Source organism: Panthera tigris, chromosome A3, assembly GCF_018350195.1.
Source record: "Panthera tigris isolate Pti1 chromosome A3, P.tigris_Pti1_mat1.1, whole genome shotgun sequence".
Classification (NCBI taxonomy): domain Eukaryota; kingdom Metazoa; phylum Chordata; class Mammalia; order Carnivora; family Felidae; genus Panthera; species Panthera tigris.
Window position 1 is genome coordinate 54,870,244 of NC_056662.1, and position 72,089 is coordinate 54,942,332.

Sequence of the window (72,089 nt, forward strand, 5' to 3'; positions counted from 1 at the left end):
TTGAGAAGGAATGAAGTCATTGAGCCCCTCACATGGAGCATATTCCGGGGACTCTTGCCATGATGAATGTGAGCCACATCGAATGTTTGGGAGCTTCTTGTCGTTTTTGATCAACAGCCCTTCAGCAGTGGCACCAGGAAGTTCTCTGTAGGCTCAGACAGCAGGCCTGAGCACTTTTCTGGCCAGTACAAGCAGCGACATGTAGCCAAAAAGAGAAAACGTGCCCTTCCAGGCTTCCTAACACTTGTTGGACCATTTACTCAGATGCTTCTGTCTATAGTTTCTTTCCCTCCATGCCTACATTGTTTTTTTTCTTGTAGGGGTACATTTACTAAGGCCCACGCCAGTCCCCAGGCCAGGGAGGTGTCCCGGCCCTCTCCACATTCTTCTGCGTGTAATTTTTGGCGCTCCGATCTCTAAACGACATTCACTCATTCGGCGATTGTTAACTAGCACGTTCATTTAGGTGTCTATTTACACATGTGTTTATTTATTCAACCAGTGGCTATGGTGCTAGGCACTGTTTTAGATGCTGGGAACTCAGCGCTGAACAAAATCATCGAAACCCCTGCATTCAAGTAGCAGGGAGATAGACTATAAACAGAGAAATAACAAAAACTACGAAAACAAAGTCCCGGGGTGTTAGGTGCTACGAAGGAAAATAAAGGAGGGCTGCAGGCTGAGGGAAGGGCCTGGATCTTTTGATTCAGGGGGTTGTCCAGGAAGGCTGGGTAGGTCGGTTGCCTGGGGTTGGGATCTCACAAGGGAACCGGAGGCCCGTGTAGGCTAATGGACCGCAGGTGCCGTGGAAACCATCCAAGGTTTTAGGATTGGCCTTTTAACAGTCAGCTGGCATCGGTAGCGGCGTCTTTTATTTCTTTTGTAAATGAGCATGTGAACACATGTGGGTCAGCCCCCCTTCCGCGTGCCCAGAGAAGGACGCACGTGCTTAAAAAAAAAATGCCGGTGTTAGCAGACACATTGCAATCATTGCCCGTGCCTAAAAACGTGCCTGTTTTCTTGAAATAAGCATTTCAAGAGATGTTGATCTCATCTGTGAGTCTAAATGGAGAAAGTGCGTCTTGGAGACGAGCTTTTCCTAACTTTGGCTACCAGACGGATCTGAGAGAGACACAGGAGCGGAAAGGCGAACGACTCCCCAGGACACCCACTCCCACGTAGGATTTGAGACTGTGGCGCAGATGGCCTCTGTGGCAGCGGGGCCAGGGCCGGGAGTCTCCCTTGTGTCGCCTGGACTGTCTTCTCAACCAGGTACTGCTTTCCTGTTTAAAAAAAAATTTCTTTAACGTTTATTTATTTTTGAGACAGAGAGAGACAGAGCATGAACGGGGGAGGGTCAGAGAGAGGGGGACACAGAATCTGAAACAGGCTCCAGGCTCTGAGCTGTCAGCACAGAGCCTGACACAGGGCTCGAACCCACGGACCGCGAGATCGTGACCTGAGCGGAAGTCGACCGCTTAACCGACTGAGCCACCCAGGCGCCCCGCTGCTTTCCTATTTTAGCAGTCACCATGTCTCGGATAAAATGTTGCGCTGCAGGAAAACATAGCGCCTGGGGCAGTTTAGAGACCTCAGGGGCTTCTGCGTATGGAGACAGTGGGGTGGTTGAGTGAGAGGGATGTTGTACAATTTTTTAAGTGCTAATGGATCTGAATCTCAACTAATTCCCTACAGCTTGACCTCCTGTGGGTAGATGTCCCTGACTATCCCAGCCCACAACACCAGCTTCTTTCTCTAGAATCCCAGGCTCTCTCTATCCGGCTTCATTTGTGTCACTCCCATAATGCCCTGTGGTTCGCACTTCTCCCCTCAGTGGTGCTTGGCCGAGCGGGTGGAGAACGGAGTCTCTCCAGCTTCCCTTGGAACCACCTGGGGTCTGGTTACAAGGCAGAATCTCATTCACTAGGTCTGGAGTGGGGTCTGAGTTTCTTCACTGCCACCAGGCTCCCAGGGGAAGCCCATGTGGCTGGTCAGAGCCCGTGCTTTGAGTACTGAGTGGGCAGGGGATTGAGTGTGGCCCGCAGACAGACGAACCTAGGCTCACATTCTACTCTCCCCCTTAACAACCTATGCAGGCTTAAGCTCTTTACAACCCAATTTTCTTAATTTAAAATGGGCATATGCACGTGGTAAGTTTGTGGATAATGGCTATTCTCCACAGTGTTGCATATGTTTTTTTCAAAATTTTATTTAAAGCTTGGGGCACCTGGGGGGCTCAGTTGGTTGAGCGTCCGACTTCGGCTCAGGTCATGATCTCACGGCCCGTGAGTTTGAGCCCCGCGTCGGGCTCTGTGCTGACAGTCAGCTCAGAGCCTGGAGCCTGCTTCAGATTCTGTGACTCCCTGTCTCTTTGCCCCTCCCCCACTCTTGCTCTGTCTCTATCTCTCTCAAAAATAAATAAAGATTAAAAAAAAAATCTTAAAAAAAACCCAGAAGGGTGTTGGGGCGCCTGGGTGGCTCAGTCGGTTGAACATCCGACTTCGGCTCAGGTCATGATCTCGCCGTCCGTGAGTTCGAGCCCTGCGTCGGGCTCTGTGCTGACAGCTGGGAGCCTGGAGCCTGCTTCGGATTCTGTGTCTCCCTCTCTCTCTGCCCCTAACCCACTCACATTCTATCTCTGTCTCTCTCAAAAATAAACAAACATAAAAAAATTTTTTTAAATAAAAAAATAAAATTTTATTTAAATCCAAGTTAATTAACATAGAGTGTAATAATGGAGTAGAATTTAGTGATTCATCCCTTACATGACACCCAGTGCTCATCCCAACAAGTGTCCTCCTTAATGCCCATCATCCATGTAGCCCAACCCTCCACCCACCTCCCCTCCAGCAACCCTCAGTTTGTTCTCTATATTTTATAAAGAGTCTCTCATGGTTGGCCTCCTTCTCTGTTTTTATCTTATTTTATTTTTCTTTCCCTTCCTCTATGTTCATCTGTTTTGTTTCTTAAATTCCACATATGAGTAGGGTCATATGGTATTTGTCTTTCTCTGACTATTTTGTTTAGCATAATACATTCTAGCTCCATCCACGTTGTTGCAAAGGGCAAGATGCCATTCTTTGTGAACACTGAGTAATATTCCAGTGTGTGTGTGTGTGTGTGTATACATACCACATCTTCTTTGTCCATTCATCAGTTGATAGACATTTGGGCTCTTTCCATAATTTGGCTATTGTTGCTACTGCTGCTCTAAACATTGAGGTGCATGTGTCCCTTCGAATCAGCACTTTTTTTTATCCCTTGGATAAATACATAGTAGTGCAATTGCTGGGTCCCAGTGGGTATTCTTTTATGAGATAGTCATCCAGGTGTGGCCACAAGAGGAGACACAGGGAGGCTCAGGAGAACAAAGTTTACTACACTCAAAGGTCCTAGGGATGGAAGGCACACCAATCAAAGCCTCACAGAAAAAACACCAGGGTGGTCAGGAGGCAGAAGACAGGAGCGAAGGTTTAGGACACAACCTTTATTGGCGTTTCCACAGGAAGGACAAGCAGGGCTGGGTGAACATCGTAGAATGGCTAGTTTGAATAATTTTGGCAGACTGTGGGCTATCGGGGTGGTTTCTAGTCCCTGACACCTAGCCCTGGGACGATTCACGCAGCCCCGGGCTGTGTGGGGCCAGATGGAGGACGTCCAGCTCTGGACTGGTCAGCTTGCATATCAAGGGTCGGCTCCTGCCTGGCCCTTTGCCATCTCCAAGAATTGGCTGGCCCTGGGAGAGGCAGCCCTCTCCCGCCAGGAGAGTCTTGTAAGATAACAAAACATCATAATATAAATAGGAAGAAAGTACGAGATATACGATACATACATAAATGGAACTCCTAGATCGTGAATTCTTTATAGCTTCTGTTGTTTCTCTTTACAGCGCTCATACGACAGGTCAATCTGCCACCTTCTGACCCTCGTTGGGGTGATTGGCCGATGGTTTAGCGCGCAGCCTGGCTCACAGTACTCCATAAATGGCTGCATCGACCTGGTTACTTTTATGATGCTTGCTCAAAGCTTTCCCAAACCTACATGATTCACAGCAAAGAACTGTCCCACGATCCGCACCAGCGGTGCTTTCCAGGGCGAAATGATGAGGCACTGTGTGCGCCGACTCTGAGGACGAAGCCGGATGTCTGCCACGATCTTATTCTGAAGAGCACAAGCAGAACATCAGCCTCTCACTCCTTGTGTGTCTCTTAAGCCTGAGCCCATCCATCAAGACTTTCCACAGAGAGGAACAAACGGTAACGATCTTGGTATGAGGCAGTTTAAACTCGCCTTCCTGTTGCTTATAAACTAACTCGCCCCCCAAACTGCTGAGAAATCCCTGCCTGTCAGATATTTTTTCTCCTAATTGATAAGAAAGTACTCAAAAATAGAACTGTCATCTGACAAATTCTGGAACTAATTGCCTTACACATGGCAGGCTTTTAAATGTGACCAGCATTCTCCCCTCTGCTCAGTGGTTCCCAAGGAAACGAGGTTAATACATTCATGACTAACATTTGCCTTGTGAGCCCCGGTTCACTGCAGTAGGCATATAGCATGCAGGAAAAGTGCTGAGAACATCGTTTCATGCATTTTCCATCTTCGGCATGAAGTGCACACATCTCAACCAAAGATTAAACAAATGCTCAGTCAACCATCAAAAATTAATCAGCATCTACACTCGCCCCACACTTTAAATGCCTGCCTGGGTATTCTGCTGGTAGTCACAACACGAAGGTAGTCATGATCCCGAAGGGTAGTTAACCCTTTAGTTATGAATGGTTAAATTTTGCTTTGGTGCTTTTTGGTAATTTCTTCATTTTCTTCCATGGGCGTGTGTTACGTTATTTAAAAAAAAAAATACTACAGAATACCAGCCTATGGAAAATTGTAGATATCATTATTTTTTTAAGAGTTTATTTATTTATTTTGAGAGAGAGAGAGAGAGAGTAGGAGAAAGACAGAGAGGGGAGAGAGAGAATCCAAGCAGGCTCTGAGCTGTCAGTGCAGAGCCTGATGTGGGGCTCAATCCCAGGACCCTGAGATCATGACTTGAGCTGAAATCAAGGGTTGATGCTTAACCAACTGAGCCACGCAGGTGCCAAGTTGTTTTTTTTTCTTTTAAGTAAGCTCTACACCCCACATGGGCCTTGAACTCACAACCCCGAGATCAAGAGTCACATGCTCTTAAAAGATTTTAAGATCTTTTATCTTTGGGATTTCTCTGTTATGACCAGATACAGTGGTTTTTTTTTTTTAATTTTTTAAAAATGTTTGTTTATTTTTGAGAGACAAGAGAGACAGAGCACGAGGAGGGGAAGAAGCAGAGAGAGAGGGAGATACAGAATCTGAAGCAGGCTCCAGGCTCTGAGCTGTCAGCACAGAGCCTGATGTGGGACTAGAACCCACAAACCATGAGATCGTGACCTGAGCTGAAGTCAGTTGCTTAACCGACGGAGCCCCCCAGGTGCCCCCAGTTGTCATTTTAAATATCCTACTTGACATTAGTTGGGCTTTCTGAGACTGAGGAAGCTAGTTCTCCCATCATTTCTAGAAATTCTCAAGAATTTATGTCACCGAATGTTCCTTCTCTCTCATTCTCTGTTTTTTCCTTTCTGCCACCTTAGTTAGACATTTGAGGGGAGTTCTCTTTATTCTCTGGTCTCCTAACATCTTATATTCCATTTCATCATCTCCCAGTTGTGCTTCCCCAGTGACTTCTTCAGGTTTTTCCTCCAACTCGTGAAGTCTTTCTTTTGCTGAGTCGATTCTGCTCTTGAATCTGTCCAGGGAGTTTCAGTTATTACTTGTTTTCATTCACATGTTCCTGGCAGAGAGCTTTAATCCCCCTTGGAATTTCTGATGGGAGCATCTTTGTTAGGCTAATGAGACCAGGATGGGCACCGGTCACCAGAAGGACCAACCTGTGATGAAAGGGTTGGAACTTTCAGCCAGCTGGCATTCAGGAAGGAAAGGGGCGATGCAAATTGACTCCAATGACATGGTCAATGATTCTGTCAACTATGCCTACCTACGAGCCCCTGAAAAAAGTGCACGGACATCAAGGATTCCTAATTGGTGAACACACTGATGTGCTGGTAGGATGATGTGTCCTGACACCAAAGGGAGAGAGTTCAGAAGCTCTGTATCCCTCAGAACGCGCCTAGTATGTGTCCCTTTATTTGTATCCTCTGCCCCACTTATATCCTTTACAATAAACTGTAATCATAGTGCAACACTTGCCTGAGTTCAGTGAGTCACTCTAGCAAAGTACTGAACCTGGAGGGGGTCATGAAAACCCCTGGATGTATAGCCAGTCAGTTTGTATAACCCAAAGTGTGGCTGGCATCTAAAATAAGGGTAGTGTTGTTGGGGCCGTGCCCTTGAACTTCTGGGGTCTGTGCTAACTCCAGGTGGTTAGTGCCAGATTGCGTTATGATAGATCAAGATGCAGTTGACATAAAAGAGAATCTCAAACCTCCCACTTACTAAGTGTGAGACCTTGGGCAAGTCCCAAAATCTCTCTGTGTCTCAGTTCCCTTATCTTAAAAAAATGATAGCTTCAGCCGTACCCACCCCAGACGATGTGTGAACAATAATAAGTGAGACAACTCAATGTCTGGCTCACATAACTGCTCCATAAATGTGAGTGCCACAAGTTCCTGCTCAAATGTCACCATATCCAGAGAGTCGGCACTGCTGTCCCAAAGAAAATGTTACTCCTCTTTTCTTGCATGGGTACTTTCTGTCCCTTATGCTGCTCTGTTTTTCTTTTAGCCTTTACCACCACTTCTGTCAGTCAGCTCTTTCAGTGATACTGCTTTGTAACAAATCTCCCTTCAAACTCAAGTCACTTCCTGTAGCAAACGTTTCTTCTCATGCGCACAGATCTGCAGGCCTGCTGGACTGGTGGCTCTCGGCGGGGCTCAGCTGAGTGCCTCTGCTTCGTCTTTAGTCTTCTGGGCTTGCCTCCAGGCTGTGGGTTGGGTTCAAGCCAGCTCTGCAGTGTCTCATTATTCTGAGTCCAGAAACTACTTCAGGGCATGTGCTCCTGGCAACGGCAGAAGCAGAAGAAGCAGGCCAAAACCCCACAGGCAGATTTCAGGCTCTGCTTACAACATGGCCACAAATATCCCATCGGCCAAAGTGAGTCACGTGACCAAGCCAACATCAAGAGAAAGGTATCTACCTTCAGTCAGAGAACCTTCACTGTCAGTGGCAAAGTGTGATGCGCAATTCTAAGAGGAGCACGGCGTGAAGAATTCCGAAATGATGTGCCAATCTGGTGCACCACTTGACATAGTGTATTTTCGTTTGTTTTGGTTTTTTTGTTTTAAAAAACATTTTTTTTAACATTTATTCATTTTTGAGAGTGAGAGAGACAGAGCATGAGGCGGGGAGGGGCAGAGAGAGAGAGAGACACAGAACCCGGAGCAGGCTCCGGGCTCTGAGCTGTCAGCACAGAGCCCGACGCGGGGCTCGAACCCACGGACCGCGAGATCACGACCTGAGCCGAAGTCGGACGCCCAACCGACTGGGCCACCCAGGTGCCCCTGTTTTCATTTGTTTTTATCTTGAGTACCTTTCCTGCTCCTCTACCATGCATTTCATGAGGGCAGGTATCTGTCAACTGAGTGTGTGAATGATTGAATGCACTAGCCAAGTAGGAACAGCAGTGATGTAGTCATAGCTCTCGCCATTCCATGGTACAGCTGCCAATAAGGTGTTTAATGGCCAAAAAGAGGGGAGAGGCAGGCAGCTGGGGCTCCCTTGATGCGGAAGAGATGGGGCACTGCCACACCTGATGGCCAACTGCCTCCTTATTCTGGAAACCCACAGTAGGATTTTGAAGTAAGCCCTCAGCTATTCACGTAGATAACTTGATATTCATCTTCAAGGCAAAATTCTAAAGCAGGAGCCACATGGAAGTTACCAAAAGCCAACAACGAAACAACATTTCAGTATCTCAGTTCCCCTGATTTTTCCAGCATTCATTCTAAGGAAAAGTTGTAGCACTGAGTTGACTTTACTAAAGCAATGCTCATAAGCTGGCCAACAGAATTAACCAACTTTGATTCAGTCAGTAGAATGCTACCCTTGAAACTGGAAATATTAAGCGTGGTCTTATATATACATATGAGATATACTTGATATATATATCTCATATGTATATATTAGTTTCCTCAAGTAGTAACAACCATGAATGGAAAGAGCCCTAAAAATACAAATTCTCTGCAATTTCGCAAATGCAGGGACAATGCAAAGTCTAATAATAAACTTGAGACAGACTAAATACTGCATAATTAGCACACTTGAACCAAAGGCAGCAGAAAAACATGTAATTAAATCTGAATACTTTAGGAAGAAATAAAGATGGTCCAATAAATAGCGAAATCAACCAGAATGAGAAAGATTAGAAAAGGCAACCTCTGACTGATTTCCCCGATAAGAAGATTTGAGGCCAAATAGACCAAAATGGAAGAGACGGGGGAAAACACACCTACTGGTACAAAAAAGCAAACATGATGTCACTTCAAAGAGCAAATGGTTACTTTTCCAGCAGCATCCCCGAAGGCTGAGTTCTTTTAAGGCTGCTAAGAACAAATAAAAGTGTGTGAAATTCAGTTTTCATGTGCTCATTAAATAGTAACTGTGCATAAAACCTGAGGTTAAGAGCTCTGGGGACAGAGCTATAAGGGGCTTGGCCCTTGTCACTTAAGACCCTTGGAGGAAGCCCCTTCAGTGAGCGAAAGGAAAGGAAAGAAATGGAAAGGGAAGAGAAAGGAAGGAAAGGGGGGGGGGATGGGAAGGGAAGGGAAGAGAAAGGAAGGGAAGAAAAGGAAAGGAAACGAGGATGGAGGTGTCCACATTACTGTGCATCACACAAGACTGAAGTTGTCTATGCCTTTGCTGAGATAGGGTCTCACCACAAGGTCTGCTTGAAGGGCCATAAAGGTGCCCCTGGTGAGAAATCTGGCCCAGATCCCCTTTCGGTCTGCAGTTTCCCTCAAGCCCTTTCTTCAAGTTCAGACAGTGTTAGACGAGAGGAAGGTACAGAACCCCCTTGGCCTAAGTTACTTTAATTAGAACTTATTTAAATGAGCACCAATATTGATGTTGGAGTGAACTACTTGTGTTGTGGTTCTTACACAGCCAGAAAACCCAAGAAAACTACAAATCCAACATAGATCGAATGCTAACATTTTAGAAAATCAAAGAAAGAGCAATAAACTTTCTGCCCCTGCCAGTGCCCAGGATAAAGCAGACACCTGTTGCGTATGTATGGAATGAATGCCGGAGGGTGATTTTATCATTAGAGGCCTTGGAACTGACTTGGTAAAGATGTAGGAAGAGGCTGCAGCCAAAGCTGTTGGTGAAACATCTCTGAGCTCTCTCTCTCTCTCTCTCTCTCTCTCTCAGGGAAGGAAGGGATGGGTGCTGGGCTTGGCGAAGAGTCTCCCCCTGGCGGAGAAGTACCCCAGAGGCAGGGACCTCTGCCAGACTAGTTCCCTACACTCCATGGCCCTGGGATAGTCTCACACAGAGTGGAAGCTGAACCCGTGTCTCAGCCCCTCTGAGCTGCGGTAACAAAGTACCACGAACTGGGTGGGTTACGAACGATAGAAATTTCTTCCTCCCTGTTCTGGAGCCTGCAAGTCTGGGATCAGGTCTCAGCATGGCCGGATGTTGGGAGTCTCCTTCCAGATTAGAGACTTTTCCTTAATCCTCATGTAGTAGAAAGACGGGGAGAGAGCGGTTGGGGGTTCTCTCTCTCTCTCTTTTTTTAATTTTTTAATGTTTTATTTATTTTTAAGACAGAGAGAGACAGAGCATGAATGGGGATGGGGCAGAGAGAGAGAGAGACACAGAACCTGAAGGAGGCTCCAGGCTCTGAGCTGTGAGCACAGAGCCCGACGCGGGGCTCAAACTCACGAACTGTGAGATCATGACCTGAGCTGAAGCTGGACACTTAACCAAATTTGAAAGTGACTAATCCCATTCTTGAGGATTCCTCCTTCATGACCTAATCGTCTCCTAAAGGGCCCATCTTCTGATACCATCATGTTGGGGGCTAGGATTTCAACATATGAATTTGGGCTGTGGGGGAACACACACTTTTGGACCATAGTCTGATGTATCTGTGAAGTGATTTTGTGTCTCCTCTGCCCCAGATGCCAGCCCTCTTTCCTGGGCCCACATGCGGCAAGCTTCTGGAGACTCTCACCCTGCTTCCCTGGCACCTGCAGCTATCCTGGCCTATGTATGTCTTCAGAGCATGCAGACTGGCAAACATCAGAAAAGTGAGCCGCTATTTCAGGAAAGGCAAAAAAAACAAAAATCCAGAATCAACACAGGACGGGAGGCCCCCCCAGCCACAGGGGGTAGGTATTCAGTCGCTGTCCACCACTGACAGAAGAGAAGGACATCCCTGACCTGAAGCTTAGGCAACCTTGAAGAAGGGAATACCTTGAACACTGAGGTCATTTCAATAATCCACTGGTTTGGAAATTCTGTCTCTAACTCCTCTGGCCTTCTTGTCTTTCTTGTAACAGAGAAAACGGAAAAGCTGAATTCCCAGCCGTTCACCTGGTTGCTTTGAAAAGAATCGCTGGGAGAAAGGCGAGTGTTGGCTACAGCTTGCTCAAGGCCCCAAGAGGCTCATGGGATGCCTCTCGTTGGTTGGTGGCCTGCCTCAGGGCACCGAGAGCTGCTCCCGAACCCGATTCTTAACAGCAGTGAGCCGTGCTCTCACGGATCCTACAAAGTTCAGGAAAATGTTCTAGGAAGCTGTTTGCCTTCTGGGGTTGGAGGATGCAAATGGGACCCACAGAAGCTTTCTGTGGCTTAGGCAGACCCCTGTGACCTTCTGCAGGGACCTCTACAGAATCCTCCCCTCACATGCACAGACACAAACTCAGTTCACAAGGCTTTATTAGGCCTTTTTATCTCTAGAACATTTTGTGCTACCTCGACCTCCTTCAAAATCTTCCAAGGCTTCCAACCATGCTTAGAATAAACATCAAGAGCCCAACGTCACTGTCATATTCAGCCCGGCTTCCCCTCACTTCTCTGCCGCCCTGCGAGCCTATGGTTCCTAGAACAGCCAAGAGTGTTTCTACCCCAGGGCCTTTGCATTGTCGTTCCCTGCCGGGAAGTTTCTCCAAATGATGCCATGGTTCACTTATTCACAGCTCGGCTCAAATGTCACCTCCCTCACCCCCTGGTGAAAAGAACTCTCTCTCCTTCTACTCTGCTGCCTTTTTCCTTAAAGCACACACCTCTACTTAACCCTACATCATACATTTGTTTGTTCTTTGACTTATTCTCTGTCTCTCCACAGGCACTGAAAGGGATGGGGCTTCATCTTTTACTGCCCACCATTTTCCCTCATGCCTAAAATAGTGTCTGGCTGGAAGTGTGGGAATAATAAGTATTTATTGACTGGCCAGATAAACACAGCTTCCCAGAGGACAACACAGTCAATCTATCCACAAGCATATAACAAATGCTTCTGCAGAATTTGTTGACTTATCTAAAGGAATGCACATATTCCTTCATCTACACCATCACTCTGATAAAAATTAGCATTGAATGACAGCCCCAACTGTGGAGGACTTAGCAGGTACCGGGCACTAGGAATGCTGTTAGCAGGGAATTTGTTTCTCCCAAACACCTTACTAGGGAGGTATGCTGTCTCTGGGAGAGAAGGGGCCACTGAAACCCAGCGATCTTAATGACCTGCTATTTGAGAAGCGAGACTCTGGACTGTCCAGGTGGGCAGCAGAGGGAGCCGGGGATGAGCCGGCAGGCAGCCTGCTTCGGCAACGAGGCTCTCCAGGAACCAGTGAATCTCGGATTGGCAGAAAGACGCCTAGCATTTTGGCTTTTCTCCAACGTCTGCACAGAAAAAATAAGACTATAATTACTTGTGTCCTCCTCTCTCTGCTAGGAGAGCCCCCAGAGGAGGGATGACTGGCTTTCCAGGGAACCCCCCAGGCTCTGGTGGTAACAGTGATTACCAGCACAGGCTGCACAATAGAACCATCTGAGGAATTAAAAAAATACAGATACTCAGGCCCCGCCCCCTGACACGCTGTTTGCTCCCCCGGAGTAAGTCAGGGCATTGTCTTTTTTAAAAAGAGCAACAATTGTTTCCAATGTGGGGGAGGGACCCACCAGAACCCCAGAAGACCTGGGAAGGAGGGGGAGGGGGGGGACTGTGGGGAAGAGATTGAGGCCTTCATGTCTAAAGTCGGGATCAGAATGACTGATTCGTCCTTTTGCCTCAGGCTCCAATATGACTCAACACTGTCAAGGATCCTGTCTTTATTTAAACATTTTGATATTTTGCTCATTGCTGACTTTTTACATTTGGATTCCCCAAAACATTTTGCATTAAAATATTATTTATGCTGGCTACTGAGGGTTTTTGTTTTGGCCACCTTAAATTTTGTGGCCTCACCCAGGGGAAGGGAGTGGCCATTGATTGAGAGCCCGCTGCTTCCGGGCCCTTGGCAAGGGGGGGCTTTGTACATTTCATCTCAGCGATTGTTCATTCATTCATTCATTCATTTAGAAATACTTTGGGAGCATTGATTATATACCAGGAGGTTTTTTATGCACAGTGGTGAACGTGATACCAAAGATCAGGTTAAAGACTCGACTGCATTTTATTTTATTTTATTTTATTTTATTTTATTTTATTTTATTTTATTTTTATTTTTATTTTTTTAAACAAATTTTTAAAGATTTTATTTTATGTTATTTTTTTAATGCTTATTTATTACTGAGAGAGAGAGACACACACACACACACAGAGTGTGAGTGGGGGAGGGGCACAGAGAGAGGGAGACACAGAATCTGAAGCAGGCTCCAGGCTCTGAGCTGCCAGCACAGAGCCCGACGCGGGGCTTGAATTCACAAACCGCGAGATCATGACCTGAGCCGAAGTCGGATGCTTAACCGACTGAGCCACCCACGTGCTCCAAGAATTGAGCACATTTTAACGCAAAATTCGGCAATAATAATAATAATTTTAAAAAGCAACCGCAAGCACCACTTACGAAGAATGAATTATCTGCCTGGCCCACTCTGAATACTTTAATACCATTCTCCCTAATCCTCTCAAGGGAGACAGCATTCCACAGATTCTCAGAGACATTTGTTGAGTGACCACAAGGGAAGCAGCAGAACAGGATGTAACGTAGGGGTCTCTCTTCCCCTAAAGCTGCGCTCTTTCTGGTCCAGTATACCGACTCTCAAGATGGAAATGTGTCCTTTATTTTGGTATAGCACATGCCCAGGGCTTTTGCATTATCTGTAATCTTCATAACAGCCCTACATAAAAAGTGCTGTTAGCTCCATTTTACAGATGAGCAAACTGAGGCTCAGAGAAATTAGGCTAAGTTGCCCAATTCACACAAGCAATAAATGCCAGAGCCAGGGTTATTGGCGACCTCACCCAGGGTTGGGCCACACAGCAGGCTGCCTTGGGCAGATCCCTTTGCTGTCACTCTACAATTTTTTAACAGATTATTGTCATCCCCCAACTTCTGTTATCCATCCATGTCTCTTCTGTCTACTAGGATGTCATGAAGCACATCCCCTTCACTTCTTTCTCACGTTTCCTTCTCACGTCTTTTGCCTGGGTTCTAGAGTCAACGCTAGGCTAGTGATGGGGAAATTATTTTGTTCGGGAAAAATCAAAAAGAGCAGCTGAGGCCTCTGAGAGAATATGGTGGAAACAGGAAGAAGCTTTCTGTCAGCAGCCCGGGGGTTGGAGGGGCCACAGCAGATCCTTTTTTTTTTTTTTTTCAGGGCAGCTGGTGTGCTGAGTCTCTGGAAGTTTCTATGGAGACACGTCTGCTGCTTTCTCTGTCTCGCTCACCTGCAGCAAAGCTCCGGGCAGTGGCTCTCACCAGATCCACCTTCGAGGTCCAGTGAAGACCACTGTCCTGAGCGAACCCACGGCTCTATCGGAACAGGTCCCCCGATGAAGTGGCCCTTGTTTGAAGAGGGAGTAAAACGGAGGCAAGCCCCACATTTGCCAGTGAAATTCCCCAGAGTGGTTTTGTAAAAGGAGGTTATCCTAAAGTGAATTTTCTTTTCCACAAGAATGATGCTCTTGTTCAGGCCGTGATTCTGTCTCAGAGAAGCCATGGATACGACCCAGTTGAGCTGGAATGTCCTCACCAGGTGTCTGTTCTTCTGGCGGCGGAGCTCAGGTTTGGTCCAGACATACCTGGGCATCTGGGAAGTGAGCTGGACCCTGGTCTGGGGGACACATGACCCAGTCCTGGCCAATGTGATATAAGGCGAATTGGCTGGGGTGCTTGTGGAGAAAGATATATGCCCTCCTATCAACATCCAGGGCAGGAAAGGCAGGAATGAAGCTACTTTGTGCTCTTGTGGCTACACAGGACTGGAAAACCAGAGAAGCACTCAGGAGAAGAGGGATGTGATGTTCTGGGGGTTGCTAATAAGTGGCCAGTAGAGCCTTGGACCTTTTGTTCCTGCATTAATCAAGTGTCTGTATTGCTAAAACCACCTTTGTCTCAGTTTTGTCTTCCTTGAAGCCAAGCACACAAGTAACAGAGAGGCCAACACCAAGCTGAAAAAGCATGGTTAGAGCTCTAGTTAGTGATGTCAAGGATGCCACAGCCTGAAGGGTCTCTGGTTTATCTAGCCTGACACCCTCAGTTAACGCGTGAGGAACCCCGGGGTCGAGCAGATGGAGTGCCTTGCACGGAAGAGCCAGCAGGAAGAACCACCCTTTGCATGTGTGGGGTGCGGAGGCTGTGCACCTCCATTCCAGCCACCCATTCTGTCCGTTTTGGGCTCCAGCCAAGCCCCCGCCCACCACAGAGGACAGGAAAGCCTCTGGGGACGTGCCTGTCTGAACTGACCCTTCCTTCCGGCTCCCTCGGTGCCCTTTATACCATGAGGGGCCCTCCAGTCTTAGAGGAGAGTGGTGTAGCAAATTAATTCTCTCTAGGGTGGTGGGGACTTACTGAGGTACCACTTACACTTTGGAAGACTCAAGTGCACAGCTCAGAATAAAAGGAGTAACTTCCCTGCGCTGGAATTTCAGGACCTTTGTTTAGAATCCCTTCCTAATCCCCCTAAAACTACACCACATCAGGCCCCGGGTATTCTGCCCACCACCGGTCAAGGGGCAGCTTCTCAAGCCAGTCCATTTTCTTCCTGAAGTTGGAGAAGACGGGAACCATCTCGTGCTTTCAGAGCACAGACTTGGCAGCTGTTGAAACACTTTGAGGAAACCAGGAGACTCAGCACCCTGGGCTCTCTTCCCACTTTGGTTACTCAAAGCAGAAACGAGACTTCCATGTGCCGGGTGTGGGGCCAGCTTGCTTGTTCAAACTTTCCATTTATTCCCATGGTACTAGCTTGGAATCTAAAGGGTTAATTTTTATTTATTTTATTTTATTTTATTTTATTTTATTTTATTTTATTTTACTACCGGGTGAACAAGGCTCAGAATGAGAATGAGAATAAACTTTCTGGAAGCCACACGCACCTGCTGAAGCCTCATAGCACGAGAGGGAATCCCAGTCTGACTGGGGCCAAAGCTCATAGGCTCTTTCCCTACAAGTACAACTTCCTGTTCCAGAACACGTGACAGTGGCTGAGTTTTCACGACTGGGTCCAGGCCACAACTGCTTACAGGAGGTTATGTAATCTGAGGACAAAAGGACACTGGAATGACAGACCCAGGGTGGTCTGTCTATATTTATGAGGTACAAAATCATAACTCCACACACGACCAGAAGCTTCAACAAGCTCTGGAAAGATGAGAGCTAATGCATGAGAGGAAAAGAAATAACTAATTTTCATCTTAAAATAGAGTGCTTCTTGGATGGGGTGCTCATTTCCTAGGGCTGCCCGAACAAGTTCCCACAAACTGGGTGTCTCAAAACAACAGAAATGTAGTCTCTCACGGTTCCGGGGGCTGGAAGTCTGAAATCAAGCTGTTGCCAGCATTGGCGCCTTCTGGAGTCCTGAGGAAAAATCTGTTTCTGTGCCTCTTTCCCAGCCTCTGGTGCTCGTTGGTAATCCTCGGCGTTCCTTGGCGTGTATACACCTCATTCCGATTGCTGCCTCCACCATCATGTGGCATTCTCGCTCTGTGCCTGTGTGCCTCTGTGTCCAAATTTTCTCTCTGCTTATAAGGACATCAGTCAGAGGATCAACGCCACCCTAATCCAGAGATACCTCATCTGACCTTGATTATATCCGCAAAGACCTTATTTCCAAGTAAGATCATGTTCACAGGCACTGGGGTTAGGACTTCAACCCATATTTTTGGAGGACACATTTCAACCCGCAACTGTTGGTAGAGTCTTTATCTTTTTCAAGAAATGCTGGACTATTTAGAGATGAAAGACTGTGATGAGACACAGGGGGTCTGCTTCTAAATATTTGGAAGTGGGGCAACCGGGTGGGGGTCTAGATTGTAACAAACCTGGCCAGGAGTTGGTAATTGTTGAAGGTGAGTGATGTCGTTATACATGGGGTTTGTTATACGTGTTGTGGTTATCCATAAATCCACAAGATTTAGAGGCTTAGGACAACAACACTTACTATTCTCTTTCAAGGTGCTCAGGGTTGAATGCGCTCAGCTAAGATGGGGCTTGCTTTGGGTCTCTCATACAATTACAGTTATCAGATGGCGGCCGTGATGGAAACAGCTCAAGGTTCACTAATGTGCCTGCCTGGTACATGGGCTGGGAAGACTCCAACATCTGGAGCTCCTTGGGTTCTTCTGTCTACTCTGTCTTTCTGTCTCTCTCTCTCTCTCTCTGTTTCTCTGTGTGTATGATTCTCCTATGACAGTGAAGCAATAGCAAACTATGCCACCCCAAAATATGCCACGCTGGCATGAGAATTTATTTTGAGCTGAAAGCAATGAAGAAAAAGCAGATACAAAAAAAAAAAAAGCTCTCTGCCCTCCTCCTATTTCCCTAAAGGCAGGACAGAAATTTGTAACGGCATTTCCCTCTCTGCTCTCTCACAGGAAGGACAGAAGGTAATCACCAGAGGCAGCTCTAGACCCTTATTGGTTCAAAGATGGCACGAGAGAAATCTACATAAACTTTTTTTTAAACATTTATTTATTATTGAGAGACAGAGAGACACAGAGCGTGAGCAGGGTAGGGGTAGAGAGAGGGGGAGACATAGAATCTGAAGTAGGCTCCAGGCTCCGAGCTGTCAGCACAGAGCACGATGCGGGGCTTGAACTCACAAACTGCAAGATCATGACCTGAGCCGAAGTCACTGGCCCAACCAACTGAGCCACCCAGGGGCCCCTACATAAACTTTGCTAAAAGTAGCCCTTATTTACCATTCGTGTCCTCATATATCTGCTTTTCCACAATTTGCTGCCCTCAGAAGTTCAAAATCCTTTTCCTTTGTCTTGTCAGTTTTCTATAATATTATAGGTCTTTACTAGGATGCTATATAAGTCCAAGTTCAACGACCCTTTGAGCAACTCATCACAGAGTTGTTCCGTGTGTGTGTGTGTATGTGTGTGTGTGCTGTACATGTTAATAAACTCCTGTTTGCTCTTGTTAATCTGCCTAATTTACAGGGCGCCAACCAATGAACCTTAGATGGGTAGAGGGAAAACTAATTTTTCCTCTCCTCTACAACAGCTCTTAAGATTCCTTTTACAGTAGCCAGGGCTCCCAAGGTGCATGCCCCAAGAGAGACCCCCACGCTGACTGTGTACTGCCTTCTCTAGTCTAGCTTGAGTCACACAGCATTATTTCCATCACACTCTTCAGTAGGGGCAATCACAAATGTCCAGCCGGGTACACAGGAGAGGGACACAGATAGTGAGAGGAATGTCAAATGACTTGCGGACCTGTTTTTAAACAACCACAATGCTATTGTCTCTACTTTTGTGTATGTTCAAAATGTTTCCCTCATAACACACACACACACGCACGCACACACACACACACCCTCCCAAACAGAGATTTATAAAATGCTACTGGGGAAGTCCCTTTGCTTCCTTAAATTAGTTTCAAATTAAAGTAATATAAAAGTTTTACCTGCATTTTGGAGGCAAGGAAAAAGAAATAGACTAGAAAAGAATGTTCTTCCACTGCCGCATATCATGCAGAAAAGTAAACATTAACATTAGGATCTGAGGAAACCGAAACCCTGTTTTCTTACATCTTACAGTCTGTAGTTTTGGTTCTCTTTGCCTATCATCTTCCTGCCCTGGGGTCTGGTAATGTTTGCCAACATACTTAAACCGCCACAGAAGAAAGAATGAACATCTTGCTCCTTCTTAGCCAGGTGGAGGGAGGCAGCCTGGGGAAGCAGAAAGTGAGGTGTGCAAGAAATGAATGGGAAGACTCTTCCATGAAGGGGCTCTGCCATCCAGGGAACCCTTCAGTGCTTCCCTGGGTGGGGCAGAGAGGGTTTGTGGACAGAGAATGGGTGGTGGTTATTGGTGGAGCTCACCAGGTATTTTCTGTGGGTCTCCAGTGCACTGTAAGACTGCCTTCTCTGCTCCCTTGAGGTTGGGAATGGCAAGCAACTTGTGTTGGCCAGTGGACTGTGAGTTGTACCCTTCTGGGCTGATTTGAAGGGCAATGTGGGTTGATATACTCCTTCTTCCCCCTTGGCCCTTGGCAGTGGAGCCTCCCACAGTCTGGGTCTCTCATTCATCCCTGGATGAACGTGATAAAAGGAAGACCCCTGGCCAGTCCATGGCCAACATGGGGGATGAACAGCAGTAACGCTTTGTTGCTCTACGGGGTTGTTAGCCACAGCATAACCTTGCCCCACCTTACTGCTACAGCAGGCGTGGACTCAGGGCCAAACCTCTACCACCAACTGGGGGTTTGAGCAAGTTAGTTGCCCTCGCTGAGTAAGATGTACATATCATGCTTCCAATAAGCTATAGAAAATATTTATGAGGCTTCAATGAAAGACATATGGGGAAGCACATAGTAGGTGCCCAGTGAAAACATTCTCTGACGTGCTGGTTCCCTCTAAGACCTTGGTTTCTTCATCATTAAAATGAGGTCATGAGCTTGGACTGGATGGTCTCCAAGGGCTGCTCCTGCTCCCATTCTATGATAGACTGAAAGACTTTTATACAGTCACATTGTAGAGTCTGACACTGGATTTGTCATGACAATGATGGATTATTTGGAGGAGGGCACCAAGTGCCCAGCCGTGCCTTTTTCCTTCTTGGAAGAGAGATAGGATTGTTTCTCTGCCCTGAGAATCATTTATTATGTTCATAAAACAGTCGGCAGTCCCTCACAAATAAATACGTACTCAGAATCGTTGGATGTCCCCATGAAGCTTCATGGAAATGCACCCAGAAGGTGACTGGCAGACCTCGGAGGAAATCGCATACGTTCATTTTTTTTTTTTTTTCCGGCTTCTGATTAGCCATTCCAGACATTGGCTGTTTATTTTTCACTTGCTTTATGTGATTAGATCTGCTTGGCTGACTGCATTTTAAAGCTTCATTCTCACTAAAACCGGTCTGCCATTTAATAAGCCTAAGGGGAGAGGATGGCTGCTGTAAATCGTAAGAAGCCAAGTTAAACTTGACCCTTCCTTCAACCCCTTTGTAGCGTTTTCTTCTCCATCAAGCGCTCTTCCATGGCAATACAAATATTTGCAGACTCCTCCCCCAACAGATCTTACTCCCGCGCACGATTCCTTTAAACAAGTAATTACTGAGCACCTACTTTGCGCTGGGCTCTGTTATTAGGTGCTAGGGTGCAGCATGGGGTCTACCCTCACAGAGGATGATGGGAAACAGACTTTTAATGGAACAGTCAGCTAACTAATGAAAAGTGACAAGGATGGTAAGACCTGAGAAAGTGATATCTATGGTGCAGAGACCACAGCTGCACGGGCGTGCGGTGGGGTCAGGGGAGGGCTCCCTCTCCCCACGTGCATGTTCTCCAAGCGTGTGCTTACACTTTCCCGCTTCTCCCCTGGGGATCTTACACATTCCCACCTCGTTGCAAGGATTCCCAAATCTTTACCCCTAACTCCTATCGGAGCTTCCGGCTTGCATTTTCTTTTGTAAGTTGTTATTTATTTATTTAGAAAGAGATAGAGAGAGAGAGACCAAGGAGGGCGGCAGAGAGAGAGGGAGACAGAATCCCAAGCAGAGCCTGATGTGGAGCTCGAACTCACCAACCGTGAGATCCTGACCAGAGCCGAAATCAAGAGTTGGACACTTTAACCGACTTGAGCCACCGAGGCGACCCCCAGCTTGCATTTTCCAATCCCTTGTAATAATAAAATCAAACAGATATCAAGCATTTCCTATGTGCATGTTTTACATATATTTATGCAATTCTTATAAGTCCTCTTGTTCGTTTTACTTATTTTATTTTTAAAATTTTTTTTGAATGTTTATTTTTGAGAGAGACAGAGCATGAGCGGGGGAGGGGCAGAGAGACAGGGAGACCCAGAATCCGAAGCAGGCTCCAGGCTCCGAGCTGTCAGCACAGAGCCTGACGTGGGGCTCGAACTCACGAACTGTGAGATCATGACCTGAGCCGAAGTCGGACACTCAACTGACTGAGCCACCCAGGCGCCCCATTTTTGAGGACACTAAAGTGCAAGTTTTTACACTACTTGATCTTTGTCACAAGACTTAGGAGTAGCAGAATCCAAATTTGAACTCTGAGCTCTGATACCAAGTCTGGGCCCTGGACTACCCTCCATTCCATGGCCACCTGGATGGCCCTGGGCATCTCATATTAAAATATTAAAATGCCTAAAAGCAAGCTCTTCTTTCTCCTCTCATCCACTCACCCTATCAGAGATCTGTCCCTCTTTCTGTCTTCTCTGTACAATGGCATCTTTACTCTCTCCGCCACTTTGACTTGTCACCTTGATTCATCTTTGGCTCTCTCCCTGCCTCCTCCATCCCGTGTAATCACTTTCTGAGTTCTGTGACTATCCCCTTGCAAAGTCTTCTAGATCATTGTAACAGCTCCCATGCGACCCACTCTCGGCCTCGTTTCTCTCCGACTGATCCTGCAAATGACATGCAATGTTTGCCCTCCCAAATGGCTGGGTCTGTTGGGTTCCTCCCTCGCTCAAGGGCCTATGGCTTCCTAATGAAAATCACGAATCCTAAGTCTCATTTTCCCCTGAGACCTCTCTTCTGGGTAGCAGGTATGTCCCCTGGCATTCATCCACGGGCACCCAAAACTCAATATGCCTCAAACCGAACCACACCTTCCACGGCAAAGATTCCCTTCACCCTATCCATTGCCCCATTTTTTTTGTCTGCGGAGTGTTAGCTGGGCACGAGACAACATTTCCCATTTTCCCTGCAGTGAAGTACAGCCATGGGACTCAGGTCTAGCCAAAAAGATGTGAGCAAAAGGGATCTGGGAACCCTGGGGTCATGGCCTTCAGGAAAGAGGTATGCTGTCTCCTATTTCACTGGAGCCAGGTGGACTTTGGTGGTGAGCCATCGTGGATCACGTAGATGACCGAACAAAGGAGAAGGAGCCTGTGTCCCAACACAATGGAGCTAAACTGCTAATGCTTCCACATCTACGTGGAAAATAAATAAGCTTCCCTTCTAAGTCATTTCGTCTGTGTCTTGTAGGGGTGGGAAATATTTTTTTTTTTTTCCCAACCCTTCTAAGCTCTTGACTGGGACTCCTAAAACGAAAGACAGGTTGACAAGAGGTGAGCATACAAATTTATTTAACCTAAGTTTTACATGACACAGAGCTTTCATGAGGAAAAGGAGACCCAAAGAAATGGTTAACTCTGAGTGTTTTTATGCTGGGTTTGACGAAGAGTGGAAGGTCAGGGAAAAAAATATGATCGGATGAAGGGTATGAGCCAAGTGTGCTAAACTGGGGGACACTTAGCAAGGCCCGTTCATTCCGATTCCTGGGGCTGTCCAAGATAAGATGCTCTTTTTCTCTGAGCATAGGGAGGGCACTTCTCACACGAGGGTTTTATGACCCGTTTCAGGGAAAGGTCAGACAGCCCTTGTACACGTCATTTCTCAACTTAATTTATGCTTGAAATATGCAGTATGTCAAGGAGCCATATTTTGGGGGTCGCTGTGTATGTGTGTGTTTCATGTGGGTAGGCACCCGGGCCATGACTCACCTCCGCTCAAATCCCCTCCATGACCAAACCCATTATGCAGGACAAATCACCTGTTCTCGACAAATGAGCGCCGGGGTGGGGGTGGGGGGTGGCAAGACGAGAGAGGAGCAACTCTTACTGATTTAACGAGACCCAAGGGCATATCAACTAAGTGCCATGGGTAGATTCTGTTTGGACCCAACACACCGCTGTTAAAAGATGTCTCTGAGGCAGTTGGGGAAATTTGAAACCTGGCTGAATATTCGATGATATTTGGAGTTCGTGTTAATTTTTCAATTGTAATAATGGTATGATGGCATGTTCAAAAAGAGTCTTTTCTCTTAGAGATACATACTGAATACTGACTCAAACGATATATCTGGGGTTTGGTTCAAAATAATCCGGGGGGTGGGGGAGGGGGCACTGGAAAAATATCAACGAGGCAAGACTGGCTATATATTGATACAGTTCAATGTCAGCAACGGGTATGAGGACGGTTCGTTACACTATTCTATTTTTCATGTGTTTTAACATTTCCATAGTACATTTTTGAAATTAAAAAAGCAAGTGTGCAATGAAATCTACTGCCTTCACGGTCAAGTACTGAGGGTGCCCTGCAAGCATTGCAGGCTGCCAGTCTTCATCCCTAACCTCTGCCGTCTGGACGCCCGTCACTCCCCCTACCCATCTGGGCCTCCAGCCTTGCGGAGCCCACTGCTTCTCCCAGGACTTTGCAAACATTCTCGTACCTACTAGAAACATTCTTTCCTGCCTGCTCTCCCCTGCTCCCTCAATGGCTCTGTTGGGCCCTGTGTGCCTTTCCACGACCCACCCCACCCCACCCCCATCACCTCCACATTGTTTAGGGCCCCATCCTCTCCTTCCAGAGTGGCCCAACAACACCTCAAAGGCAACCCCCTCCACACAGTTCTGAGTCCCTTTGCTTTCTGCTGTCTCTCCTTCTACAGCTGCAGTTCCTTGGAGGTGGCAATTATGACCTCTGAAGAGTGTCCCCAGAGGGCTAACAGTGTCTCAGAGTACGCCGGGTGTTCAGGGCAGGAACAGAATGAGTTCAGGGGCAAAAGGCTAAGCCAAGTGAGCCGTCACTTCGACCACGGGTAAGCGCCTGTGAAGAAATGCAGGGCAACAAGCCCTGAAGAAATGCAGGGCAACAAGCTAGAGGAGGGCTTCCTGGCTGTAAGTGAACCACCTCTGGTCATCCCAAAGTAGGGGGAAGAGTTCCAACCTGGCGTTAAAAAGAAGACAACAGGCCCCAAATGGAGTCACTCACGCTAAGCTCCACGTCACCAAACCAGGATTTACCTTCGTTATGGTCTCAGCCTCTTCCAGAAGTGTGATCTGAAACCGGTCCATCGGGAATCATCTGGTCACCACTGGTGAGGTTATCTGCCTGATAGACCACAGTTGTCCCCTACAGGAAAATGACTTGGCACAGCCAATCTGTTTTTTTGCTAGCATAACTTCCTTGTTCCTGCCCCCTTCTGCCTGTAAACGTCCTTCAAACTGTAGAGGCCCTCAGATCTTCTTTCTGTCTGCTGGGTGGAATGCTGCCCTCTTCATGAATTGTTCCAGAAAGCCAATAAGATATTTTAACTTTCACTTAGTTGAATTGGGGGTTTTAACAGTGGGGACGGCATCGTTTTAAAAAAGACACTAACCTGGGTTGCCAAACTTCTTCCAAAGTGAGGAGAGCAGACCGGGAAAACGTCTCTGCTACGAATTTGCTTTTTCCAACATGGAGACTAGATGCTTCCCCTCCTCCTGGAAGCCCCAGGTGGCTCTGGGCCACCTAACAGGCAGGTGGACTGTCTGGCCTCTTTAATGAGAGCCCTCCGGACAGGGGTTAGCACCTCTAGTCTGTTCCGTCAGCAGAAGAAAACTACTCAGCAGCAAGGATGGGAGGCTAGCACCCTCTGGGAGTCTGAACTATAAATATCTATGGAGACAGATTGCTCTGTGGGGAATAAAAATGGAGAAATTTGTGATTAACAAATATGGAAGCGCCTCATATCTCTTCGGTGAACAGGATTCCAATTATCCTCACTTGCCTCTGGGCTCCACGGGCCAGTCTGTTTGTAATTTCCCATAAATCCTTTAAGTCTGCAAAGTTCCTCCCACAGATGTTGCCACGAGCCGCTGCCCTTTCATGGGGAGTGGAAACAGCACCCAGAGGAAGCCACTCCATTCACTTCCTGACCAACTGAAAGGCAAGAGAAAAACTAAGTGACCAAACGTGCCAGGCCTTGTCTCACTCTCTTCTCAGATTGGGAACTTGAGAAAGAGGAGATTATATCGAATCAGATGAGGCAAAAACGTTATTTCCTGGAAGCAGGTCAGTGGCCAGTTGTGACTGGCGAGGGCTCTCTTGGTGGCGCCCTGGGCGCCGGGACGCAGCCCTCAAAGAAACCCACGGAAACTCCTTGGAGCTCAGAGTAACACGGGGAATACAGGCACTGACCAATGTGGCTACAACAGCTCTCCCAGACCGACCCCGGGATCTGGGGACGATCTGTGAAACCGACACATGAACACGCGCCTGACCGTTGGACCCCAAGCACACTCTGTTCCACCTAATTGACTTAGGAGCCTGTTTTGCAGAAACTTGACCGATGGTCACAAGACCAAGGAAGACAGGAACCAACCGGGAAGAAGTCTGGCAGCTGCGAAGAATGGACCGAGAGGGAACAAAAGTAACCTCTGCGACCACACAGGTGAGACCTCCCCACCACGGTCACGCCAGCGCCTCCACCCTTGGCACATAGGAAATAAAAGCCTGGGTCGCCGGGGGGCGCCTGCGCAGAAACGGTGAGGGCCTCCCCTGTACCTCCCCACTTCCCAACTTCCAATCACCTCCATCCACCTTCCAGCTCCCCGCCCCCCTCGTAAAATCCCATAAATACTCTGCTTCCCCTTAGCCTCCGGGAGGCAGTACCGGTGTCAGCGTTCGGCTTCCAGTGCATCGAAAAACGGCCCCTCGCGCTGTGACATTTGGAAATAAGTCATGGAAGAAAAGGCGAACTACAAATCGGGCCGAGCTTCCAAGGACAAACAAGCCCGGTTTTCAGTCCTGCCCTGCCACCAGCTCCTTTCTCAAGGTGCACTAGAGTGTTTGACGAAAAAAGACGTGGAGAAAGCAGATGATGTCGTACAAAAAGCAGAAGTGGTTTTTCTGTCCACAGGGTCTTGGCCATGTGGTCTACCACTAGTCTGTTGTTTAAATTAGTAACCTCCTAACAAGTAACTCCACCCTTGAAACTGCTCTGTCCACAGCAAATGTCTCATACAGTAGGAGGGGGATGGAAGGGGTTATTTACTGAGAACGTGCTACGTGTTTTACACATGCTGTTTCATTTAATCTTCTAGCAGCTCTGTAAGGCACTTTCCGTTTTTTCCCTCTTCTACAGATGAGCAAATAGAGGCTAAAACTGGTTACATAATAGTCTGAGTTCAAAGCCCTGCTCTTTCTAGAATGTCATGACTTTTCAAACGTGCTCCAGCAGGACAAGAAAGGCCTAAGCTTGACTGGGATGTTTCGCTGAAAAAAAAAAAAACAACAAAAAACAAAAAAAAACAAAACCCAATAATAATAATTTATAATGATAGCCTTTTTCCAATTTGCATAAAAAGCTAATTGAGAGAATTTTCTTAATTCCGTGTTTTTCTCCTACTAATTTCCCAAGCTTGGGTGCCTGCTTATACCCCCTTATCTGAGAATGGCATCAGCAATCCTAAAAGGAATAAAAAATTAGAAAAGGATAATTAACAACTATTCATGCTTCATTCGGTGGGTTTTCTTTTAATTTGGAATGAATTCTCCCAATTTTGATTTTTATATTGAATTTGTGTTCCAAGGGCCTTGGGGGCACACGGGAGAGTTACATGCACAAAGTTCATTAAAAAGGTGTTTGGATTGGATGTCCCGAGGAGGGCTGTCCATCTGAGGGAGAACATCAGGATGAACCCAGCTCCAAATTAGCAAGGACACACCAGGGGCGATGAAATTAATTTCCTAGTCAAAAATAGCTGGTCATGTTCCTTCCTCACCTTCAGCAAGTAGCTTATCTACACCGGTTTCTATTAGGAACAGAAAGAGTCTTCGGTCACTCAATAAATCACCGATTTCCCACAGAAGACATGTCTCTTTCATTAACGAAGGAGGGAAATTAGGCCATTGCCTTACAGCTATATAACAGTATTGTTATGCTGCAAACAATTATATAAAAGCCAGGTCCCACTGAGAAGCAACCTCCCAGGACAATAAGAAAGGAAAGAAATAAAGAGCTTTTGAAAACAGTCAGGTCTGAGGCTCTGTAGTCCTGCTGAGAAGCCAATTTCTTCCTTCCTACAGCCATTTATTCAGTTACCTCGATATTTACTTATCCAACATTCTTTCAGCCCCTCACTGTGCTGTGTAGTACTTTACTTGGTTCCAGGATGAATAGAAACATCCTACCATCAGGAATTCTGTAGTCTGGTGGGATACAAGAGTGGTAAAGAGAATTTACACAACACTGTGCCCCCCAGGCTCTGCTAAGTGGGTAAAGAGTGCTGGGGGGGAGGGGCACAAAAGAGTGTCATCTCATTGAGAAAAGAGGTCGTATTTCCACATAGTAGTGATGCTCCCCCAAATCTCAAGATTTCACACAAGCAACAAAAGAAAAACAGATAGATTGGACTTCATCAAAATTTAAAACTTTTGTGCATCAAAGGACCCTATCAACAGAGTGAAAAGGCCACCGATGGAAAACGTTTGTAAAACATATATCAAACGAGGAATTAATATCTTGAATATGTAAAGAACTCCCACAACTCAACCATAAAAACAAGCAACCTGATTCAAAAATAGGCCATGGACTTGAATAGACATTTCTCTAAAGAAGGTACACAAATGGACAACAAGCCTATGAAAATGTGCTCAACGTCACTAACCATTAGCAACATGAAAATAAAAACCACAATGAGATGCCACTTCACACCCATTAGGATGGCTATGATCAAGAAAGAAAGAAAAAGAAAAGAAAGAAGAAAGGAAAGAAGGGAGGGAAGGAAGGGAAGGAAGGTAGGAAGGAAGGAAGGGAAAGGAGGAAAGAGAAAGAAAGAACGAATGAACAGAGCAAGTTTTGGGAAGGATGTGGAGAGAATGGAAGCTTGTGCATGGCTGATGGGACATGAAAAGGTACAGCCACTGTGGAAAGCCGTACGGTGGTTCTGCAAAGAGTTAAACCTAGAATTATCATATGATTTGGCAATTCCACTTGTAGGTAGAGATCCCCAAAATTTGAGAGCAGAAACCCACATTCATGGCAGCATTATTCACAGTAGCCCAAAGGTGGAAGAAGCCAAGTGTTCACTGGTGCATGAGCAGACAAGCAAAATGTGGCATATCCATACAACAGAATATTACTCGGCCTGAAAAAGGAAGGGGGTTCTGACACGTGCTACAACATGGGTGAACCTTGGGCACATTATGCTAAGCAAAATAAGTCAGACAAAAGAAAAAAATCGTCTGAATTTACCTATGAGATCCCTGAAGTAGTCTAGGTCATTGAGGCAAAAAAGTTGAATGATGGTTGGCAAAGGCTGTAGAATGGGGAATTGGTGTTTAATAGGTACAGGTTCAGGCCGAGAAGATACAATAGTCCTAGTGATGGATGGTGATGATGGTTGCACAACAATGTGAGTGTACTCAGTGCCACTGAACTGTAGACTTCAAAACAGTTAGACTGCTAAATTTTATCTTTGGTGTTTTGTGCTAAATTTTATGTTTTGCCACAATTTATTTTTTTAATACATTAAAGAAAAATTTTTAACATTTATTTGTTTTTGACAGACAGAGACAGAGAATGAGCAGGGGAGGGGCAGAGGGAGAGGGAGACCCAGAATCCGAGGCAGGATCCAGGCTCCGAGCTATCAGTACAGAGCCCGATGCAGGGCTCAAACTCATGAACCATGAGATCATGACCTGAGCTGAAGTCGGATGCTCAACCAACTTAGCCACCCAGGCGCCCCTTAAAATATTTTTTTAATATTTATTTATTTTTGAGAGAGAAAACAAGCAGGGGAGGGGCAGAGAGAGAGGGTGGGGGGACAGAGGATCTGAAGCAGGCTCTACACTGACAGCAGAGATCCCTGTGCGGGGCTCGAACTCATGAACTGTGAGATCATGACCTGAACTGAAGTCAGGTGCTTAACCTGACTGAGCCACCCAGGCACCCCTATTCTGCCACAATTTAAAAAATTAGAAAAGACTCTCCATGTCCGAGATAGCACCCTTCTTAGTTATTTTCCCCTTTCTCCCATTGAAGAGCACAGCATTCTTTTCTCATTTAGATAAACAAAGGCAAACAAATTCTGTGAGAGATGTAGTGTTCATTTATCTTCATTCATTCAAGAATTATCTGAATATTTTTTGAGCACCTTCTATGTGCCTGGTGCTTTTCTAGGCACTGGGGTTATGACAGTGAGGTGAACAAAAACTGGCAGAAATCCCTGCACTCCTGGGGACCAGTCTGAAATTGAAGGTTGTATCAGCATCCCAAGCAGAAAATACATGGCCTCAAGTTAGGGTCATGTCAGGAGAGGTTAGGAAAAGGCCTCTTTCCAATGATATGCACAGATATAGGGAAACCACACGGGGAAGGTTCAGAAGCCCAGAAATCATAGACTTCTAGTTCCCACTTACAGGCAGAATAGCAGAAGGGAGGAGAAAGTAGATACTGGAACTTAAGAGGGGAAGAAAATGGTAAGGAAGGCTGTCATGGGAGCAACAGTGAATTTGGTGGAGGGACACGGTCACCCAAGGCTACCCTACGGTCACCTGAGACTACCCCATAGTCACCAAAGACTATCCCACAGTCACCCAAGGCTACCCCACGGCCACCCAAGGCTACCCCATGGTTACCTAAGACTATCCCACAGTCACCCAAGACTACCCCACAATCACCCGAGACTACCCCATAGTCACCCAAGACTATCCCACAGTCACCCAAGGCTACCCCATGGTTACCTAAGACTATCCCGCAGTCACCTAAGACTACCCCACAGTCACCCAAGACTACCCCATTGTTACCCAAGACTATCCCACAGTCACCCAAGGCTACCGTTCGGTCACCCGAAGCTACTCCGCAGTTCGTTCAGGGCTACGTTAGTCCCAGGCTATCCACAGTTCCCCAAGGCTAACCCATTGTCAGCCCAAGGGTACCCACAGTTGCCCCAAGACTATCCTACAGGGAGTAAATACTCAACCTCACTCTCCTCTCTACTCTCATCCCCTGCTAGTTCCTTAAGGGGCTAAACCCAAGCAGATGACACAATGCACGAGAACCCTTTTCTGTAGAGTCCAAACTCAGCAAATGGGGAGGGGGGGGGTCTGGACGGGCAGACAAAAGGTATTCTACGTTGTGAAGAAAACAAGGTTGGTGACCATCCTGGGCCTCAGCTCCCGAAAGCTAATGCCAGGCCAGGCAGTCTCCTGGGAAGCAGGCCATGCCGAGCCAAGGGGAATCTGGGAATTTTCCCAGCTTGAAGCCACTGCAGGAAATCAGGCTCAGCTGAGATTTGATGAAGAGACCAACACAATTTTAGTATCTGTCTGAGCAGGCAGAGTTACATAGTTTCAGGTATCCTGAACCAAACTTTGGCTGAACACAAAGCTCAAACCGCATGAAGATTGGACTTTTCAGCAAATATTCATTTTCTATCCCCATTCACTATGGGTGGGGCACTCCTCCCCAACCTCTGTGTTATTCTTCTGCTTTGCGAGGGAATGTTAGCTGATCTGAGCAAGCAGAGTCTGGAAAAAAATGCTCTGGAAATCTGCCTTGAGATGTGGCCTAAGCACCTATGGCCCTCAGCCTGGGCCCCACCCCCCGCCCCGATGAACACAGGTGGGGCAGATCCAAACCCCAAATGACCTGATTAAGAACATTGACTTTATGCTGTTCTGCTACAGAAATGAGGCTCAGAAATGAAGTGGTTTATTGGACATAACATGTCTAACTAATTAATGGAAGATCTCATTCTAGAATCCAGTAGTCTTGATGTGCCTCCCAATAGTTGGAAAACGCTTGTTTTCTCTGGTGAAATGAAAAGACTCCGGGGAGCTGTATGTTAATATCAGTTCTGCTCCATTGACAACCCAGAGTCCGCATTCTTCCTGCCAACAATTTGTCCTCCTCTTCCTACCTCATAAATATCCTTATTTTCTCCTTTCTTTCCCCTCCCTCCCTTAGCAACCACACTACGGCCTGCGGCTTAATTTAGCCTCATCTTGGGTTCAGATGCTCTCAAAATTCAGACCAGTATTGCAGGCTGTCTGTTCACATATCCATCCAGTGATCACGCCAGCTCTCCCAGTTCTGTGTCTTCTTCCCCAAACGGCTCTTCTCCAGACTTGTACATTTCTTTTACGATATTTTTTCGCTTTTTACTTTTGAAGTAATTATGTATAGGTTCGCAAGAAGTGACAAAGAGAGCCCAGAGAATTCCTTTGTACCCTTTACCCAGCCTCCCCCGGTGGTTACATCTTGTGTGGCTGGTGTCAGACCCAGGAAACTGACATTGGAACGGTGGATGTATATAGTTCCGTGTCATTTTGTCACATGTGTGGATTCATGTAGCCACTACCACAATCAAGATAAAGAGCTATTCCACCAGCACAAAGCTCTGCCCCGTGTTCCTCCTTTATAATCACACCCGCCTTCCTCCCTTCTCTCCATCCCTAACCTGGCAGCCATTAAATGATTCCCATTTCTGTAATTTGTTGAGAATAGTATTCAAACGAAATCATATATTACATGATCTTTGGAGGTTGGATTTTTTTTTTTGTTTTTGCCATACGAGTCGCCTAGAATAATGCCCTTAGCAACCAGCCAATTTGTTTTTTGCATCATTAGTTCATTTCTTATTATTGCTGAGTAGTATTCCATGGTATGGACATACCTCAGTTTATTTAACTATTCACCTATTGTAAGACATTTTGTTTCCAGTTTTACACGGTTGCAAACAAAGCTGCTATGAACAATGGTGTACAGGTTTTTCTGTGGACAGGTTTTCATCACTCTGAGATAAAGGCCCACGATGAGATTGCTGGGATATATGTTAAGCATATGTTTAATTTTTTTGTGTTTTGTTTTTTTTTTTTTCTTTCACGGAGCACCTGGGTGGCTCAGTTGGTTAAGTGTCTGACTTCGGCTCAGGTCATGATATCATGGTTTGTGAGTTCGAGCCCCGGATCAGGCTCTGTGCTGACCGCTCAGAGCCTAGAGCCTGCTTCGGATTCTGTCTCCCTCTGTCTCTGCCCCCACCCCCCCACCCACCCCAACCACATCTGTCTCTCTGTCTCTCAAAAATAAAGAAACATTAAAATTTTTTTCTTTCAGTTTTATTGAGATATAATTGTCTTACAGCACTGTGTAAGTTTAAGGTGTACAGCATAATGACTTAACTTACATGTATCATGAAATAATTCTCATGATAAATTTAGTTAACATTCTTTGGGGTGCCTGGGTGGCTCAGTTGGTTGAGCATCGGACTCTTGATTTTGGCTCAGGTCATGATCTCACGATTTGTGAGATTGAGCCCTGTATCAGGCTCTATGCTGACAACGTGGAGCCTGCTTAGGATTGTCTCTCTTCTTTTCTCTCTCTGCCCTTCCTCCACTCATTCTCTCTTTCTCTCTCAAAACAGATAAATGAACTTAAAAAAAAATTCTTCATCTCATATAGATTAAAAAAAAAACACCAAGTGTTTTCCTTGTGATGAGAACTCTTAGGATTTATTCTCTTAGCAACTTTCAATTATACCAAACAGAAGTGTTAACTATAGTCATCATTTTGTACATTACCTTCTTTGTAGTTATTTCTCTTATAACTGGAAGTTGGTACATTTTGACCACCTCATCCAGTTCCCTCACCCTTCAAACCCCTACCTCTGATAATCACAAATCTGATCTTTTTTCTGGTGTATATATGAAAATATACAAAGATATACAAAGATATACAAAAATATCTATCTATCTATCATCTATCTATCCATCCATATGTTAGATCATACAGTATTTCTTTTCATAGTCCTTCTCTAGTTTATTCCATTTACATTTAGTTGTTACACAGACTTCAAAACTATTTTCCTGAGTGTAACATTTCACATTCCCATCCGCAATGTATGAGAGATACATTTTTTTCCACCTCTTGCTAGAATTTGATACTGTTCATATATTTTATTTATCTGTTTTGATAAGTGTGTGGTGATAGCTCATCAGGGTCTTAATTTGCATTTCCTTGATGGTTTGTGATGCTGAATATTTTTTCATGTGCTTATCTGCCATAAATATAGCCTCTTCAGTGAAATGTCTCTTCAGGCAACTTGTTTTCTAGCAAGATTGTTTTTATACTGTTGACTTTTGAGAGATCTTTATGCATTCTAGATAAGAGTCCTTTGTCAAATATGTGGTTGCAAATATTTTTTTTCCTGTCTGTATCCTGTCTTTTTAACTTTTCAACAAGGTCTTTTACAAAGCAAACATTTCAAATTTTGATGTAGTCCAATTTATTGATTTTTGTCTTATGAATTATGCTTTTGGTGTCATGTCTAAGAATGCTTCACCAAGCACTCCTATATTTTCCTCTAAAAGTTTTATATAGTTTGGTGTTTCACATTGAAATCTGTGATCCATATTGAGATAAATTTTGTTTTTTTGGTTTTTAAAAAAAATTTTTTTTAACATTTATTTATTTTTGAGACAGAGAGAGAGCATGAACAGGGGAGGGTCAGAGAAAGAGGGAGACGCAGAATCTGAAACAGGCTCCAGGCTCTAAGCTGTCAGCACAGAGCCCGACACGGGGCTCGAACCCACGCACCACGAGATCATGACCTGAGCCGAAGTCGGACGCTTAACCAACTGAGCCACCCAGGCGCCCCGAGATAAATTTTGGATAAGGTATGAGTTTTAAGCCAAGGCTCTCTCTCTCTCTCTCTCTCTCTTTTTTTTAACCCGTAGATACTCAATTGCCCTAGCACCATTTGCTGAAAGGACTATCCTTCATTGAATTAATTTTGAATCTCTGTCAAAAATCAGTGCTAGACTTGTGTCGCACTTTCTGGGGGTTCTATTCTGTACCACTGATCTATGTATCCATTCTTCTGTGAATACCACAAAGACTTAAATAGTCACACCTATATACTATCTTCAAATTGGGTACACTAATTCCACCCATTTTATTGTCTTTTTCCCCCCAAAATTGTTTTAGTTATTGTAGTTCCTTTTCTTTTCTGTATAAATTTTAGAATAATTCTGTCTATATCCACAAAAAATCTTCCTGGGGTTTTGACACAAATTGTATTAAACATGCATATCAACTTGGAAAAAATAGACATTGTTACGAAGTTGTATCTTCTAGTCTAACACAGTACGTCTCTCCAGTTATTAGATTTTCTTTCATTTCTTTCATGGGTTTTGCAGTTTTTAGCATGTAACTGTTGTATATACATTTTTAAGATTTATACCTAAGTATTTTATTTTTTTAGTGACTATAGTGTTCTATTTTTTGTTTTAGTTTCCAAATGTTCTTCACTAATGTCTAGAAACATAAATGACTTTGGTTTGTTAATTTTATGTCCTGTGATGTCACTTATTAGTCCCAGAAAAGTTTTTGGGAATACCTTGGGATTTTTTATGTGGAAAATTGATGTCATCTGCAAACAGGGACAATTTTATTCCTTCCTCTATGATCTGTGTGTCTTGTGTTTCCCTTTCTTTCCCTATTACCTTGGCTGGAACTCTCACTACTGTGTTGAACAGGGGTGATGAAAGTGGACGTCCTTGCTCCCGTTCTTAGGGCAAAAGCACTTTCACCATTAAGTTCAATGTTAGCTGTAGAGTTTTTGTAGATGTCTTTGTCAGGTTGAAGAAGTTCTCTTCTACTGCTTGTTTTCTGAGAGTTTTAATTGTGAATGGGTATTAGACTTCGTCAAACACCTTTTCTGCATTAATCGATACCATTATGCGATTTTTCTTCTTTAACCTGTTAATATGGCAGATTACATTGACTGGTTTTCATATAGTGAACTAGCTTTGCATACCTGGTATAAACCCACTTAGAGATGATACAATTCTTTTTATATATAGTGGATTTCTATTTGCTAATACTTCATAAAGGGATTACGCACCTGTATTCATAGGGTTTGTTTTTCCTTTTTGTACTGCTGTTTTCTGGTTTTGATATCGGGGTAATAATAAATTTATAAAAATAATTGGGAAATGTTCCTTTCTCTTCTGTTTTCTGGAATATATTTGTGTCTAAGTCTCCCCTCCTTCCTCTCTCTTCCTTCTTTTCTTTCTTTCTTTCTTTCTTTCTTTCTTTCTTTCTTTCTTTCTATCTTTCTTTCTTTTCTTTCTTTCTCTCTTTCTTTCTTTCTTTCTTTCTTTCTTTCATCTTTCTTTTGTTCTTTCTCTTTCTTTTCTTTCTTTCTTTCTTTCTTGCTTGCTTGCTTGCTTGCTTTCTTTCTTCTCTATTTTCTCCACTATTCAGACTGGGTAATATCTATTAACCTATTTCAAGTTCACTGATTTTCTCCTCCCTTTCCTTCATTTTGGTGTTAAGTGTATCCACTGAGATTTGTCTTTTACTTCTCGTGTTTTTTAGTTCTAAAATTTCCATTTCATGTTTATTTATATCTTCTATTTCTCCCTTGAGATTCTCTCCTCCATTTGTATCAAATGTGTTCAGAATTGTTCAGACCATTGTTATGAGGACTGGTTGAAAATCCTCGTCAGGTGATTCTAAGATATGTATCATCTTAGTGTTGGCATCTGTTGGCTTGATTTCTTTCATTCAAGTTGAGATTTTTTTGATGATTCTTGTTATGAGTGAGTTTTGATTGAAGCCTAGATTTTTTTTTTAATTTTTTTTTAACGTTTATTTATTTTTGAGACAGAGAGAGACAGAGCATGAATGGGGGAGGGTCAGAGAGAGGGAGACACAGAATCTGAAACAGGCTCCGGGCTCCGAGCTGTCAGCACAGGGGCCCGATGCGGGGCTCGAACTCACGGACCGCGAGATGGTGACCTGAGCCGAAGTCGGCGCTCAACCGACTGAGCCACCCAGGCGGCCCGAAGCCTAGATGTTTTGAGTGCTATGCTATGAGGCTCTGGGATACAAAAGGCAAGATAAAATTCAGGGAACTCACCACCATGTCCTTCTTCAAGCTTTGAAGTTTCTAGTGGATCTCCCTCCATCTCTCCGCTTTTCAGAGTTTTATGTTTGTTTTATACCCAACTCTCAGTGAGTTTTATCTCTACTTAGCAGAAAAGACAAGGATAATTACTTACACTCTATCTTTCTGGAAGCAGAAAGTCATTTTTCTTTTAATTAAACCATATTTCCCCTTGTTTTAGGAGTCATATCTGGCTCCTTCATTTCCCTCCATTCCCGATTTTGGAACAACATTTGAAGATTCCACCCCCTCAATACTCCTGGAGTTAAAGGTATGTCCCTTTCCGTGTTCCACGCCTTTGTCCTGTTCAGAAACTGTTCATTAGCTCTTGCTGGAATTATTTAAATGGCTCCCCAGTTGGTCTCTAAACCGACAATCTCTCCCTTTCTTCCAGTCTCTACTGTTCTACAGATTGCGGCCAGGTGTATTTCCTTAGGCATAAATCATTGTGCTTTCTTTCTCTTCCTCCATGATCCTAGCCCACTGGCTACTTAGTAAAACTCAAACTCCTTAGCTTGGGGTTCAAAGCCATCACTATTTTGGCTCCTCTTCCTGTTGACAGCCCCATCATCCTCTGCTCTCACACATGATCCGATGCTGCAACACAAAAGGATCACTTCCAGACCCCAGATACCTGCCGTGCAGTTTGACCCTAAGCTTCCATTCATGCCTTCCCTCTGCTTGGAATGCACCCCCTCACCCACTTGGGTAGGGGTCCGTCACCTCAAGGAAACCTTCCTTGGCCACCCAAATCAGAACCAATACCTCCTCCCGTCAACAACCACAGCCCTTTGCTCACAGCTCTCTTTAAACGTATTTTCCATCCAGTTCACAGAGACAAGACAGAATGTATGGTTTTTGCAGGGTCTCTCCTTTTGTATAAAACCAGGCCTTCTTGGCTTAGTGGTCCAGGGAGCAGAGCAGGCCTGTCAGTGGGTGGCGAGACTGGAGCTGGCTTCATCAGGAAACAGGAGGTATGTCGGGGAAACATTTGCTTACTTCCAGAAAACGTGCTTTCAGGAGACTCTGTTCCGTCCTGGGCTCCTCTGAAGAGCCGGGGAAGAAAACTTTCGAGATAGAGCCACCATGCTTGTCACGAAGTCACTTTTGGAGACATTCCAGATCAAAGGTCCCTTGCCCTTCATTAGCTCTACCTGTCATATCTGTAGTATGGACAGTTTACCCTTTGGGGTGCTGGTGTTTTCTCCATACAGGGGGTGGAGGCAGCAAAAGGAACAGGTGAAAAAAGAGAGGAGATACTTGGATTTAAGTCTGAGCTCTGCCCCTTCCTAGCTGTGTAAATTCTGGACCTATTCTTTAACTTCTTTGTACCTCAGATTCCTCATCTGCAAAATGGGGATAATTATAGAACCTACAGAAAATCACATAAAAATGCCTAGAACAGTTTTGGGTACTCCATAAATGCTAGCAATGACCATTTTCCATGTTTTCCACCAACGTGCCTGAAAGAGTAGAGTATTTGTGAGGCTCGGGACAATGCCCCAAAGTAGCCCCTATTGGCTTGAAATTTCTTTTAGGTATTCTATTTCACATTAAATATTTATGCAAATAAGGGCGCCTGTGTGGCTGAGTCGGCTGAGCGCCTGACTTTGGTTCAGGTCATGATCTTGAGGTTTGTGAGTTCGAGCCCCGCGTCAGGCTCTGTGCTGACAGCTCAGAGCCTGGAGCCTGCTTTGGATTCTACGTCTCCTTTTCTCTCTGCCCCTCCCCCATTTGTGCTCTGTCTCTCTCTATCAAAAATAAATAAATGTAAAAAAAAAAAATTAAAAAAATATTTATGCAAATGTTGCAGTCTACTCAATTAGGTAGTTTGTTTGTTGAGTTTGTTTTCGTATCGGACTGTTTCTTTTGCAGATGTATTTAAGAAAAGTGTATACTCTAGAAAGATCATTCTATGTGCTACCCTTGGCATGGGGCAGAGCCTCTCGGTGACACACTCCTGTCGTTTGAGATACACAGTCCCAGCGGGCCTTGCTTGAGCCAAAGACACAGAAGACTGAAGCCGAGGCCAGCACCGCAAAGTATTTCTCACCGATGAGTTCTGTGTGGGGTTCATCCAGCCCCTATGCCCTCCTCTACGGACCCTCCCTAAACTAAGAGTCAGAGCGTCAGGCCATCTTTCCTCATTCGGGAGAATTGGCCCCTTGTTGGATATGTGAAATGTAAGCAATGTGGGCACAGAGATAAAAATCTTGGCTAGTATTTCCCAGGCTATGATCATCAATAAAATAGGGCAGAAGAGAGCTATAATCTAATGTACTATATTACTGTAATTAGAGCTTCATGCATAGAGCTCTCTCCCGCCCTCCCTCCAAAATAATGAAACCATTTGAAATAAATAGTAGTGACTTTATTCTCCATCATGTGGTGTTCAGTGATTGGGTAATTATGGTAACAGCATACAGTTAGTGGTTGAGTTCAGAATGTAAGAAAAGAGATTTGGGGGAAACACAAGGGATAGGAGCACAGAATTGTAGCATTGCAGAGCTGGGAGGCGTCCTGGCAATTGGTACCTAACATCCCCACCCTTTCAAAAGAGGAAACAAAAGAGACGCAGAGGTTGCAAATGTGAGACGCTTAGACGGAGTGGAGTCAGAGCTAAAACCCGGGTTCCTCTCTCCTGTTCAATGGTCTTTTCAACTCACATGTCTCTGGGAAACAACTTAAGGCAGAATATTCTAGAAAGCTTTCTACATGGCAAGGAGGCTTTGCTCCCCACACCTGCTGAGGTAGAAGACAACGTTTCTGTGACTTAGGCTCTTGTCTGTCTTTTCATCATCTCTGGACCCCGAAAGTCATGGCTACTGAACATCAACGCAAGTCAGCACTGAACAGTTGAAACATTTTTTTGTTCTATCCCTTTTCTGCCTTTGGTGGAATGGAGAGGAAAAATTAGCAAGCATACAAATTAAGATTTTGTTTAGCTTACTCTTGATGAGGCTAATTGTTTATTTTCGGTTAGATTTTATTTCTGTTATTACATTGAGAACATCAGATAAATAGTAAACTTTCTCATAAGAATGCTTACATCTCTTTACATTTCCATGTAAGAAATTCAGGAAAGGGCAACGCTTTTTGTACTGAAGGCACAAGGGTTTCCCGTGAAAACAAGCTAAGGGTCCTCATGGAACAATAAGGAAATGGACTCCAGTCTACAGATGCGTAAAACAGGTTCCGAATGACACAAACGTGCACCATTGGGACATAAACGTAACCCACAAACTCATGAACCCATGAGCAGAAACACAATCACGGCCAAAGTCACCCATAGGCTCTCCCTCTCATCTCCTTCTCCATCCTACAGAAAAGGAGAGACTGATTCAGCCGGCGAGAAAGGCATGAGCTCATCTCTGCCACTAATCCCAACTGACTCTGTCATTTGCTCCTCAACTCCAGGATAGCCACACCTAGGGCCTGGGGTAAGCGGTCTCCCTCCTTCCCACCCTGTCCAGTAGCCATCCAACGACACTCTCGCCCCACCGCTGCCAGAAGCTAAGCCCAACCTGAACAAGGTGGACATGGAAAATCCAATTCTGCCCATGATGGGACTCGGCACCACCCTGGAAAGAGCAAAGCCGGTAGTGGTCACTCGGCAGGAAGCAGCAATGCAGTTGGGAAACATTCTCTACAGAAGGAAGTAAGGTCCACGCCATTACGTCCACGGAGAGACACAGACAACACTGAAAAGCGAATTTCTCATAAAAGGTAACGTCCTCTATGTTCTTCCTTGCTCCAATTCCAACCCTCCCTGAACCTTGAAACAGCAGCTGGGGCTCCTGTGTCTTGATTAACAGTCATTCAGATGTCAAGGCGAGATTACGAAGATGTCAAGATGGCCGCTGAGAGGGAGGACATAAACATGGGAAGACCCCTCTTCGTGGGCACCTCTGCCTTCTCCTCAGGGTCACCGGACAGTGCCACCAGCACACGGCCCACTATAGGACGTGGAAGTGCCCAGGTGACTTACTGCGGCCATATGCATTTCCAGAATACTTTCCCATCATTAGGTGCTTTCTCAGTCAAAACTTTGTTGACTGCCCAGTGGTAGTGTAGGTACCATTGTCTTCACTCACTTGTGAGGAGACTGAAGCACAGGGAGGCTGGCACACAGGGAGGGGATAGAAGAGACTAGAATAATGTATGCTAAATTTCCGCAAGGCTGCTCTGTTCCGGACACTTAGTGCCTGACCTAATTGGTCTTCTTGTCTGTAAAATGGGTCTAAGAATGGCATCTCCCTCATAGAGTGTGGTAGGAATTAAAGGAAATAACACAGCAGAAATGTCTGGCTTGGTGCTTGACACAGGAAGTCTTCAGTTTGTTAGCGGATCCCTATAATATCCTTACCAGTGTCTATTATGATCTCCACCTTATAAACCAGGAGAGTAGGGCACAGTCAGGAAAGTGACTCGCTCAATTAACCAGCATGTTAGGCCTCAGACGTAGATCCGTATGACTCCAAAACCTGTCCACTCAAGAACACAGACATTCCAGAACTCAGGCTGCCTGTTCCCAAGTTCCATGCACTTTCACGGACCTGTTCATCCCGATTTGAGACAGTCTCTCACCGAAAGTGCTGTGACCTGGTTCGACAAGCAAACACAAAGCCTTCTGTCTTAGAAAATACGCAATTTGCCATCATTCACACAAAAACCCAGGCCATCATTCATGTTCCATGAAGACTTTGATGACATCAACAAAGAAGCTCTTATCAGAGCCCGCAGAGGAACTAAGCAGTTCTGAAGCCCAGTTGGATGTCTGAGGCCAGTAACGAATATGAAAGTCGAAAGAATGTTCTCATCCGCATTCCCGCGATTTCACAAATTCTTTGTCTTTATTACCTAATTTCCAACTCACTTCCTGTTTTTGGTAAAATGTTGAGGAGCTATAAAAAAGGTAATTGGAGGGGAAAAACCCTTTCTTATATCTATGGCTTCTTGCGTGTAGTACGCATTCCACAAATGCTTGCACGATGTATGGATAAACTGAATGTGAATGAATGCATCTATTTTCTTCTTGTGAATTGGCTCCAAGGGCCAATCTTACAGGGGCTGACAAAAAACTACATCCCTGAGATGAGTGCCCAGTAATGCTTCGCTGAAAAGCATTACTGTCTTTATGTTTTCAATGCCCCGGATGCAAGGATATCCCCCACGAATGTGGCCACCTCATGGGTGGGCCAGTGCAGCCAGTGCTCACAGCTGCTTTGCAAGCATTCAACCTGAACTTAAGTAGGAGGCTCCCACGCTCGTGCCAGGACCCACAGCACAGGCAGGGAGCATACCTTCCTTTGGTGTCATCGCCATTATGTGCCATTTGCTGGCGACTGGCCAGTTCTGATCCCATTTCCACCCACCTGATGGTTCTTCAAAAGAATCCACATATTCACAAGATCTGCAGGCTGACATCTCTGCAACGCAACACGGGGAAGCTCTGCGGGGAGCTCCACTACTGACAAGTTCTCCGGTGGGAAGCACCTGCTGTCGTTGGAACACCTGAGTCACAGTCTTGGTTCTGTGGATGCAGCAGGGAACGTTTCTCCTCCCCCCTTATCTATAAAAGTGGCCAACGAAACAGAACTTCTGTGCCCAGAAAAAGTTTGTGAAAGCGCTTCATAAACAACAAAGAAGCTGGCCCATCACCAAAGACCATTACCACCAACAGAGGGACAGACTTGGAAGGAAAAATAGCTCCTGATACACTCTCAACGCTAGCAACTTCAGATTGCGTTTATGCACCCCACTCTCAGATATACTGAGCTGGAGTCACCCTACAGTTGGCCATTTGGGTACCTGCCATCTTCACAAATTTTGGCCATAGACAGCTGAGTCTCGCCTAGGTTATAATTTACCTAGTATTTCTTCTCACATCAGATTTAGGTGTTTTATTTCTGCACGGTTTCATCTCATTTTAATCAATAAAGCACAGGTTTGACATGCCAAGTAACATGCGCTCCTGTGGTGCTTACCACATATGGGGAAACACTGTATTAAGCGAAAGATCACTACATTGCCTATCCAGACACGTGTAGGAAAGGGAGCCCGCCGAAACTTTTTGTGGGTTGGCACAAGGGATGACTTGGATGTCTCCAGAGCGGAGCAAAAGAGCAGTCCTAACACGCTGAAAAAGCCACCTGAAACTATAATCCAGTGTCTATCTACATACAGTAAGAATTACTTGCCTTCCTATAGCACTTTACAGTTTTAACAACACATTCATTTTCATTTTACAAGGGGTCTTGACCCCAAATCTGGCAGCAGGTGGGGTGGCCAATACCATCCTTTTGCACAAGGCTATATGAGATCATGTTAGAAATAAGGAGCAGCACCATTAACACCTCTGTCTTCAGATCCTTTCACTGTACCCTCCTCGGGGAGGGGGGAGTATTTTTACAAGGATTGCTTTTCCCTCTTTAGACAGGACAACTCTTTCATGCCACTTTGTATCCATCTACTCTTCCACCTGCACATCCAGTTATCCATCCATCCGTCCACCCGTCCAACCATCTGTCCACCCGTCCATCCATCCATCCATCCGTCCACCCGTCCATCCGTCCACCTGTCCTTCCATCAGTCCACCATCCACCCATCCATCCACCCACCCACTCATCCACCCATCCATCCATCCGTCCATCCATTCATCCATCCACCCATCCATCCACCCATCCCTCCACCCATCCATCCATCCATCCATCCATCCATCCATCCATCCACCTGTCCGTCCGTCCATCCATCCATCCATCAGTCCACCATCCACCCATCCATCCACCCACCCACCCACCCATCCATCCATCCACCCACCCATCCATCCATCCGTCCATCCATCCATCCATCCATCCACCCATCCATCTATCCATCCATCCACCCATCCCTCCACCCATCCACCCGTCCATCCATCAGTCCACCATCCACCCATCCGTCCACCCACCCACCCATCCGTCCACCCACCCATCCGTCCGTCCACCCATCCATCCGTCCATCCATCCATCCGTCCATCCATCCATCCGTCTGTCCATCTGTTCATTCATCCATCTACCCATCCATCCACCCATCCATCCATCTGTCCATCCATCCATTCATTCATCAATCCACCCATCCATCCACCCATCCATCCATCTGTCCACCCGTCCATCCATCCATCCGTCCGTCTGTCCACCATCCACCCATCCGTCCACCCATCCATCCATCCATCCATCCATCCGTCCACCCATCCATCCATCCATCCATCCATCCATCTGTTCATTCATCTACCCACCCACCCACGCATCCATCCATCTGTGCATCCATCCATCCATCCATCCACCCATCCATCCATCCGTCCACCTGTCCATCCATCCATCCATCAGTCCACCATCCACCCATCCGTCCACCCACCCACCCATCCATCCACCCACCCATCCATCTATCCATCTGTCCGTCTGTCCGTTCATTCATCCATCCACCCATCCATCCATCTGTCCACCCGTCCATCCATCCACCATCCACCTATCCGTTCACCCACCCACCCATCCGTCTATCCATCTGTCCATCCATTCACCCACCCACCCATCCGTCTACCCACCCATCCGTCCACCCACCCATCCATCCATCCGTCCATCCATCCATCCATCCATCCATCCACTGTTCTACTCATGTATTCTTTTATCTGCCCTTCCAAACATGTATCCATGTCCATGCATTCATCTACCCATCCATCCACTGATCCATCCAACCACTTAGCCACTTCCCCATCCATTCATCCACCCAGTCAATATTTGGAGACCTCCTCTGTGCTCCTTACTCACTATACAGAGCACTGGAATAAAAACCACCAGTTTTTATTCTTATAAAATGAAAAGTGTTCCCTGTGAACTGAGGTAGCAATAAGAGTAATGTCTACATCTATTTCCTCTGATTTGAAAATCTACACAGATTTTCCCTGATGGTAGCAAAACATAGTAATGTGCTCTACTTCCTCCTGTCAAATGAAACAAAATACTCAGGAGTATAACAACAAAAGAAGCAGGAAAAGACCCAGTTAATAAGAGTCCTCTCCTTCTTAAGTGCGTTGGAAGTACAATAATTATGGTTATGTTGTTGGATCACTTTAGATGAAAAGGGCACACTTCCAATTACTTCACATGAGTAACAAGTTCAAATAATTAGACATATATCCCTGATAGAGCCTTGGAACTTTTTGGAAGAGCTAATTTAAGCATCTAGGTGTTTTTTCGGCTGCCATTCAGAGTCGAGACTCACTTATCTTCATGATTGCTCTCTGTTTTTGGTATTTTAATTCCTCCATTTCAGAGTTGAGGGCAGCAAACCAATTATCAATGATGCAGGTGGCCTAACATATTGAGAGCCCATAAAGGGATGTGTCTCAAAGTAGATAAAAACAGAACTTCAGAAATCATGTAGAAGAGAGTGAGACAAAAGAGGAATCCATTATCAACTAATACATAAAAGAGACACATTCAAACACACAAAAAATAAGTCAGTGAAACACTGGAAATTTGAAATAAAAAATAAGGCAAGGTTTAACACTCTTGGTACATTTTTTTAAAATTTACCCCAAACAGGCTATAACTTCAACGAAATTGTTTTCGCCACGCTCTCTAGTCACCAATGATTTCCATATCGACGAATGCAACAGAGCGACGGTTCTCAAACTCCAACGCACATCAGGACCACCTGGAAGGCCGGTTAAACCACAGATGGCTGGGACCCACTCTCAGAGTTTCAGATTCAGATTCAGTAGGTCTGGGGTGGAACCCAAGAATGTGCATTTCTAAATTCCTGGGTGCTGCTGCTGCTGTGGTTAGTCTGGGGACCCCACTTTGAGAAGCACCACGACAGAACACCTCTAGTCCTTGTCTTCCTTCTTAGCTGTGTGTGATGCCGGGGACCACTCCCCAGAACTCTGAATGCCTGCCATCTCGCCTTCTCCTTTTTAGAATCCTAGTGTTCCTCAGAATGCTATGCCAGGCTTCTGTCCTTTCACTGAAATCTTCCTGAGCAACCTCTTTGACTCCAAAGCCTTCAGTTAACTACGTACATCTGCTAGACCCCGGGCTGCAGCTCGGGCCTGATATAATGTGAGCTTTGCAAGGGCACGGTGCCTTGTCGTGCTCACAGTGCATCCAAGTGACCAGAGTGTGCCTGGCATGTAGTAAGCGCCCGATAAATATCTGTTACAACTTCCTAGTAGATATTTCTACCTGAAAGTTCCACAGGCTCACTAGCAACTGAAATTAAATGTATTTGGAAAGAAATATATCAAAGAAGAGTATTACACAAGCTAGAGTCTTTCCCCGTATTTCTGATGGTACCATCATCCACCCATTCTGTGAGATCTAAGAAACCCAAAGGTCATCCTTGAACCCTTGTGTGTCAGGTCCATCCATTTCCCCCCAGTCTCATTGCCACTGCCTAGTCAAGGCCACCGCACCCTCTCACCTGGATGCCCATGGCAGCCTCCCACCGGGCCCCTCCTATAATCTCTGCACCACACAGTCAGCTGAGAGATCAGATCTCATTCTGCACACCTGTGACTAAAGCCTATCCAGCGACTCTCCTTGACCTTAGAGCAAAGCCCCACCCCTCCCCATGGCCTTAGTCTTTCCGACCGGCTCCCTACTGCCTCTCCAGCTATATCTCCCATGCTTCTCCCCAACCCTGTACTTCCGTCCTCTCCGACTTGTTTTTGTTCCTTGAATACGCCATGCGTTCTCATTTCTGAGCCATGGCTCATGATACTTCCTTCCATCTGGAATACTCTTTCCTTTTCTTCCCCCTACATGTTTTAGCTGAATACCTTCTACTCATTTCTCAGTTCCCAACTTAAATATCACATCCTCCAAAAAGCCTTCCCTGCTCCTCTCATAAAAATAAAACAAAATAGAACAGGCCCCAAAACTGGGCTATGGCTTGCCTTAAGTTTCTATGACCTTCTGCATCTGCATATACAGTATTACCCCTGCTCGTTTAATTATTTGCCTTCTTTGCTCTCCAGGAGAAGGCTCATGCCTACACAGTGCTGGGCCCAGGGCCTGGATTTGGTCATCACTGCTGAAGGAAGAGGCCAACCAGATTTAACAGCGGGAAATTTAAAAGAAATTATTTTTTGTATGTTGAGAGCAGTCAGACAAGCAGTTATGTCTGGGAGGGACATGAGGGGACACTCCGGGATGGTGAAAATATTTTGTATTTTGTTCAGGTCAGAGGTAATATAGGGTAAACATAGATAAACATATATAATACAGGGTAAACATAGATAAAAATTCACCAAGCTGTACAGTAAGGAGCGATGCATTGCACATACGTAAATCAGACTTCAATAAAAGAAATGAATTATTTTAAAATTGTGGTATAATTCATATGGGGATATCAAAATTCACAGGGGTTAAGACAGCTCACGTGGGTATAAGACCAGAATTCAGCAACAACCCAAGGCATCGAAGTTCCTTAGGATGCTAATATTTCCCAAAGATCCAGCACTAAAAACATGGTGAAGGAGTTCTTTAAGTCTTTGTTCTAAAAATGTCACTGCTTTCAATCGACTCCGCCTTACTTAAGTTTGAGGCCCTGAAGTATTTTTAGAAAGGCAGATAACTTCAAAGTCACTCTCCACAGAATCACATATACTAAAAGCCCCATTTCACCAATTAGACAGGTTTAGGTTAATGACGTACAATTTCAACATTTGAGGTATTTTAACTCGGGCCACGAAAACCGCTCAGTTGGGTCCACATTATTGCTAAGACGGTCACTTTTCTTTTTCTCCGAGTAGGAGAGGACCCAGGGCAAACCATACATGTGGTTCATCACCCTGTTTAACAGGAACCTTGCCACGCTGACTGCCCAAGCCTACCAAGCAACTTAGGACTGTCTAGCTGCCTTTCTCGGACTAGAATGTAAGACACGGAAAGGTCAAGACTCATTTTTCGCCCTAGCGGGCCAAAATGCAGAGCGTTTAGGATCTTGTGTTCTGTAAGTTGCTTTTCACAAGAAGATCCCTGTGCTCTGTCGGGCTGGGCTTCCTAACAATCCCTCTGGCTGGGTTGATATTTGCTCCCACGGCTCAGCAGTCCCTTGGACCAGGTGAGTGCCTGCTTTGAAACACAGCAATTTAAACATTCTTCCGGTAGGGTGCAAAGCACTTAGGGGCCACTACATGCATCCCGAATAAGGACATCTACAACCACTACCCACGAAAAGGGCACTTTCTGCACTTGAGACGAAAGTCATTGCGTTCGGCCGTCTTGGGTGATTTTCCTACAGACATACCTGTTTTGCTTCTATTCTTGGTATGATTTTAGTCGAAGTTTCATTTTCCTTAGCTTCTATTTGTTACTGGCATTTTGCCATTCAATAATCAAAGGAGAGAAGAACTGAAAACTCCGGGTTATTTAACCCAGTGAAAATACCACTTTACCATATGAACATCTCTCACCATATGAGAGAGAAAAAAATGTAATCTCTAAAACCCTTTCCGGCACCAGATTAGAAAAACCGAAAGCTTGCCGGCCATCACAGGCTGACTGTGAGGAACGGAGCACCTCTGTGGTCCTTTTCCTGATGGGAAAACTGAGGTCGCGAACGGGCAAAGGAGAGGCGCCCGAATGTCCCACAGCAGAGGTACTTATTCCTAATTTGGAGCACGCTGTCGCCGTTTCAAAGTATCACCCAGGAAAAGGAAATAATCTGGTAAAGTTGACGTGACAGGGGGGAGATGAGAAGGGAGGGGAGGTCTGGGGCAGCTGGGATGGGCGACGGGCAGGGATGGGGATGGTGATGGTGGTGATGGTGATGGTGGAGGCGATGGTGGCGGTGATGGTGATGGTGACGCTGGCCGGCTCCTCTCCCGTTTCTCCATCACTGCCTGTCCTTTCTGCCTCCTCCGTCCCCGCGTGGCCTCTGCCCGGAGAAACACAGCCGCCAGGATTTGCACCCACGCCGCACGGCCTCGGGCACAAGGCTGCGGCGCCCCGAGCCCCGCGCCCCCCGCGCCCCCCGCGCGCCGCGCTCCGCCGCCCGCACCGCCTCGCGGGGCGCGCACCGGCCCCGGCTCCCCGCCCGCGCGCCCGCACCGCCCGTCTGGCCCGACACCCGCGCCGGGAGCGCCCGCGCCCCCCGGCCCGCTCCCCGCCGAGCCCCCGGCGGCCCGGCCACCGGTCACTTACGCCTGCGCCGGGCCCCGCCGCCCCGCGGCCCCGAGACAAAGGCTGCGCGGCCGCTGCGCCGCCGGCTGCTCCTCCAGCCGCCGCTGCCGGGGACCCGGAGGAGGGGGGTGGGGGGGCGGAGGAGGCGAGGAGGAGGGGACGGCGGGGAGGGGCCGCCGCGGCGCCGGCCACCCGGCTGCAGCGGCCCAGACCCCAGTCCTGCGAACCCGGCCCGCAGCTCTCCAGGGCGCCGTCCTCCCCGGGTCGTGGGCCCGAAAACCTCCCCCAGGGGACCAGGGGACCGCCCCTTGAGGGGGGGTGGGGGAAGAAGAAGAAGGAGGGGTGTGTATGTGTGTGTGTGTGTGTGTGTGTGTGTGTGCGTGCGCGCGCGTGTGTTCCTTCTTTCCACTCCTGATATCCTCCATCCACCCCCGCGGCCCCGAGCCATCTCAGGAAAATGCCAGACTCTGCCTCCCCTGTACAACTCTGGGGGCGCGCCCACGGACCTCCTTTCCGTCCACGCACCTGCCCGCCGGACGTCCAACCATTTTGTGGAGCGCAAAACTGAGACCTGGAAGGTGAGGTGCCCAAAGACGCCAGGTGGGAGAATGCCAGCCTCGCGAACCCTTCGGGACCCACGTCTCACTTGGTTTCCTTTCCCGGGCTTCGTTTAGCGCCAATTGCTTGAGCCCCCCGCCCCAGGGACCGGACAGGCTGGAGGGTAGGCAAGAGTGCTCCCCTCCATGCTCCTGCGGGGGAGTCGGTAGGCTTCCCTTTCTGGGAGAAGTACCACTTTCGCTTGGCTCAGGCATCTACATCTTGTCAAGAACAGTGGCTTTGATTTAGTTTTATTTTAAAAACTTTTCATTATGGAATTAAAAAAAAAATCAAAAGTAAAATGCTCTAAGGAACCCCTAAGTGGTCAGCTCCAGCTTCAAAGATGGTACTACTCTCTCCATTCTTCTTTCATGTATCCCCCAGCTCTTCCCCCATCCCAGAGACTAAGGACTTGAAAAGAACGTGATCACGATACCCTTACCCCACCTTACCGAATTGAGAATAATTCCGTAAGTATCATCTGCCTGTGGCTTGTTACCAGCTCATGGTTATTCGTGAAGTAATGGTTATTGCCAGGTCTGTGTGGAAGGGCCTTACCAATGCTGCTTGGCTGGGGCGTGGGCCCTAAGTGTCCCCAAAGCCGGTGGTAGAGAAGGTTGTCTACCTTGTTGCAGGCCTGCAGTGACTGATGGAGCAGGAACAAGGCACTGCGGATCTAGCAAGGGCCAGATACTCCTTACCGGTCCCAGGCCCCTGGAAAACTGTGATTGAAGCCTGTCCTTCCAGGAAAATGCGCCCACAGGATTCCGGGGCTTTGATCTCACTTCTCACCGGCCGCCTGAACCCCAGTACGGGTTACAAACTACAGAGCTGGGCTGAAGTGCTCCTTGCAACCCCCTGGAGCCCCGTAGATGGGATTCTGAGGGTTCTGCTGGGTTCCCCTCTTGTTTGCTGAGAGTTCTGGGGCCCAAGGACAGCAAGGGAGTCACGACTCGGTTGGGGGCCTTTTCCCCCCTGGGAGAAGCCTCAGTGTTTAAGTCCTATGCGAGTGCGGCAGGGAAGTGGATTCTCAGCTGTCCCTCAGGAGAGCGTCTTTCGAGGATGAAGAGACCTGAGTTGTGCCAAGGGCGTCTAAACACTTGGCTGATCTAACCTCCCCGGTGGCAAAGCCGGAGTCCCCCCCTGGGTGCCGGGCTTTGCGGGGAGGGGTTGTTAAGCGGTAGGCACATCGGAGCAGTCAGGGTGCACGTTCTGGACTCTGCCCGGCTTTGAAGTCAGTACCTCTTGCTAGCCTTGTGACCTCGGGCAAATTACTGGACATCTCTGGGCCTGTTTTCTTATTGGGAGAAAGAAATAGGGCCGTCGTTCAGACCTGCCTCGTTGGGCTGCCGGAAGGGGGGGGTGTTTACGCAGGTTCAGTGCCTGGTTCAGAAGGGTTGAAAAGGTGCTCAGAGCATTCGTGCTGCCTTGTGCCCTCTAAGTGGGAGAGCCGGTGACTGAGACCCAGAAGGACCTCTGCTGCCCCGAAGAATACACGGCCGTGGGGCGCCTGGGTGACTCAGCCGGTTAAGCATCCAGCTCTTGATTTCAGCTCAGGTCATGGCCTCAAAGTTTGTGGGGTCAAGCCCCACGTCAGGCTCTATGCTGAGTGTGGAGTCTGCTTGGGATTCTCTCTCTCTCCCTCCCTCCCTCTCTCAAAATAAATAAAATTTGCCACAAAGGATTCACAGCCACAACTGAAGCCGACAGAAAGGGCCCACGGCTGCTTTCCGGGGCAGCAGAAGCACCTGTGAAAAAGTGGCTCTTCTCTCGATTACTGGCAGGCCTCGGCAGAGTTCCTGAATACTGTGGGTTTCCCTAGGGACCTGGGTCCAGGAAATGATCTCTGAGATGCCAAAGGGGCGCGTGCAGTCTCTCTCCGCCCACCCCGGTCGGACTGGTCTTGGTCAGTGGAACCTGACGTGCCCTCTCCTGCTTCTCCAAGCCTTACTTTCTCTGTGAAGTCTGACGACCTCAGGCAGCAGAAAATCTCCCCCATCTGAGCTCTTGGGCCTATCCTGCGTTAGTGATTCGCGCGGTCAGTTGCTATGCCTGTTGCGTGGGTCTGCCTCGACGGCAGATGTGTTGAGAGCAGAGACTGTCATCAACTGCCCCAGCACTGCCCATAATACCCTGTTCCTTGCCCAACCCAGCATCGGAGCAAAGAATGCTTCCTGTAATGTATGCAGATTATCATTCTCCCAAGAGGGTTCCACGTAGGCCAGGATTTCCATGTCCCGTGGCCAGCCCAGCAACTAGCCGAGTAGCTCAAATCTGCTCACCTGCCAGCCCTGCCCCAGGGCAGGGCTGGGTCTGAGGATGAAGGGGCGTGTCCCTGGGCTGGGGCATCCCAGTCACCCTGATTATGACACTCTGATTCCTAATCTTCATCTCCTGCTTGCTCTAGAATCTCGGTCCTGACCTGGAGAGCATTGTCTGCTTCCCTGGTGTGGCTCTGGATTTCGGTGACCGTTTTCTGGAGAGAACCAACCTTTTGCTTCTCTCTGTATCTTCCCCCATCTCTGCACCCCTTCCCTTCCCTCACTTACAAATCTCTTCCTTTCCTAGCTTGTAATATGGATCGCATTGATTTCTCTTTTTCTTTTTCTTTTTCTTTTTCTTTTTCTTTTTCTTTGTTAATTTCATTTACTTATTTTGAGAGGGAGTGAGAGAGCACAAGCTGGGGAGGGGCAGAGAGAGGGAGAGAGAGATTCCCAAGCAGGTTCCGCACCGTCAGCACAGAACCCCACACGGGGCTTGATCTCACAAACCGTGAGATCATGAACTGAGCTGAAATCAAGAGTTAGAGGCTTCACGAACTGAGCCACCCGTACTTGGCCTGCATCAATTAGGGAGAAGGTAGGTGAGGAGAATCTGGACTGAAGTTTACATAGAATGATACGAACAGATAAAAGGTAGAGTCTAGTTGTGCTCAGGGGAGATGTGTTCCCGTGGAGGTCTTCTTACAGAATGTAGAATATTTTAGGGATACTCAGACCTGGTGGGTCTTCTTGGGAATAAATTTACCCGAGAGCCCTCGGGTTAACACAGAACCCAACAAAGAATATTATTGCCATCCGTTTGGTCTTTGTGGACAATCCGACACTCTGTGCCAGCTCTAAGAAAAAGCTCTATAAACTATTAAAATGACAAAGAACTTCAGTCCTGCTAAAGCAATAGAGTTTGGCTTAGCTAAATGGAACACCAGACAAATGAGAAGGACGGCTTGGGGTGATGAATGGATTCACGGCAATAAAGATGAACTTACAGAAGATTAATAGAAGGAGAGATGGATAATATCGGGGCTTCCAGCTGTTGATGAATGCTAAACTTATTGACATTGAAGATAAGCCTAGATAAAAGGCATTCAGTCCAAATGGAGAGAGAATGCTTCAAAAGAAGCCTAATGCTCGCAACTAAATTAAGGCAGTAAATATATCTGTGGTTCCAGCCCATTTGTTATGATAGAGACTACAGATCATTATAATGAGAGGCAGATTATTAACCACAAAGGGCCCTGTGCATCACAGGGAATTGGAGCCACTCGCTCCCCCACGTCCCAGAAAATCCACTTGGTCGAGAAGGAAGCCTTCTTCGTACACTAGTTGGAAACTAAGACGACTGAGAACGTCACGTGGGGGTGGTTTTAAACCCTCAAGAGGTGCGGTCTGTGTCCCCTCCCACCCAGTCTGGATGGGCTTGGTTCTGCTTCGCCAACAGGGCAAGGCGGAGTCCGTATAGGTGATCTTCTGGGGGCAGATCATCAAAGGCATGCAGTTTCCTTCCGGCTCCGTTGGAAGGCTTGCCCTCCGGTGCTCCCTCTTGGGGTAGGCCTACCCAGAGCTTCCAGATGATGCCGGTGCATATCCAAGAGCAAACAAAAATACGCCAGGTGACTTAGGAGGTTTTGCCTGCAAAGGGTTTACAGTCTCAGCAGAGATCAGCGGGATATAAGCTGGACCAGAAGGTTGGGGTCTCACTGAATTCCGGGCTGTACTCTGCCCTTCCTGGCTACGTGGGAAAGTGGTCGTCTCTGTGCCCGGTGTCCCTCCCCCCGTAAAGTCAAACAGTTGTGAAGAGTGAATACACATGAGGCATATAGAACATGGTCAGTATCCCATAGATGGCAGCCGTTGTTAAGGTTATCGTGTCCCAGGACACACTCTGTGACGCAAAGCAGAGAAAGGGCTCCCGGACCTGCTCACATCATCAGGTGATTTCTTTTTCAAGAAAAGCAGATGTGTATAATGGATTTGATTAATAGGCCCTATAGTTTTATAACCAACTCACAGCCGCTTCCTTTAAATCAGGGCTTTACAATCTTTTTTGGACTATGACCCACGCTAAGAAATACATTTCCCATTGTGACCTGATACACACAAGAATCCCCCCCCCCCCATCAAAGCATATAAACATCTTCACTGGGCAACACACTCTGGTATTTTCAATTCTGTCCTATTTCATTTTTCAAAATCTACTAAGTCGATCCCCTAGCCCATTAAATGGGTCAAAATCTACAACTTGAAAAGCGGTGCCTTCTGTAAACGACTTTTACATGGCTTCCTTGCCCTAACCTTTTCACTGTTTTTCGCTTTGTCGCCCAGCTCTTCTCCACTTTCTGGAAGTCTCGCTTGTCCAGGACGACCGGTCTACTGCCTCCCTGGCCTGATGGGCGGCCACGATGAAGCCGGACCCACCGGTCCCGGCACAGAATATAGCACGTGTCGGACAAGGATTTTTGAACTGAGTTTAGAACAGGGATTCTAACTCTGTTTTTCTGCTCAGGTTTTAAGTGGGCTAAGCACTTAGTTCTCAGATGATTTCTAGGTTGCTGGTAACACACTGTAAGTGTCAGGGAGAAGAGACTTGGCTGGCAGCCCTTTCTCAGATGTTCCAAGCAAACATGCACACGGTTCTCAAACCTTAGCCTGGTCTCAATGCCCGTCTTCCCTGAAAGCTGTTTTCGCTTTATAACCACAGGACGTTTCAAATCAAATTCCAGAAAATGCCTCGCAATTAAAATTTTACACTGCCTGTCGCTACGTGCCAGCTTTGCTACTGCTTTTCGTCGCTGCCCATTATAAATAATGACCCTGGCGTGCGTTTTGTTACTAGAGCCATTAACCCAACAGACCGTTCCGCTCACATGAAACAAGCCGTGCATCTGCTAAGGTGACTTGGTGGGTAGATTTTTTTTTCCTTTTGTATTTTGTTCTTTGTTGTTTTTTTTTTTTTTTTCCTTCTGCAGAACCCGGTGACACACAATAAAATGGGCAAATGGAAATTTCAGGGAAATGTACATCAGAGCTACCGATCCTTCATGGGGTATCTACGTATGGCTTATAGCACGAAACGTTTTTGTCCACTCTTGGGGCTGCCATGTTGACAAAATGAGATTGCTTTTGCACGGGCGTGTCCCACCTTAATCTCCTTTTATCTGCAGATAAAAGGAATTACCTTCTCTTCCCGGGGAGCCCATGATGGAGTAGAGAGCAGGTGGGGTTTGGTTTCACACAGACTAGGGTGTTGGCTTACAGCTCTGACATTCATTAACTGAGCAATTAGAAGCTTCAGATCTTTGAGCCTCATTTCTCTTGTCTGTAAAATGGGAATAATAATGCAGATAATAATATACCTCTCAGCACCGTGAGAAAAGCTCACCATAGGCTGGCCAGTGGCCATGGCATGGCCTGACTAAAAAAGTCACTAGATAGTGATGAATAGCCCCAATCAAGTAATTTAAAAAATAGCTTTATTCGAAGAAATGAGTACCCCAAAAGTCCAGACAGTGGGTGTGGCAGACAGAATAACAGTCCCCAGAGATATTCATATCCTAATCCCTTGAATTTGTGAATATATTATATTTACAGACGTGGGTAAGTTAAGGGTCTGGGGACGGAGCGATCGCCCTGGGTTATCCAGGTGGACACCATGTCACCACAAGAGTCCTTTTAATCCGGGGGTCAGAATCAGGGAAGGGGATGTGAGGACAGAAGCAGAGGTTGGAGTGATGTAGAGCCACGGGCACAGGGCTGCAAGCAGCGTCTAGGAGCTGGAAATCCATCGTCTCCTTAGAGCCTCCAGAAGGAATGCAGCCCTGTCAACAGCTCGATTTTAGCCTGTGGGATGCATTTTTAGACCTTTGATGGTCAGAACTATACAGTAATAAATTGGTGTTGTTTTAAGCCACTAAAGTCATGGTAACTTGTTACAGCAAAAACTAATCTGTCAATGGAGGAAGGGGACTGTCATGGGCAAGAAGTATACAAGGTCAGGTGGGCTTCTGGGGGGAATGGCCTCCTCCTGAGTTCTTGATTTGGGTTGGGGGAACCCAGACAAATGGGTATTCAATTTATAACTGCGTGTTCAATGTTAGATAAATGCTATGTATCTTTTTCTTCATGTAAGTTACATTTCATAAGTTAAACATAGTTCCAGTGGCTTTTTTACTTGGAAAAAGCTGGGATCTGGCAGAAAATAGAAGAGACCCTCATACTGGGTCATTGAGGAGAGTTTACAGAAGCCGATAGTTACCACGTTGTGGCCAAGGTTAGAGAAGGAAACAAAGGCCAGCACACTGGCCTGAGACTAGCAATGGAGGGAAGCCATCACCACGGGGCTGGAAGAGACGAAGGAGAAGGATGCTCCAGAGCCTGAGAGGAGCAGCTTTGTGGAGAAGACTGCCAGACAGGAGCCGTCGGGGGAGGGACCTCTCAGTGGAGGAGGGAGGGGAGAGTTTCAGCCCACTGGCCAGTCCCTGTGGCTGCCTCCCATTGGCCGATCCCACCTAGAAGCCAGAGCACAGGGCCTCGTTGACGCCTCCCCAATGCGGAGCAGGGTGGAGAGAGTTGCAAAGTGGGTCTAGAGGGCCAAAGGAAAATATCCTAGACAGTCCATCCCCTCTTGTCTGTCATTTGTGTAAAAGAAAAATCATGGTTTCTGCAGAGGGGACATGCACAATTTTATCAGTTGTGTTATCACCGTAGGTGAAGTCAATTCAGCCATATACCCATGGGAAACCTAACATTTTCGCCCTAACAGTGCTCTTCCTATACTGAAACGTAGGTGATGGGGAAGAGGGAGAAGGAAAACAATGAACAGAAACAGATCTGCTGCATATTCCTTTTCCGTGGCTGTGATGATGAGGCGTAAGTGGCATTATTACACGACTTGCCCGTCTTCCCACAGTATGTCCCTCTTCCTCTCCACCAGTGGGTCAGCTGGATGAGGAGGTTCTCTGATAAGTGATAGTGACCCAAACCCTCATACCTGAATGACCGGAGTCCTTGACTTCACTGCAGCTTTCCTTGGATGAGGACAGCTGGGGAGAAGTACCAAGAGGCTATATCTCCAGGAATCCCTTGGGCGAACCCCCTAAACCTCCCTGACCCGCTGTGTAGCGATGATCCAATTTTTCCCTGGTAATTGAGATCCGTCACTCTGCTCAGCCCAGTGACCTCTTGTAGGCTTTTGACTCAATAGCATGAGGAGATTCAAGTGGCCAGGGGGCAGTCTTGGATTCTAATTTAACAGTGCTATGACTGTTCCCTGGTGACATGGTCCTCTGTTGGGTTCTAGGACTTCCAGCCTCACCAGTTTCAAGATCACAGGATAAGATGGAAAAGTCTCCGAATGGGTTTTGGGGGGATTAGGTATAAGAGACTCAGGGACACTGCCATCTCCAACCTTTGATCCCTAGACACATGGATCTGGATAATGGGAGAAGCCACCAAACATTAGCCATAGGTCAGAAGCACATGCTAAATCCTATAGGACGGCTTCCAATAATTTTCAGGGTATTCCTCCCATCTGTTACCATGACTGAGCCTTCAAGAGGCCATTCCACTGTTCTATTGATGCCGCTTCTGGGTGGTGGTGGGCCATGGGGTAAGACTAGCCCACTTCATGAACCACCATCATCGGAAAATGTGCCCTGGGTGGAGTAAAAGTTGTAAGGGTTATTATGACTACAAATGAGGAGTTCTTCAAGTCCACATTTGGGGATCTGGCAGAGCACTGAAGACAGAAAGGGCAAATCCATACTCAGAGTGTAGGTTATCATTTTGAAGACAGATCACTGCCTCCTCCATCGTGAAAGAAGCCAGTGTAATGAATCTCTTCAAAGGTAGCTTCTCTGGAGAACAAGTGACATATCAGGGGCTCCATGTTGGCCTCTGATGTTGGAAGTAGCCAGATCCTTGTCGGTGAGGAGAAGACCCTCTGGCTGAATGCTACATAATCCCCATTCCTGCCACCCGGCCACATGGTCATTGTATGGGGTGGTGGGGAAAGGGCTGGCAGCTACAGAGCACGTCATCTTGTACAACTGATCGTGGAGAACCTTACTTTGGGTGAATGACTCTTGTGAGGATTTGCAGAGAACTTAAATCGCTCCACATTCCATGGAGGTTGGCCACGTTCCAAGAGGTTACCACATTCTTCTAAGAGCTCCTTCCACCGGTTCTTCAATTTTCCTCTTTCCCAACCCCCACTGGCAACTCCTCTGTGAGTCACAGCTCACGAGTCAGTGTAGATCCAGATCTCTTCTTCCGCACCGATGGACAGCAGCGAGTTTTGCCCACTGTGGGGCGATTCCCTTCACCGGTGATTTTTAGGACCATCCCTGAGTGTGACTGCAGTGTCATCTGCCTCTAACTGTCCAGCTCCCAATTATTCCCATTAAGATCGGGAAACCTGGGGTGCCTGGGTGGCGCAGTCGGTTAAGCGTCCGACTTCAGCCAGGTCACGATCTCGCGGTCCGTGAGTTCGAGCCCCGCGTCGGGTTCTGGGCTGATGGCTCGGAGCCTGGAGCCTGTTTCCGATTCTGTGTCTCCCTCTCTCTCTGCCCCTCCCCCGTTCATGCTCTGTCTCTCTCTGTCCCAAAAAAAATAAATAAAAAACGTTGAAAAAAAAAATTAAAAAAAAAAAAGGATCGGGAAACCTATTCTATTGCAGTATCTCCCACCCTGACCTTTAGCCTACAGAGGACACCACCACAGAGTCCTCCAGGGGTGCTGACGGCCCATTTCTTTACACTGTGGTGAGGAGAGTGTCCCTTAGACCCTCCCAGGGAGTGTGCTAAAAAGATGGATGTGTGGGTTGCACGGAATCCATGCTTTCAAACTTAGTCACTTCCCTGAGCCTATGAACTTCTTTTACTATGGGCCATCCGGGAATTCTGAGACTTTACCCTTACTAACTGTAGGCATTACTGAGTCCGTGGAGGAAAGGGATGATGGTGGGAAGTTAGTGTGGCTCTGAGTGTACTTTTTCTCACAGAGACAGAGGCCCAGTAGAATCTGGCAAGACACTCCTCCCTGAATATACATGGAGAGCATGTTTTCTGGGCAGGTCAAGGGGTGGACTGTGATAGACATGGAGAATGGCTCTTCCTACATGGCACCATCTGTGCCCAGTGTGAGGAGCACGGGGTGCAGACAGCCTTTGCTCATCAATCAGCTCCTTGATAGTCCACCTCAGCTGCAGAAAGCCACCTAGCCTGAGGTCACAGCCATACAGATGAGAGCCCTCATCTGGCGACTGAATGAGGTGGAGCACGAAAGTACGGGTATTCTGTGATTCTGGTGAATTGTTCTTGCCCCAAAGCTCCCTGCCAGCTTAGCTAAGACTTGTGGGGGTTCGCATGGTGGTTGGGCTTCTCCTCTGCCCTATACTTTTTCCTCCCCTTCACAGGTGTTGACCACTATTAGTCAGCTTGGGCTGTCATAACAAAATACCACAGACTGAATGGCTTAAGTGACAGAAATAAGTTTTCTGACAGTCCTCTAGGGTGGAAGTCCAAGATCAAGGTGTCAGCGGGGATGGTTTCTCAGGAGGCCTCTCTCCTTGGCTATAGATGGTGGTCTTCCTGTGTCTTCATATTGTCTCACCCCCATGTGTGTCTGTGTCCTAATCTCCTTTTCTTACAGGGACACCAGTCATATTGGATTAGATGGCACCCTAATAACTTCACTGTAACTTAATCACCTCTTTTGAGACCCTAACTCCAAATACAGGTCAAGTCTGTGGTACCAGGAGTTAAGGCTTCAACATAGGAATTGGATTTGAGGGGGAAGGGATGACACAGTTCAGCCAATGAAAATCTCGATTGAACGTCTTGCGCCCCAAGCCCCATCAGCATCTGCTTCTAGAAAATCCAGCCTGGGACACCTAGCTGACACATTAAGCCCTAATTCCCCATGTTAATCGGCTTAGCCTGATGGAATCTTTGATTCCTTCCATTTGGTCTACTGCCCTTGTAGTGCACCAGCCATGCTCCTGCTCTCTCCCCTTCCCTCTTTCCATATAAAAACTACCTCCTCCCGGAACAAACAGTCACAGATGAAGCCTTGCTATGTTGATCTTAATGTTAATGTCTTAATACTTATTTAATGTGTCTCCTCCATTCCGTGACTACTGCCTGGGTTAAATCCATTGTCATTCTTAGCCTAGGTTTTTGCAATAACATCCTAAATGGCCTGTCTCCTATCTTGCCCATGTTTAATTCATTTCTTGCACTGCATCCTGAGTGATCTTCCTGAAGAATTCTGCAGGCATAATCTCTGCGTGATATTAAATAGATGCATTTTTCCTTTCACGTAGGTGATGTAGGCTTTCCTTCCATTGAATCAGTGGCATTCAGAGCTTGAGAGGGAGGCTAAAAACTCCCTAGAAAAGGAGTACGTGCTCGGGTCTGCATGACAAATGAGATATTTTAAATATGTGGCAAGAATATATTCTTATAAACCTGGCTGAAGGGAGAAAGAAAAATGTTATTTGTTTTTTATTTCCTTCTATGTTTCAAAATTCGATTCCCTTGCAAACCAAGAGCCAATCGAGAGTTGTGAGCAGGGTTTGCTGAGGACATAGAGTAGGGGCAGACTGGGACATGAGATTTTTCCCACTGGGGGGCTCCAGAGGAGTCCTTCTGGAGCCGGAAGGGGAGCTCGTAGGAGAGAGGGTAGGGCAGGGGTTCAAAAGTCGAGATTCTGGGTAAGACTGGAGTTAATTCACCCACACCTAAAACTTCTCGACAGCTTTGGAGGAAACTACTGGACGGGGGAGATCTCTCTTCTGTCCACTGAGCACAGCCTGGGAAGGCAGGAGTCCGGGCAAGGGTTGGCCCCTGGTCCCTATTCATAGTTTGTGGGAAGAGGAGAGGCCTGAGGGAACTGAGGACCCCGGAAGGAACGAGCCCCAGAGCTGAGAGGAGAAAGTCTCCGAGTGCCAGGGTGTCAGAGAGGAGGCTGAATCAGGCCATGAATTTGGGCAGCTGCTGCTGGCCAACACCCGGAGTGTAGACCGGAGGGCCTGCCTCAGTGACCAGCAGCCTGGGTCACACTGAGGAGTGACATGCTAGCGCAGCCACAGAGGGAAGTGTGTGGACCCCAGGCTTCTCCTGGCAACCCTGGGGAGGGGACCTCGGCTGCTCCCTGGGCCCAGACACTGTCTTCAGAACTCGGAGGGATGAGGGAGATGCCCTCAAAGGATAGAAACTGCTAGAAGGACATTTTCAACTTGGTCAGGCAGAATCTGCCTCCTCCCCTCCCCTGTGGTCTCTCCATCAGTGAGAAGAGAAGACACAACAGGTAGTTGTTTACAGAAAATGTCCTTTCTCCCTGCTTCCATCGTTTCTTCTCTCTCTCCCTCCCTTCTTCTCCCCTGTCCCCTCCTTCCCTCTGTCTCCTCCCTGTTTCTCTCTCTCTCTCTCTCTCTCCCCCTCCCTCCTCCTTTCCCTTTTTTTATCCCCCCCCCTTCAAATTTCAGTTTATCATGTAAAATCTGACCCTTCTCTGGACCACTTCTGATCATGTCACTTTCCCGCCAGGGTCCCCGCGTTCTCTGCCAGTGGTAAAACCCCAACACAAACATTTGCTCCAAAGAAAGTGCCCATTGGCTCTGGGACGTCTATAAAGGAAGGTGCACAGGGGAGAAGGAAGCTGGGAAGGACCATGGTGAGCGTCTTCACAGAGATCCCAGTTTACCAAGTCAGGTCGAGGACACACAATGCAGTTAGACTTCAGGAGGGAAGACCCAGAGATGCCCCTCGGGGCAGGTGGCTTCCAACGGTGTGACCGTTGGAACTGTGCACGCTTTAGCCACTTGGTAATAATTTGCCCACTATGGTGGACAGACTGGTTATACATATAATCGTTGCGGTGATCAAACTCTAGGATGGGCCCCCCACGATCCTTGCCTCGTGGTGTATAATTTGCCCCCCTTGAGTGGGAGTGGGACCCGTGCCAAGAACTGAAACTCAGGGTCGGCTGGGAAGGAAAGATTAGAAAAGCAATTCTTTGCACCCATGTAAAGCAATCTCTCTGGCGGTGAAGCCTCCTTTCTAGATATTAGCAGCACGTATTATACTTGACCTAAGACAATGAACAGCATGGGGGAGTGAGCAGGACACCGGGGATGTCCGAGGAAGCCAGCACTCCCCGAACCCAGCTTCAGGCTAGAAAGTCTGTGCGTGTGGACGGCTCTCCATCTGTCTTCTGTCAGAAGTCAGACCACCTGTCCCCTGGGGCTAGATTTTGGCTAAGGAACGGGGCTTGGAACACTTTTTCCAGCTAGATGCTTATCCTGTGACTCATTTATTTTGTCTGAATTGAATCCCCCGAATATTAAACATACACATAATCAAATGTAAGTACAAGCCCACATTTGAAAGTCAAATATAAAAGGTTTCTGGATTTGTATCATTTTGCATTATCCAGGCTTCTGCTTTCATCCATGAGAATGAATAAATAGGAGTTGTCTGAGACCAAAATATTTCTGGGCAAAGCGGAATAAATGTATTAAAATGAACGGGGGAGGGGCAGGAAACACCGGAAGATGAAAAGGTTTTCACCCAAGATTGAGCTGGGAGAGATCGGATCTGCCTGTTATTTTCAATTTTGATCACTCGGCCTTTTATTATCAAGGTAATGATAGGGGAGTACAAGAACAGCCCTGAGGGGGAGAAAAGGAAGCCACAAGGAACGAACGGGGCTGCTCATCAATTAGCCCCAAGCAGGGGCCGCCGGAGCCCCTGCCACCACCCTCGGAAAGTATTAGACCCTAATCAGTTCTCCTCGAGGTTCTAATCAGATTCCTTTTTTATGAAAATCAAATTTCTTCTGATAACTTAATCAGTACTTTCAGAGGGAGCTTGAGGAAGCAACCCGCTGAAGACCCCAAGTGAGGGGGATGCTCATGCAGACGAGGGAGGCCCTCCATTCCCTTTCATCCTTCCATTCTTAGAAAAGAGTAGACATTTTACAGCTGGAGGAATTTGGGAAGCCTGCTCGAATGAGGAGAGAGCACTTATTATCTTTCAGCACTTATGCTCTTTCAGCAACTTGGTATTTTTCATCTCGGGTTATTTAAGAGGCCCTATCTCTATTTTTGAAAATGGCTTTCTCCATAACATTTGTGGAAGAATCAGTTCTATTTTTAACTATGCACGCATCTCTCCTTGTTAGACTTAATAGGCCCTTTGATTAGAGAAATGGAATCAATGGCCTGAAAGTATTTTTAGAAGGGTCACTTGGATTGTGGCTGCTTCTCGGAACCTGGAGGTTGCAGTTTGTATTGTGAAATATAACATCCGTACAGATGTGTGCCGTTTAACAGATCCTTCTAAAGTAAAGAGCAGATATAATCACCACCTGGATCAAGAAGTGGAGCTTTATCAGCACCCCCAAAGCCCCCCACCCTGGGCTCCCTCCTTCACCCACAACCACTGACTTCACTGACAGGCATGTCCTTACATTTCTTTGTATGTTTCCATCCTACATATGGATCCCTAAATAAAGATAAGCTTCTCTCTCTCTCTCTCTGTCTCTTTGTCTCTCTCTCTTTCTCTCTCTCTCTCTCTCTCTCACACACACACACACACACACGCTCAAATGGTCCCAGTTTGACCAGAGAAAGCCCATCAGGTGCCTTTTCTGTCCTTTTAACTTCCCGGTTTGGTCTTTAAAAAACCAACCTCACCGTAATAGTATTTACAGAAAATGAAATGCACCCATGGTACCTGTGGAGTCCGGCAGCTTTGACAAAGGTGTATACCTGTGTGACCTCTGCCACCATCACAGAGACAGTTTCTGGCACCCACAAACTTCTCTCGCGCCCGCATTATCTGCTTTGATCAGCACTGGCCAGTTTTGTCTTTCTCGAGTTTCACATAAATGTTGGAATCCAGTGCTGGTTCTTCTGCGTCTGTTATCTTTCCACTCCGCACAGGGTGTTGGAGATTTATTCCCATTGCTGGGTGAACCCGTGGTTGATTCCTTATTATTTCTGAGCAGCACTGCCCTGTCGGATACACCACAGTTTGTTCACCTGTTCACCTGTTGACTCAGGTTGTTTCCAGTCTGGGCTTCGGGAGAATGAAGCTCTATGAAGTTTGCATACCCAAAAGTCTTGCTTTGGATGTAATTTTCATTTCTCTTGGGTAAAAACTCAGGCACGGGATTGCTGGCTTGCATCTTTGGCCAAAAAGCCACTGGCACAAGGGGACCCAAGTTCATCTTGTCCGTTCCCGGCAAAGCAGCCATTTCTCCAGTGAGTCCAGATTCCTTGCCGGCAAAGAGCAGTATTTGGCAATCAGGATCAGGAGCTGAGCACGCTGATTGCTAGCAGCAGTGCGCTGCATGGGCAACGGCCGTACCGGTAACAGCGTCGCTTCTGGTGGCATAGTTTTATCTGAAATACCGTTTCCCTTTGTCCCAACCGTTGTAGGTCACCCTGCATCCCTGGCTTCCATGCAATAAATGCCAGGGTCATCTCCCAGTCATGAGCGCACACACACACACACACACACACTGAGAAAGCCCCTGCACATTTTCCATCAGGAGGTACTACCCCTGTTAAGAGGCACCATTCTATCTACAGCTTTCCTACCATCAAATGGACCTATCGATCTGCATGGACACCGATGTGTTCTTGGGTCCCTCCTGTTACAACAGAAGAAACGAATCGTTTCCTCTTCCTGTCTTCTCATCTCTTACATCCCCAGCGCTTCTTTTCAGCATCTTTAGCATCACCTTCCCCAACATCTACGCTTTCTCCTCTGTCTTCACTTACTCCCCCATCCCATTAGAAGTCAACTGCGCCCAGGCCTCCCCATCTCAATGCAAAACCAAACCATCCTGGGGCCCCACGTCCTCTTCGGCCACACCCTTCCCTCTTGTTTCCCACTGCCTGGCCCCCTACTCAGATCCTTTCCCTCCCCCCACCATGGCTTCCTTCCCCCCACCCAATGCACCTGTTCTGGCCAAGGTCACCAACGATCTCACTTATACCAAATCCAGCTGACACTCTTCAGTCTTTACTTCTCTTCTGCCCTGAGTTGACCCTGCTGATCCCCCCTCTCCCTTCCCATGGAGGACTACCTATCCTTGACCTCTGGGGATAGGATCTACCTATCCTTATTCTGTCTCTCTGGTTGGTCCTTCAGACCCTTCCTCTTCCTCCTCCCCCCCACCCCTTCCTTGTCCTTTAAATGTCACTGGACCTCATAGGTCTTTTCTTTTTCACTCAACGTACTCTCCTCTCCTGAGAGAGATCATTCTCCCTCGTGGCTTCAGATACCACCTGCATGCCCTCCCCACCCCAATCCAGGTATCTAGCTCTATCCCTTCTCCGGTGCTCCAGACCCTTCCCTCTCTGCTCATCAGACGCCTGCCCGTGGATGGCTTGGCAAGTGACCTCCATCTTTCTTTCTGCCACTCTAACTTCTAATCAAAGTGCCAGGATTGACAGACTCTACTTTCTAGATCATCCCTCCAGGCCGTCACTTCATTCTGCGGCCTCTACTCCAGCCTGCACCGCCTCCTCTGGGACACACGTGATCCTGTGAATTATACTAAATATACATGGTCTTCTCCCTGTGTCTGGTGCAGAGCTCCTAAAACCCATGGGGTTTCCTAAGTGACAAAGGGGTCTTCTGTTGTCTGTAAGGAGCCCCCTTTTGAGCACACCTGAGTTTACGTTAATGAGGTGACAGGGTAGGGCCCCAAGATCTCCTCAGGATGGGGCTGGTCACTAGAAAGACCAACTCGTTGGAGGGTTGGAACTTCCAGCTTTTCCCGCCAACCTCTGGGAAGGGCTGGGGGCCCCACATTAAGCTTTGTAAAAACTCCTGAACAATGTGATTTGTTGAGCTTTCCAGCTGCTAAATGCATCTGCATGCTGGGAGGGTGGTATGGCCTAGTTCCACAGGGGCAGCAGCTCCTGTGCTCTTGACCTTTCTAGATCTCACCCTGTGTACCTCTTCATCCAGCTGCTCATCTGTATCCTTTATAACATCCTCTGTAAAGAACTGGTAAAGGTAAGTAAGTATTTCTTTGAGCTTTTTGAGCCATTCTAGAAAGTTATCAGGCCCAAGATGGGGGGGTGGGTGATGAAAACCCTGATTTCAACCAGTTGTCTAAACATGCAGGTGACAAAGTGCCTGGGTGGCTCAGTCTGTTAAGCGTCCTGACTCTTGATCTCAGCTCAGGCAGGTCTTGATCTCACGGTCTGTGAGTTCAAGCCACATTGGGCTCTGCACTGGGCATGAAGCCTACTTAAAAAAAAAAACAAAAACAAAACAAAACAAAACAAAAACAAGAAGTACAGGTGGCAACCTGGGCTTGAGATTTGTGTTTGAAGTGGGGGCAGTCTTGTGGGGCTGACCCCTTTACCTGTGGGATCTAACGTATCTTTGGGTAGCTGGTGTCAGAACTGAGTTAAATTTGTAAGACACTCATTCAGTGGCCACTGGAAACTGGGGACTTGCTTGGAAGTGTTAGAAAACACACCAGGATATGCCAGATCTTCAGAAAAGCTACCGATCACAGTACTTAATACTATTTGCAATTACATTTATTTGTGAGCTATGTTTATTTTTATTTATTTATTTTTTAACATTTATTTATTTTTGAGACAGAGAGAGACAGAGCATGAACAGGGGAGGGTCAGAGAGAGGGAGACACAGAATCTGAAACAGGCTCCAGGCTCTCAGCTGTCAGCACAGAGCCCGATGCGGGGCTCGAACTCACAGCCCTCACGGACTGCGAGATCATGACCTGAGCTGAAGTCGGCCGCTTAACCGACTGAGCCACCCAGGCGCCCCTGTGAGCTATTTTTAAAAAGCACTGATGAGGGACGCCTGGGTGGCTCAGTCGGTTGGGCGTCCGACTTCGGCTCAAGTCATGATCTCACGGTTTGTGGGTTCAAGCCCCGCATCGGGCTTGGTGCTGACAGCTCAGAGTCTGGAGCCTGCTTCTGATTCTGTGTCTCCCTCTCTCTCCGCCCCTCCCTCACTCATGTTCTCTCTCTCTCTCAAAAATAAAGAAACATTAAAAAAAATTTTTAAAGCATTGATGATTTATTTCCACTACTAAAATATAGGCTCTGTGAGAGAGGGATCTTGCCTAGTTTACTGATTTGGTCTCAGTACCAAGAACACTGCCTGGCATGGAGGAAGGGAGAGAAGGGAAGGACGAGGAAATACAGAATGATATCTGATTGAGTTTCTCAGGAAAAAAAAAGAAAGACTGAAAGTTTCCTCCAGGTATGGCACAGAAGAATCTGGAAGAGTATGAGGAAGTTAAGTGTGGAAACTGAGTGATGGGCTCATTCCATCATGAAATTATATTTTTCATAACTCAAAGATATACCTCTTGCAACAAACCTTCCTTGGTGAATGGTAACTACATTTGAAACTTACCTTGTCCTCTGATGTCCATTAAGTCCTCTCAGCATGCATGCATATTATATATTTATTTTTTCTTATGCAGTAGTGGATATTTAATAGAAATTTGTGGAACTAAACTGACTTTTGTGTTTTACACATCTAGGTGAATATTATATATAAATGCATCAGGTATGACTATGACTCCGTGAGACTAATTCTTAAGGAAATTTATCGTGTATTACTATTCAAAAGATTTTATGTCATGGGGCACCTGGGTGGCTCAGTCGGTGAAGCATCTGACTTCAGCTCAGGTCACGATCTCATGGTTTGTGAGTTCGAGCCCCGCGTCAGGCTCTGTGCTGACAGCCCGGAGCCTGGAGCTTGCTTCCCATTCTGTGTCTCCCCCTCTCTCGGCCCCTCCCATGCTCATGCTCTGTTTCTGTCTCTCAATAATAAATAAACGTTAAAAAAAAAAAGAATTTAGGTCGTGTGTGTTAATGAAACAAACACCTATTGGCTCACCACCCAACTTCGCCAGCTCATTCCCAGTACTATCAAACTCCGTGTCTGCTTCTGACCGGTCTCATCCCCCTGCCCTCCCCAGAGGTCATCGTACCTTGAGTTTCGTGTTTATCACTGAAATATTTCATCAGCAATCATGCCAAACATTACCTAGCCCATGAGAGTTCACCCATTCAAAGTAGTCAGCTCACCCCATTCAGAACATTTTCTGTTGTCCCTTATGGAATTACCTTAGGAGTCTCACCCACATACTTTGAACATCCTCTCTCACAAGGATTTAATTTTTCAAAACAGTAAAGTGCTAACAACGCACGCTATCATTTCTTCAATATTTATTATATGTCAGGCTCTATTCTATGCTCCCTGGATTTATAGCTTCCTTAGTCCTCACTGTGTCCCCGAGTCTATTTTGCAGCTAAGCAATGGAGACTTCGCTCGGTGAATAACTCCTCCCGAATCATCTGGCTAGTAAGTAGCAAAGCTGGGTGATAATAGGTCACTGTGAAACCTCATCCTACTCACTGCCCCATGACCCTGGTGACCCTGCAAAAGCCAGCTTATGAATAAGGAAAAAGGTAGGGTTAATCAGGACAGGAGATGCCATCTGTGATTTTAAAAAGGGGCGCCTGAGTGGCTCAGTTGGTGAACCATCTGACTTCAGCTCAGGTCACGATCTCGAGTTTGTGAGTTCAAACCCCGCGTCAGGCTGACACCTCGGAGCCTGAAGCCTGCTTCGGATTCTGTGTCTCCCTCCCTCTCTCTGCCCCTCTCTCTTTCAAAAATAAATTAACATTAAAAAAATAATAATAAAAGCAAGACAACACTAGAAGTACTGATTTTCTTCAGTCCTCCTGGCTGTAAAAGGAAGTTCACAGAAAGGGCTCAGGGTTTGAGAAACAGTCTGAAGTTGACTGCCTTAGAAGGGCTCGGCATGGGTTTGAGGCTTGTTAAACTGTAACACGATGCACACAGACCTGTCTTATCGTCTTTGCTAGAGTGCCCCTCTCCTGCTACATAAACCACCTTCACTGGCAGCCCAGCACCTCACACGGACCTTCTGTGTTGATAAAGAGGAGGACACAGAAGGAAAACACCCAGTATTTGATCTTGGATTTCTCTTCAGAAACAAACACTGCTGTGCAGGTCTATGATCAAACGATGGAACTCTCTGTGACCAAAAGCACAAAAGCAATTCACTGGAGGAAGGATGGTCTTCTCGACAAACGGTGCTGGGCCATAGGACACACACAGGCAAAAACAAAAAAAAGGAGGTGGACCTTGACTTGACATCACACCTTATACAATGAAAACGTCCTCAAAATGGGGTCACAGGACTTAAAAAATGTAAATGTAAAGACTGAAACTGTCGGGAAAAACAGGAGAACCTCTCTGGGAGAAGTGTTCTTAGACTTGACATCAAAAAAAGGACCCAAGAAAGGGTAATTTGACCCCATTGAAAGGCAGGAGGTCACGTGCTTTGCTCTTTGAAGGATATCCCGTTACAGGATGAGAGGACAAGCTACTGAGTAACAGAAGGCATCAGCAAACCACGTATCTGATAAAGGTTTATAGCTGCCAATAGATAAAGAACTCTCAACAGTCAACAGTAAAAAGCAAACAATCTGACGAGAAAAGGGGCAAAAGACATGAATGGAGTTATGACACGTCTTCATGGGGGAGAACAGACAGCTGGCAGAAGAGCATGTGAGAACGCGTTCAATGTCATCTGCCATCGGGGCAGCGCACGTTAAAGCCACAAGAGGATATCAATTCACACCTACCAGAATGGCTGAAATTTAAAATAGCGACATCACCAAGTGCCAGCAAGGATGTAGAGAAACCGGATCACTCATGCATTGCTGGTGAGTGACACAGCCATTCTGGCAAGCAGTTTGGCAGATTCTTATAAAGCCAAACATGCAGCTGACCCAGCAATTGGGATCCTGGGCTGCTGTCCCAGAGAAATGAAGACTTAGGTACACATAAAAACATGTGCACGGACACTCAGCATTTTCATGCAACCTCAATTTGCAGTAAAGGATATTTTAAGTTAGAGAAAAAAATTAAAATTGGCCATATACATCAGTGCTTGCAAAACTAACTCCCCTCCCCACTTCATACAGTCAGTAGCTAAAAAATGGCTTTCATAAAATTCTTTTCTGCTTTGTTGATGGTGCAGATCAGTGGATGATCAGGGAAAGTTCTTATATGAAAAGAAGGGAAGTTTTCCATTTAATTTCTTAATTCTCTAAGAGGAGTTTCAAACACCTGAAGTGGCTTTTGAGAGAAAGGAGTGGAGAGCAATGCCCCGTGGTTTAAATTCAGAGGCTCTGCCAGACCTCAGCCAAGAGCGGCACGTTTCCTCCCCGACAACACCCTAACTCCTCTTGCCATGTAGATGAATCGTCAGAAATCCCAAAACCCCAGAAACTTTAAATTTTATGCTAATGTTTTTAAAACAAACCTTGCTATCTTATTTGCATAACATCAAAATATTGCTTGAAATCTCACGCTTATCTTGGTTAACTTCAAGCTTGGAGACACGAGCCCTGACATGAGTTAAAGCCTCCTGTGACTCCATCTACTCCACTCTGTGCAATCCAGGCCCCTGGGCAGGACACTCTTTTCATCACTGCCCGGGACGCCTGCGAGGCGGGGAGAAGGGTCTCCAACAGACAAGCCTGTGCATTATGTCTTCCAGGATTAGAGGTATTTCTCCCTTGGTTTAGGGCCGAGTCAAAGACTCACACAGCTTACCAGGTGCCAGACCCTGTTAATTTATTCCTTATGACCACCCTATGAAGTAACTAGTATTCTTATCCCACTTTACAGATAAAGAAAGTGAGGCACAGGAAAGCAAATAACCTAAGATCACACAAGCTGGTGGCAGAGATAAAATTCAGACTAACCAATTCACATCTAGACTCTTAGCTACGCTGCCTCCCAGATGAATGAAAGAATAGATGGCTGGTTGGCTGACTGTTTAGATGGATGGATGGATGGATGGATGGATGGTTGGGTGGATGGATGGATGGATGGATGGATGGATGGATGGATAGATGTAAGGATTGAAGGATGGATGCATGGATGGATGGATAGATGGTTGGGTGGTTGGATGGATGGATGGATATACAAATGAGTGAATGAACAAATGAACAAGCTTGTCCCCCCAAATAGAATCCCCATTAGCCTGGGAGCTCTATGGTTCTCAGGGCCTGTCTGTGGCCTTGGCATGTCCGCATTTGGCCTTGTTCCTAGCCCAGGACTTTATTTTTCATGAATGCCATGGCTGTCAAAGTATGACGTCAGGATTCCAGGATTAGGAGGCAGGAAACCTGGGTTCTTATTCTGGCTGCACCACCAACTTGTGTGCTTTCAGGTAAATCGATGACCTATTTTCCTACCTGGAAATGAGAGAGTTCAATTAGAATAATCTCCAATATTCCACAATTCCATGTTTTGAATCGTCCAAATGAAAGTCCATCAACAAGACCAGACATATAGGAGGTGGGCATGAATCAAGTATCACAGACATGGACAGTGAGGCACTGGAGAGCCCTGCAGAGGCTGAGTGTTGTCCAAGTTCATGGTCCAAGAGACCACAGAGTACTGTTATATGGTTGCAGCTCAGGAAGCGGTAGCAGATGAGGCCAGAAAAGGTGAGCTGAGACTGATCCTCAAGGACTTGGAGCATATGCTGTGGTGTTGCAACTTTGTAGGCAGTGGGGAGACACTCAGATTTCTTTTTTCATTGTGGTAAAAAATACATACAATTTTTCTTTTTAACCATTTTTATGTGTACCGTTCAGTGGCATTAAGTACGTTCATATGGTGCAGCCATCACTACCATCCATCTCCAGAACTTTTCCATTTTCCCAAACTGATTCTGTGCCCATGAAACACTAATTCTCCATTTGCCCACCCCTCACCTCTGGCAGTTACCATATGACTTTCTGTCTCTAGAGACTTGACTATTCTGGGTACGTCATAGTAGAATCACACAGTATTTGTCCTTTTGTGACTGGTTTATTCTACCTACATAATGTCTTCAAGACTCATCCATATTATATAGCATGTGTCAGAATTTCCTTCCTTTTGCAGGCTTAATAATATTTCTATCACACGTATATACCACATTTTGTTTATCCATCCATCCATTGATGGTCACTTGAATTGTTTCCACCTTCTGGCTATTGTGAATAGCGCTTCTATAAAGGCGGATGGACAAATATGTTTGAAGTGAAGGATTTTGAGTAGGCTACAGGTGGGACCAGATTTTTCCTTTAGAAAGTTCTACCTGGCGGTGCAGAAGAAGATGATGATGGTAACAGCAATAAACATTAAATGAGTGCCTACTGTATGCCAGGTACCGGTCTCAAGTACCAGACGTGTACTGACTCCTGTAATCCCATCTCACACCTACTCCCTTGAGGTAGATGCTGTTATTGTCTCCATTACATGTGAGCAAATGGAGAGAAGTTGAAGAAGCTGCCCAAGATTGCACAGATAGCAGAAGAATGAGTGACTGAATCCAGAAAATCCACCTGTACAACCTACCTGCTCTCATGATGCACTGGGTACATGGGCTACAGAATGGAGGCCATTCGTGGTGCTGTTGAAATAATCCAGGCAGGAGCTGACAAGAGTTGTGGAGCGAACTCAGGAAGCAGTGAAGGAGGGACATGAGGAGAGAGACTGGAGAGCTTTAGGAGGTGGGATGGACAAGCTCCTGGTGGCCCTGGCTGCGAGGAAGGGGAAAGAGTCTGAAATGACAGACAGCTTCTGACCTCGATCACATAGGTGGGGAGTGGTGTCATTCACTACGAGGACGTGAATAAACTGGCAAGTAAGGTGAGGAGGGAAATGATGATTCTATTCAGTACCTGCTGAATCTGTGGTACCGGCAAGACCTTCAGACAGAGGTGTCCACCAGGCCCCCGTAAGATAAGAGCCAAACTCAACAAAAAGACCTTTTTGGAGGCACAGATTGGGAAGCCATTAGCATAGGGGAGGAGTACGATCTTGGAAGCAAATGAGCCTATTCATGGTTCATGTGTAAAGAATGAAAAGAAGACAGAGACTGAATCCAGGATTGGGAGTCACAAAGCCAGGGTAGAGGACACACTAGGGTTTGTAAATTTTCGAACCAACATGACAGCATAGAGACAGGGTGTGATGCCCCACTGCATTGTCCTATGTACCATTTATCTCATTTGGGGGGAACACCAATGGTTAAGGGCTGGGTCCAGAGAGGGAAGACAGCAGACATTTGCAATGAAGCAGCAGCACGGAAGGAGGACGTGGAAGCCAAGGCAGGAGAAAGCTTCCAGAAAAGTGGTATCAAATGCCTCACAGAGAGCAAATGAGAAGTACCTCAAAGATGTTCACTGACTTTTGCAGTTAACATCACCGGCAACCTTAGAAAGAGCCATTCCACTGAAGAGGTGGGAGCAGGAGCCACACTGCCTGGAGTGAGGCACGAAGGGGAGGTTGGAACATATACAGGGTATGGAAGCACACCCAAGGAGGAGACGGAACAGCCCTCGGGGCCGCTGGAGGGCCCCTGGGGAAGTGTGGGCACGTTTACAGAAAGAAGAGGAACGGTTCTGAGGGTGACCAGAAGATAACCAGGGGGACCTGGCCTGGGAGGTCAGGGCGTGGGGGCTGAGATAAGGTATACACTCTCAAGGTGAACACCCCCAGAACAGAGAAGGGCAGTAAAGAATGGCTGCGTGTCCGCTGGGCAGACTATGTTGGAAAGCTGGAGCCTTCCGAAAATG

The 72,089-nt window shown here is 46.7% G+C and overlaps 2 long non-coding RNA genes across 8 annotated transcripts; one reads left to right on the plus strand and one right to left on the minus strand.

Moving 5' to 3' along the window:
• Window positions 1-494: 494 nt before the first annotated feature.
• On the minus strand, window positions 495-24,103 carry LOC122237285. 7 transcript variants are annotated; one of them, XR_006215641.1, is made up of 4 exons: window positions 23,452-24,103; window positions 20,197-20,291; window positions 11,740-11,898; window positions 495-1,283 (listed from the first exon to the last, which is right to left on the minus strand). It is a non-coding gene; the product is annotated as an uncharacterized LOC122237285 (long non-coding RNA). The 7 variants fall into 7 exon arrangements; XR_006215644.1 differs by lacking the exons at window positions 495-1,283; window positions 11,740-11,898 and adding exons at window positions 18,127-19,547; window positions 20,824-21,048; XR_006215645.1 differs by lacking the exon at window positions 20,197-20,291.
• Window positions 24,104-47,691: 23,588 nt separating this feature from the next.
• On the plus strand, window positions 47,692-53,158 carry LOC107181134. The gene is made up of 3 exons (XR_001511941.2): window positions 47,692-48,103; window positions 48,507-48,592; window positions 52,727-53,158. It is a non-coding gene; the product is annotated as an uncharacterized LOC107181134 (long non-coding RNA).
• The last annotated feature ends 18,931 nt before the right edge of the window (window positions 53,159-72,089 follow it).